At 37.6% G+C, this 72,089-nt stretch overlaps 1 protein-coding gene across 1 annotated transcript; it reads right to left on the reverse strand.

The window, feature by feature from the left end:
- Positions 1-3,903: 3,903 nt before the first annotated feature.
- Positions 3,904-7,706, reverse strand: LOC149247795 (uncharacterized). The gene is given in 3 exon segments (XM_089455937.1): positions 3,904-4,517; positions 4,634-7,168; positions 7,171-7,706. Coding segments are annotated over 3 exon segments (3,354 nt in total). The 5' UTR covers positions 7,649-7,706; the 3' UTR covers positions 3,904-4,176.
- Between the last annotated feature and the right edge of the window lie 64,383 nt (positions 7,707-72,089).

A 72,089-nucleotide genomic window follows, 5' to 3' on the forward strand; every position in this document is an offset into this window, starting at 1 on the left:
CCAATTTGGGAGAAAACTGCGAGTGTTTCCATCTTTGTCCTTTTTCTTATTATAAAAAAATATTTTACATCTTTTACTGGTGTAGACTCTTACAAGTACATAAGATCCTACCTACAGGAGGCTACAACCTCCACAAATTCTCCATCTTTGACTGAAAGGAAGCTACTACTCCCTAGTCAAGATTATCGGCTCCTACTAGAAGGAAGCTCCCTCACTGAAGGCTCCAACCTTCAACACCTCTATGGACTACATTTCAAAATATTTCACATTGGATCCACCTGTGATCCAAATAGAAAATGGCATCAACCAATGGTATTCATCTAGCCATGTTATTCATCCACCCATGGTATTGTAAGTGGCATCCAACCATGGTATTCATTCACCCATGGTATTGTGACATCCACCCATGGTATTCATTCACCCATGGAATTTACTTGTGGTATTGTAACTGAAAAAGGTTATAAGTAACAAGTTGCATTTTGTAAAAGGACAGATTGTCCACCACAATGTAGCTTTTACAATTATTCTTCGTTTTAATAAAAAATTCCTTTGTAGTTTTATTTACTGTGTGTTCTATCATTTTCATTCTAGCACTGCAAATTTTCAAATCTTGGGGGCCTCCTCCTAAGATCCAGATCTGTGGTATCGGATTAGGTTATGATTCCACGGGAGTGAGGGTTTAATGCATATTTCAGTTTCAATTTTTTGCAACAATATTCAACAAACTTTAGGAACGTGTTGCGACCTCCACAAAGCACTTTCTTGGGCCAAGCAGGAAGAATTTTTCTTTTTTCATTTTTTTGCAGGATTTTTTTTGGGCAGGGAGTTTGCAGATCATATCTGAAACATTTGGTGCAAAATTTGCAAAAAAAAATAAATAAAATATCTGGATTCCTTGCGGAAAAATATCAAAATTCAAAAAAAAAATCGGCCGATTCGGAGTCTGGATGAAGGAGATATCGTTGATTTAAAATCAGTTATGTTGTAGAATTTTTTCTATTGGCAACTGTTGGACGACGACTCTCCTATCATTTTTTGCAGTTTTTGTGCAGAATTTTAGAACAATGATTGAAGATCTGAGCTCCTCTTAAAAAATCACCTAATTTAAAAAAAAATGGGTTGAATCGGAGATCGAATGTGGGAGATATATCTGATTTAAAATCAGTTATTTTTTCAGAACTTTTGCAATGACGGAATAGTTGCGGTGCGAATCTGGGACTCTAGAGTGTCCATATAAGGATTTCCAACACATGGGAAGATGCAGAATGGTCATTATGTTTCCAAAAATAGGTTATAATAAATATTTTGAGCTATATTGACCGAGTTATGTCCATTTTAAATCTGGAGCAACATTCGGAGCGGGTTCCCTTTGGAGACGTGCCCTCCCACCCTAGGCTATGTAGGCACCTACTACTTCATCAAAAATCAACATCATGGTTATGGGTCAACCACACAAAATCCTTGTCATTGAAGTCCATTTTCTAGGTTGCACACTGTTAGTATCATAATTGATCACAACCATTACAAGGTATCTCTATCCTTGGATCTTCATTCATCTAGTTATGGGTCATCCACAAATCCACACTTCATCAATGTCCATTTTCTAGGCCGCACATTATCAGTATCACAGTTGCTCACAAGCATTACACAGTATCTCTATCCTCGGATCTTTGTTCATCATGGTTATGTGTTAACCACATAAAACGCTTCTCTTCAGTGGCTCTTCACATTCAACAAAGGCTTCATAGGAGGGAACTTCACACAATAGGGACCATTGCTTCTTAAGGAGGGAGGAATGATCCGAATATAAAATGGCATCAACCCATGGTATTCATCCACCCATGGAATTTACCCATGGTATTTATCCACCCATGGTATTTATCCGCCCATGGTATTGTAAGTGGCATCCACCCATGGTATTCATTCACCCATGGTATTTGCCCATGGTATTGTGACATCCACCCATGGTATTCATTCACCCATGGAGTTTACGCATGGTATTGTAACCGAAAAAATCTACAAGTAACAAGTCGCATTTTGTAAAAGGAAAGATTGTCCACCACAATGTAGCTTTTACAATTATTCTCCATTTTAATAAAAAAAATTCTTTGTGGTTTTATTTACTGTGTTTTCTCTCATTTTCTTTCTTCCATTGCAATTTTTCAGATCTTGGGGGCCTCTTCTCAAGATCTGGATCAACATGAGTTAAACACACATCAAAACCTGCAAGCCACGTTTCAACCAATTTTCAAATTGGACCCATAACCAACAATGTGCTCAAACACTGAATATCAATAACCTTTCTGAAACCAAACATTGTCAAATAGATATGCTCACTGAATTCCAAGGCACCAGTTATCCCTATGCAACCAAATCACTGATATACTACGCCAAATCTCATAAACACTAACCAACTCAAACTCTTTGCTCATCAACCAAGCCAGACACTGTCCAATATCAAGTCAAACTCTTTGCCAAAACAATCTATCATCATCAAGCCAGTCAACTCTAAAGATCTCGTTAATTAACTCAATGCAACCATCATGATACTATGAGTTCATTGATCCATAACATCTTAAGACCTTTCCATGCAATGCTCATGAACAAATACCCTCTTACTCATTCAATGCTACGCCAAATTCTAGCTAATCAATAGTCCAAAAATCTGAACTCAGACTCATTTATGTAACCACTATCACACTATGCAATATCATTGTTAGCAGCAAACTCAAAATAGCATATTCAATAGGCAACCAAGAGGACCATAGCAGTAGCTTCAATAGTGTAATTATTCACATTATTCCAATTGTTGTTTCATCAAAACAAGTTGTGTTTGATGACTAGATGATGATAGATTTGCTTGGAGTTGATTATACTATGAATGAAATTAGAGAGGAAGTTTGTGCACAATCTTTTCGTGAATAAATTCTTGTAGTGTCCAACCTTTTATTCAATAGTCAACAATTCTAAAAATTAATCATGGGCATGTCCACTCTCCTCCCCATACTGATTTGCAATTTATTGAAGAGGTAATAACTCCTATGTTTGTAACTCCATAATAAAGAGGTCAAGAGTGCCAAAATGTAGGTCCATTGTGTGCTAAAGAACTCTTAAATGCAATCAGATGGATGAAAATGATCTAGCATTATATGGAGGCAAGCTATCCAATTGAGCTATTAATTATCAATCATACAAAACCATTAAAGTATATTCCAACTCAAAATCTATTGTAACAAAATATCAATTATTTTTGTCTTGGTTAAAATCTAGGTGTATCATTATTATTAGGAAAAGTTTAGGTCTTGAAGTAATTAAATTTTCATAAAAAAATAATCATAGTGTTAAAAGCCTTGTGAATGTTTTTCATATTATTGGTAAGAAAATCATTTCCAAGACCATAATGCACCCCAATGTGTCTTATCACAATTAATTGTTATCAAGGTCACAAGAAAATATTGTTGGACCACATAAACATCTCATATCATTAAATGCAGTGTGAAAACCCTTGAAATGTCTCTTAATGGATAAGATGTCCTTGACACAAGTGGCCAAATGGATTCAAAGACATGCACGATTGCATATGGAGGCAAGTTATCCAATTTAGCTATTCATTATCAATCATACAAAACCATTAAACTATATTCCAATTCAAAATCTATTATAACAAAATATCAATTATTTTTATCTTTGTTAAAATCTAAGTGTATCATTATTATTAGGAAAAAGTTTAGGTCTTGAAGTAATTAAAATTTCATAAAAAGAAAATAAAATAATAATTAAAAGCCTTGTGAATATTTTTCATGATATTAGTAAAAAAACCATTTCCAAGAACATAATGCATCCCAATGTGTCTTATCACAATTAATTGTTATCCAATTCACAAGAAAACCCTTGAAAGCGCTGGCAATATCGTCATACTTTTCATTACAATAATATAAATACCAAACTTACTAAATATAAAATTATGCAAACAAGACTTGACTTTTGACTTTTCTGGGACTAACTATTTCATAAACCACACTTGACTTGACTCGAACATTAAATCGTTATGCATCACTAGACTCGGATGTTTGTTTATACATAAAATGTAATTACAATTCTAACAGTGCATGCTGGAACAACTCTGCTCGGATGAACCGAAAGCTTTGGTGTATAATAGGTTACGACACACTGTCATTACCGTGAATGTGACTGTAGGCGATTAAACATGTCAAGAACTAGGTTCATGGACGGCCTGAGATTGGGAGCAGATCCAGTGCAAAATGTGGCAATCTCAATTATCTTCAATATTTCATCCTTCATGTTGTTATTATAATCACCGCTCCTTCTCAAATCCTTATCAATTATTTCATCCATTCTCCCTTCCTTGGCCTTCTTCGCAGCCCATGCAGTTAGATGTACAAATTCCTGATTGTCCTCTTCTACCACAGGAGGTTTTCCGCTTACCATTTCTAACAACACCACTCCGAAGCTATACACATCTTGCTTCGTCGATGCCTTCACTCCATACCCACATTCTGCACATAACATTAATGTATTAGCGTGACATAGAATATGATGATCTCTACGATTACATTTCAAAACAAAAATAAATGCGTGACGATCAAAGAGAAAACGCATGGAGATTTAGTACCGGGAGCAATGTAGCCATGAGTCCCTCCTAGAAGAGAACTTGATTCAGAATCTATTGATGAATTCTTCACTAGCCTTGCAAGTCCAAAGTCTGCGATGTGTGCTACATATTCATCATCCAGCAATATGTTGGCAGACTTTATGTCGCAGTGAATTATTGGAGGTTCGCAGTCTTGGTGCAGATATTTGAGTCCCTCTGCCACGCCCACTGCAATGTTATACCGAGTCCTCCAGTCCAGCCTCTGATTAGGACGTTTCGATGCTCCGCCCAGATATTCCCACAACGATCCATTGACCATGTAGTCACACAAAAGAACTATTACCTCATTCGTTCCATCATGCTCTGTTATCAGGTCCCGATGACGCAGGATGTTTCTGTGACGGGCGTATTTCAATGATTCGATCTCGTGCCTCAGACTGCGATATTGAATATTGTCCTGATGATGATTTGCTAATTTTAAGCATTTGGCAGCAAGGATTTTGTCCTGTCCTGGAATCATCACCTTGTAGACCATGCCGGATGTGCCAGAGCCGATGACGTAATCATCACTGAAGTTGTCTGTAGCTTCCACTATATCTCTGTATTTGACTATACCGAGTTGTCCATCTCCTGAAAAAATAGTACACTTGTTGTGTCTATTACTGTTCGGCTTTGACGCTTTTAAAACGTATAGCAGCGCAAGCATGAGAATAGTTAGGGTCCCAATACAGGCAACGGTAATCCCTGCCACTTCGGCTGAGCTTAATTCTTCTTTTTTACCTGCTACTTCTGAATCCGAACAATTGTTCCTTGTTGGTGGTCCACAAAGGCCTGGATTACCCTCAAATGCATTCTGCGGGCCTTGTAAAAATACCCTTAATGAAGGAATGGCCCCTGTGAATAGGTTGAAAGAGAAGTTGAAATGATCTAGGCTTATCATATCTGTGAGAGATTGAGGAATATTACCAGACAGGCGGTTATGGGAGAGGTCCAAGGATTCAAGTAACTTCAAGTTTCCTATCTGAGGAGGAAGAGATCCCGATAGATTGTTCCAGCTTAGATCCAACCCATATCTGAGACTGGCTGCAAGCTTTCCCAACTCCAAAGGAATGGTCATGCTCAGTTTATTTCTAGCCAGGTATAGTTCGCTTAATTGTCTGCAATACCCCAGGGAACTGGGGATCCTTCCTGTTAATGCGTTTACACTCAAGTTTAATGTCAGCAGATTCATAAGATGGCCCAAGGCTGCCGGTATGCTTCCTTCCAACGAGTTTCCGCTCAAATCTAAAACCTCCAAACTAATTAAGTTCCCTACTTCTGGAGGAATGGTTCCACTGAGATTATTGCGGCTCAAATTGAGCTTTCCCAGATTTCTCAACTCTCCTATCTCCGGAGGAATGGCACCACTCAGACTGGTGTGGACAAGGAGGAGATTTGTAAGGTTCTGCAACCGTCCAATGGAAGAAGGTATACTTCCATGGATGTTGTTGGAAGAAATGTCAAGGTAACTCAATGCAGAGAGCTTAGAGATATCACCTGGTATGAAACCCGTGAAGAGGTTGTTCTGCAGCCGGACGCGTTGCAGTGAGACGCAGTCTTGTAGAAGGCCGGTGATGTTCCCCTCTATTCGGTTATCGAAGATGGCAAGACGAATCAAAGACCTACCGTTGCATAGTCCAGAGGGAATCGATCCGCTTAATCCGCTTGAATATGAATTAAGCTTCTCCAGGTTGCCAAAGCTTCCAAGTCGAGCAGGCAGCGGACCTTTGAACATGTTTTTACTGAGATACAACATTGTCAGATTGGGAAGGAGGCCGATTCCTTCAGGCAAAGTGCCTTCAAAATTATTGTAAGATAGATCTAGGATCTGCAGGTTTGTAAGATTGGTGAAGGACGAGGGGATCGACCCTGACATGTTATTGTAAGCAAAGGACAAGAATGCCAAATTCTTAAGATTACCCATTTCATATGGTATAACCCCACTCAGATTATTGGTAGATGCATCAAATGATTCCAATTTCAGCAGTCTAGTGAAGAAACCTGCGGGGATGGAGCCTGCAAGATGATTCTTGTAAACCCATAAAAATCTCAGATTTTCCAACAGGGCTATTTCCCCTGGTATCGTACCTTCCAAGGAGTTGTTATAAACTGCAATGGCTTCGAGGCTGCTGCAGTTGCCGATAGAAGAAGGGATGGCACCGATCAAATCGTTTTGGTACAGCGTCACCTCTACGAGCATTTTCAGATTCCCAATTTCCCACGGAATCTTTCCTTGCAATCCCGCAGTGTCCATGTACAAAATTCGCAGCTGACTGCAATTGCCGATTTCGGGCGGTAGAGAGCCACTGAAATAGTTGGAGTATGCGGTGATTGTATCAACATTGGCAAGCTTTCCAATAGACCAAGGAATGATACCGGTGAGATTATTTGTATCCACCGACAGTGTAGTCAGGCTTATTAGATTACCCAGTGCAGGCGGAATAATACCTGATATATTGTTGGTACTGATATTCAGAACTGTAAGAAGGCTACAATTCGCGATATCCGGAGGGATGAACCCGTGAAGAAATTGTTGGCGAGATTGAGTTCTCGAAGCTCTGTGCAGTTGGCTAACTGGCTAGGAACCGTGCCGGATAACCTATTGCCCGAAAGGTCGAGCTTCTCCAGGGTGGCAATCTTGCCTACTGCACTGGAAAGACGGCCAGACAGCCCTTTGTACGGCAGGGAAATTGATGTGACCCGCCTTCCATAACTGCTGCAGCCTACACCTTCCCAGCTACACGGATTGACATCAGAAGAGCTGTCGTTTCTCCAACTTGAAAGAACATTAGGAGGAACTGCAAAATATGACTTGATTTGTAAAAGGGCCACTCCATCTGCCGACAGAGCGTTAGCGCTGCAAATAAGTGCAGGTAATGGGCCAAAATAATTGACCTGAGTATGAATGACAATAAACATTAATATTAGTAGACACGGAAGATTGTATCCTTTCATTCTCATCTTGCCTGCTCTGCTGCTTGGATCAAGCAACATCATGAACAATTGGCTATGTGAGTGTCAGTGGCTCCTCCTGCCATGAACTATTTATAACTAATTATTTATTTATATGAGAATCGTGATTATTGTTGCAAGTTAATTATTGAAACAAAGACTAGACTCCACCAAGTCGTACATAGATTGCGTTTTTGGCACGGTTGAATGTCACATGTAAGTAGGTTTCAAAAGCGACAGGTTTGATTGGTGCACCAACGGGCAGCAGCAGGTCAAAGTTGATATGTTATGACTTTGTTTGCACCATGCTTGAAAAGTCACTCAAATCGCCCTCCTCATACCCTTTTGGGCGCGTCACCCAGAACAGTGAATAGTTTGCTTGCACATCAAGAAAATTCAACACCAATGAAAGACGGTGCTTCCGAGCAATGAAAAATCTCTCAAATATTGAATTCAATGAATCTGTCATTGTTTTTCATCTTATTCGTTAAAAATAGGGAAATATTAGAATTAGATTTTAGGAATTTCAAATTTTAAAATTACAAATGACATAGATTTGATAATATGGGAATATTCTTTTACTAATATAGCATTTACTCAATATGTGGTCGGTTAATTAGATAAAATATTTTTTATTATTTTTAATATATTCAATTAATATATTTAATCAATTGATATATATTTGATTAATATATAGTTGATATAAATTTAATTAATTAATCAATATAGTCAATATTGCTGATGTCACAATACTTATTTCTTTCAAATCTAAATATTATTCCATATTTTTTAAATCAATACATATTAAATCAATAGTACTTCAATCATTATTTTATTTAATCAATAAGTTACCGACACCAACACTTAGCAACTCACATTTAAATATACTTTAATAGATAAGTCACCGCCGCCAACACTCTTTATATTAACTTTAAATTTATTTTCACTTTCATTTAAATTCAAACGGTTCACGCTCCCTTACATGATAGTTGTTGAAGAAGCACTAAGACAAAGCATATCTTGAGTATATTCTCTTAAGATTCAATCTTTATGTCCATTTAAAAAAAACAAATGTCAACAAACTTACATCCATGGTCTCATAATTAGAAGTCGCTCCAGGAAGAACAAATAATATTGGCATATAAAATTTGTTGTTGCCATCCCATCTTACATTGGGTGTGCTGGTATTTCATGTTTTCCAATAATCCCTCACACCAATTGAAGAGTTTTGGCTCCACACATCATATAGCCAGATCCATATGAGACTTGGTGGCTAGGTGTGGTGTTGATGACCCAACTATTCGAAGGATAGTGAAGAGCATAGTCTGTAGGGTGAGCTATGAGATATCTTTGATGGGTACCTTATTGCTCAGTTTTCTCACATGTGGCCCACAATATTGAGCCACATACTCATCTACATTGTCCTTTACAGTTCTCCTCACACCATCTAGAACCATTAGTGCACCCTGCCTATGTGAACCTATCAGAAATCTTATGTCTTCTACCTCTAGCTGCAAAATTCCCCCATTCACTATGAAATGTTGGTTTTGGAAATCCCACATCTCCACCAAACATTGTAGTAACCCTGTCTAGCTCTTCATGCTTTGAGTTTTGAAGAATTTAAGCAAACCATAGTCTCTCTAAGCCTAAAGGATTAGGGGATGAGCGAGGGCTTGGATATCATTTTCCTTGTTCTCACGTTCTCGTCACTCAATCATGATGAAATTCCTAAATAATAAGAGAAAATTGGTCAGGCCACTCGATGGAGAAAACCCATCACACATCAACTCATTTAATTTTTACAACCCTGGGTTGCATTGCTCACACCTACACTATTTGATGAGGCTCATCAATAGCTATATTATATGGGTCACAATGCCATCCTCCAACTTATTAAATTATCTTTTTCTCACATTTATCTACAAATTTCGTTATATTATGCTTAGTGTAAGAGTTAAAGATGTGTTTTTATGTCTTGTGGCCTAATGTGTGTTAAATCCAGAAATTGGGGCAATTTTGATTTGATTTGAGTGTGGGAATTCATAGTAGACAAGAAAGAGAGATTTTAGGAGCTGGTCCACCTCCTTAACTCCTCCAATCAGTTGAATATCCTCCTCTCTATCTCATCAACTTGGTGTCAATGGCAGCTAAGCAGGCCGAGTTCATTGACAGTTAAGCCAGTGCAAGTCAAAGAAGAGTTAGATTCACCTATTCTCGAGTTATGGAGTCAAATATCGCTATTTTCTAGGGATTTGTTGGTAGCTCCACTTTTGTATAAGTAAAAAAGCTAAGGGACTCATTAGGATTCAAAGTTTTATTATAGCCAAGAGGCCATTGAGCTGAAGAACATTCTACTATTATTTTGATGATGTATTTGACACTTTTTGAATGATAATGAGAAGTTTTTTTTTGATCTAGTACTAAGTTGACTTAGAGGTTGAAGCTCTTGGGTTAGGGCCCAACCCTAGTAGCATAATTTCCTCTCTTGTATCTATATTATTAGTCTCAAATGTTGGGTAATTGCTAAAGTTTATTCATGTTTCTTTTAGCTTAGAATATAGATTAAGTTGTTGCTCATGCACGTTTCCTTTATCTTAGAGCGTAAATTAGTTATTGCAGTTCTGTAGAGTAAATTCCATCAAAAAGCCTGTGATAGTGAACCCTATCTCATCTTCCTCATGGGATCATGATTAGAGGACCCCAATATCACAACCCAAAAACAGAGTGTGGTTTCCTGTTCATTGCATAGATCAAGTTTTAACATTGGTTAGATAGTTGTTTATGGTTTCTTGGAAAGATTTACATTTTTTATTTTTATTCATATGATTGTTGTAGCTTAGAAGGTAGTTCATTTCATAGATCATGTTCTTAGCATTAGTTGGATAAGATTTTCCAAATTTAATTAATCTTTTCCACATTGACTTGTAATAATTTGCAAATGAAAAGAGAAATAGGTGCATGTGTTATTGCAATGTTGTTGGATCTGCAGGAAAGGAGCCCTTTCACCATCCCCATTGAGGTCCTCTCCACCTTCTTTTTATGCTTTCCAGCCCATGTTCTAGATCTCTGTTTTTTCGGTCACCGTGAGAAACCACCTTAGCCCAAACCCAACCTTCTTGAAGTACTCGGTTTGGCTAAGGGTGTTGATCACCTTCCCCACATTTCCCATTGATCCAGGTGGATGTTGGTGGCCACCCACCTATCCCATTTGGACCCCCACAACTGTCTCTTTCAGTTTTTTTCAGCTTCTTAAATTGTAGCACAGTTTACTATTTTTAGCAATGTTTCGGGTCCTGAACTTCCGGAGCCGTTTTGAGGCCCTAAACGACATTTTTTGGGAAATCTGAGGGCAACATAGGTCCTTGGACCGATATTTCCCTTCCCAAAGTTGTAGTGCTCGGATAGATCTTTCTAACGAGCTATTGTACGTGTCACATGGAGATCGTATGCCAAAGTTACGACCCCTGGAAATTGATGTACCAATTTACCTAAACGGGGCCCACAATTTGGCATTTCATCTTCTAGGGTTAGGTTTTGGGATGTGAAGTGTTTTCCATTGTTTCTCAACAATAAATAGGCCTTCGAGCCTCATTGTAACACAGTTCAGAACAGTTCAGAGGCATGTAGCCACTACATCTCTTCTCAGAGATAAGCTACCATTGCCCTAGCTAGTTTATTTCCATTACTGTTTGTACGCATATTTCAGTATTTTACATTAATGAAATGAAGTATTATTTCCATTGCATATCTATGTTTATGGTTATCTCTGTAACTTGTTGCATTCCTGTTTAAGTCTGGATAAGTGGTATCAGAGCGGTCTACTTTTTCTCTATTTTTCTTTACATGTCCCCAACGAGGTCGGAATATAAGGAGTTAGGGCTTGAACTGGTCGAACCTTTGCAAGACCAGCCTCGCAAATCCTGACGGTCTCCCATGGCGGATGAGAAGAAAGATGATGGGGCAGGAGATCCTATCAAAATCTTGCTCAAAGAAGCCCTCGAGTGACAATGGAATGCGATGATGGATAGTTTTACGCAGATCCTTCAATGGCTACCTAGAGGTGACACATCGGCTTCCAACAACTACTTTGAAAATGCCACACCATTTAAGGTACAAGTTAATTTTGAAATCCCCATATTCAAGGGTCAAATAGACACAGATGCAGTAGATAAATGGTTAAATCTGCTAGATGGGTATTTTTCTGTTCATGAATTTTCAAGTTGGGAAAAGATTGTTTTCGCTCTTCTCAAACCAGCCCCCCACGTCAATGACTGGTGGGAAACCTACTGCGAGTAGAAGGATGGAAGTACAGGCTCACTATTTTCAGTCGCACCCACTTGGAATGACTTCCGAGATGCCATCAAGGAGCAGTACTACCCTATCAAAAGCTATGAGGACAAATACATCAAATAGACCACACTACGACAGGGACGAGACCAAGATGTGCCGGAGTTCACAAATTTTTTTCATACCCTTAGCACACAGTTGGGTATCAAAGATTATGAGCTGCATCTGGTACTCAAATACCGCGGCTGCCTACACACATACATCCAGGAAGAGATGGAATTCTTGAACATCTCCTCACTCAGCACAGCATACCGATATGCTATCAAAATCGAGCAAAAGTTCAAACAGAAGAAGAGAGACTTTGGATCTGCAAATCCAAAGCCCAGAGGACAAAGCCAAGGCGGGGTGACCCAAGACAACACATCGAAGCCGCAAGAAAAGAACAACACCACGAAGCCAAAGAAGGACACAGGAAAGTGGTGTGAGTTCCACAAGAGTCCCACTCATAATACAAGTGAGTGTCAGACCAAGCAGTCGTTGGTGGCTGAGCTGAAGGCTTCCGAATCAGATGCATGTTCCGACCCTGAGCCAGAACCCGACAAGGGGAATGGCAAAGGGAAGCAGATCATTGATGTAGATCCCAGCGCCACTGTTGCCACCGCTAAAATCCAGAAAAATGAGCCCAAAAATCCAGAGGAAGGGGAGCATCTTTTCCAGTCACAGATGTGGGTGAAGGGTTTGCCACTGCAATTGATTTTCAACAGTGGCAGCCAAAATAACCTCATTTCAGCAGAGGTTGTGAAGTGGTTGGGCCTACCAACTACACCACACCCATAACTGTACAGTATTGGGTGGCTTCATGAAGGACGAGATCTCAAAGTTCGTCAGCAGTGCCGCCTTCCCTACAACATCAAGCCCTTCAAAGATGAGGTATTGTGTGATGTTACACCTCTAGATGTTTGTGATGTACTATTAGGCTAGCCATACTTGTGGAGGCGACATGCTGTGTATGAGTCAAGGCCTTGCGCTGTCATCATTTCTTTGGATAATTCATTATACAGGATATCGGAGGTAGCCCCACCTACCACCACCTCTTTGATCACTACCAAGAAAGGCAACAAGCTCATCTCCCAGACTAGGAAATTCATTTTCTATCTGGTTCGCTCCCAAAGTAAGGGGAAGATCGTTGCTACATCCATGACCCCTGTGAAGGGATCCTCCACGCAGCAGCAACAGCATAGGGATACAGTCATGACAAAACACAGGAACTTCTCCTCACCCACAGGGGTACCACACAAGTTTCAGGTGGGTGACAAAGTCTTGTTGCATCTGCAGAAATAATGTCTGACAAGAGCCCATCAGAAGCTCAGACCACTCCGACATGTTCCTTACAACATTACCAAGGGTGTGGGAAACAATGCTTTGGAGCACAAAATTCCTCCATTCCTTCGCTTGCACCGAGTGTTCAATGTGGACCATCATCGACCAAGCTTCCCACCATTTTTGGACACATCAGAGATTGCAGAACAACTCACCAAAGACCCAGCTCAGCACAAGCTTCCTCATCTCAAGGAGGAACTCAACGCAATGGGGACCATTGCTTCCTAAGGGAGGAGGAATGATCCAGCTGGATGTTTGTGGCCACCCACCTATCCCATTTGGACCCCCACAACTGTCTCTTTCAGTTTTTTTAGCTTCCTAAATGGTAGCACAATTTACTATTTTTAGCAGTTTTTCAGGTCCTGAACTTCCAGAGCCATTTTGAGGCCCTAAACGACGTTTTTTGGGAAATATGGGGGCAACATGGGTCCATGGATCGATGTTTCTCTTCCCAAAGTTGTAGTTCTTGGATAGATCTCTCTAACGAGCTATTGTACGTGTCAAACGGAGATCATATGCCAAAGTTACGACCCCGGGAAATTGATGTACCAATTTACCTAAACGGGGCCCACTATTTGGCGTTTCATCTTCTAGGGTTAGGTTTTGGGATGTGAAGGGTTTTCCATTGTTTCTAAACAATAAATAGGCCTTCGAGCCTCATTGTAACACAGTTTAGAATAGTTCAGAGGCATGTAGCCACTACATCTCTTCTCAGAGATAAGCTACCATCGCCCTAGCTGGTTTATTTCCATTACTGTTTGTAAGCATATTTCAGTGTTTTACATTAATGAAATGAAGTATTATTTCTATTGCATATCTATGTTTATGGTTATCTCTGTAACTTGTTGCATTCCTGTTTAAGTCTGGATCACCCGCAACCTTCATACAACTTTCCAACACTTCATCTCACCATCCTTACCCTCCAAAACCTCTCAGCCAACTTCCTGTATCATTTTAGGACATCATGTAGCAGTACATGAATCCTATAACAACATCTTGTAGAATACCTATAGTAGTCTGTTTTGACCCTGTTTTGACCTGAAATGATAGCCTGACTTAGTTTAGGAGTAGTTTGACCCCTTAGCTTGGATTCCATGACCAAAAGTGCACCTAGACCAATCCCTTCACTCCTTTTCCTTTCCTGTAAGATCATATAGCATTAGTTCTTTCATTTCTGAATTTAGCAAGTAGAACTTATTTACTCTACAAGTGTGAGTTATATAGTCAATGCATGCATTCTTGAATTATGAAATGGTAGAATAATCTTCTATTTTCAAGCAACCCTGATAGCTAGATGATTAAGTGCAAGTTAACATAGTTTCCTTTCCGCAAATTAGCATAAGATTTGTGTCCTTTCCTAAGCATTTATAGGTTGAAAAATTTCATTTTATGAGTTGAAAAGCATTTACTTTCTCTGCACTAGGACTAGCCCTTACATTTTTCTTTCAGTAGTTAGACTCCTTTCAGTTTAGTAAAGGAATGGTTTGGAACCCTAATGATCAAGTGACCTAGTTGAGGATGGCCTAAGTAGGATGATGTATCTACTATGTATATAGAATTGTCACCTATAAGTTTGTATGAAACCCTGGGTTGATAAAGTAAAGTTGGTAGCCTTGGGAGTTGTAGCATTCTTGTTGCAATACTGAGGCCCATCACTTTTTGGCGTTGTTGCCAAGGAGGTGTCTGGGTAGATGTAATTTCTGCTTTTCTTTCTGCCATTCTTGCTTTCCTTTCTGTTTTGCATTTGGTTTTGAAAAGAAACACCTAAAAAGAAAAAAATTCTTTCATTCATCGTAGGAGTAGAGAAACTTTAGGGAAATTCTTGCCAAATACCCCCACATCATCTAACAGTCAACCTTCACTCTTCTTCGGTGATTGTCAACTTCCCTCTCTGACTAGAGGGGCGTTAGAGGACCCCTTAGGTGAAAAACCTGAGATATTTTAAGAGCCTATTGGGGAAGAAGAAGAAGAAACCCTTCCACATCCCTACACCATGGTTGAAAACAGAAATGAGGGTGCTTTTCCCATCAGAGAGACTAATGGAGATGCCAGGATGAAAAATATAAGCCCTTCTTCCCTTCCTCACTTCCATGGCTTAACCTCAGAGGACCCTGATACTTTTTTGCTTGAGTTTGTTATTGCCTGTAGAACTTATGATTATACCTCTGATGACCAGAAATTGAAGTTGTTCCCATCCACCCTTAAGGATGAAACCTTGCGTTAGTTCATGGGTCTACCTGGGGATAACATCACTACTTGGGCTCAAATGCAACAATCCTTTAACAAAAAGTACATGGACTATTGTAGGTCCAAATACACCAAAGAGGAAATCTTTAGAATGACTCTTGGACCAGATGAATCCCTGGAAGACTATGAGGAAAGGTTCCAACTCAGTTGTAAAAGGGCTAGATGCACCCTTGATCCTGAATCACTCAAGTTAGTCCTTCTTAGAGGAATCAGGGAGGACATACTGGAAACCCTAAACATGTTGTCTGGAGGATACATTTATCAACTACCCTATGAAAACATCAAGACATTATTCAAAAACCATTTTAGGGTTGTTAGGAAGAAGGGTAGGTCTAGTCAAGCTTTGGCTAGTTCCTCTTCCTCCACCACATCTATCAAGAATGAAATTGGAAAAATGTTGGAGGACTTTAAAAGTGAAATGATGGATACCTTTGCTCTGCAAATGGACACCATGCAGATCAAAAGGATACAAGAGGAAGCAGAGAGATCCTTAGCTATATTTTTCCCTAAATGCACTAGAAGGCACCCTAGGAATGAATGTCCATTAAATGTTATAGAGGTTTGCTCGGTCTATGAGGAAAACCATTCCAGGGATAAGTGTCCTTCTTTGCCTGGATTGAAATTTGTATACCAATGGGTCGAAGGTGGGGCTAAACAACTATGTTACATTAATCAAAGGAGGCCTCAAGGACCTTGGCCATACCAGTAGGGCATGCAAGGTGCATCCTATTCCTATTACCATCCCAACCAGAATGCACCCTTTCTCCCTTGGTATTATCCTACACATCCTTAATCGTCCACACCTTCTCATTGGCTGTATGCACCTCAGTATCCTCCCCAAACTTCCAATGAAACATTTCAGCCATATGATTCTACACATCCTCAGTGGAATAACCCATCACAAGGTTGGAGGTGTTAATTCAACCAATCACCTACTTTATTTCCTCCACCTCCATCTCAAACAAAAATCATTCATCCTTCTCCACCCAGGCAACCTCAGATGCCTACTCAACCAAATCTGAACCTGGACAACAAGCAGGAACAACAAGTCTACAGTGGACAAACTTCTTACCCTGCCCATGCTATGGAGATTCAAGCTGAAATCAAACTTAGGCCTAGAAGAGTGCTCCCAGATAACTAACCCCCATCTCCACCTAAGGAGATTGAAGAGGAAAAGGAAGAGAGTGTCCCTCAAAAAAACGCACCTCCTTTTCCTGAAATATTGATCCATCCTAACTAGCATAGCCCAAAAGAGACTGAACTTCTGGGAGAATTGAAAAAATTGTGTGTTAAAATCCCATTCCTCCAATATATCAAGGATGTTCCCATCTACAAAATGCATATAAAACAAAAATTATTCAAACATCATGGGAGGAGAAACACCATATGTAAAATTTATGCCCATTTTAAGTTTAAGTCAAAAAGCTAAAAAACTTGTAGGCCATCGAGAAGGTGCCACATGGCACTCCCATGGGATGCCATGTGTTAGCCATGGGGGATTCACTCAGTGAACCTCTAACATATCACGTGTGTTCATGGCATATTAAACGATGCCCTTAATTTGACTACATATTGTGAAATCCCTCTAAAAATCACATTATTTAACCCCCTACAAATATGAACCCAATGCAGCTTCCCAGTTTAAAAAACCCCTACTTTCAATAAATATTGTAGGTATCCATTTTTTCATTAACGTTTTTTATACCCCTTTATATTTTTTTCATTAACTTTAAGCTCCATTTTTTATATTTTCCAATATAAAAAGCCTTTACCCCCTATATATCCCCAATATATTATGTCATTTTTTCTTCAATATATATCCCCTAATATGAACCCACATGGTATGATATTGCTCCCCCAATGAAGCCCCCGTGGTGTTAGCCTTGTTAGCAGGTACAAAATCTCCTAGGCTAATCAGGGAGTGCCACATGTAAATTATTTGGATATGACTAGGCATATCTATTGGCAGGACATGGGAGACTGGGTGCACATGTGGGACAATGGGTGGGCACCATGTGGCACCCATTTGTAGCCCACAAGGGTCAGGCCAACCCATAGATAGCTGGCAGGCTAATTATCAAATGCGATGGTCAATGCATCAAATGGTTATGAAATGGTGTAACAATAGAATTGTTGTAACAAATACTACATAAAACAAATGGAGTGGGCCGAGCACGAGGTTTAACCCCAAGTTTCTAGCAACAAGCCACAACCACTTGCTAATATGCCAAGGCATATGCCTTGGTAACTCTGTGGCCAACATAATATTTAAACCAATCTTAATGCATTCGGCGGAGGGAGAGACCAATGGGACCATGTGATCGAAGGAACTTAGACGGGCAGAACCCCAAATAAGAGGCACAACCCTGTTGTGGGCCTTCCCTTCTAGACAAAATATTCCAAATGAATATCTTATGGTATATTTAAAAAAATATTCCAATAGGGGAATGTGTTGTAGAATCTAAAAGATTATCTAAGGGGCCAAATTTGGAAGTGACAGAATATAATCAAGTTTAAATTTAAATTACTCAGAATTTTGAGAGGATTTCACTCGTGCAATATGTTTCTAGATCTGAGTGGTCTATTTTCAGCTCACTCCTAGGATTGGAAGTATAATGATGCATTTTTACATGTACCCGTCCTTATTTTTGTTGATATGAATAAAGTTGCATCCCCACTATTGAGGTAGGGCCCGAAGATGTAGTCCACATTGGACGAAATCCATTATCAAACTTTTGTGTGCATTGTCTTTAGGGTATCCTTTATGTTTCATTTTCTTTAAGGATTTTCACATATGGTTTTTACATGTTCTTTTCATGCAATTCTGAAAACATCAATGAAGTACATATCTCATATCGAAATCTATTGCACTCCTTTTTCACCACAAAGAATAATACATGACCATCTATGTTAAGAACTGTGTACATACACAATTGTCATTTATGAGAAGCATGTGTAAAATGTGAAATGTTGACTTTTAATTGGATGAAATCAACTATAGCTCCCCCTAAACATTTCATATATTTTCCTAAACAAAATTACTCTACCAGATACAACATTAGTAGCAAAAATCATCACCAAAATAATAATCATTTGAAATCATCATAAATTGTGAACTACTTAAATAACACATATGCATAGCTCTCCCTGAGATCATGCACCACTAATCCTGTGGACCTGGTTTTCATTTTATTCACATGTAATTCTGTAGTTCTTTTTAGAGATATGCATCAGGTGTAATAGATTGACGTGATTACTATCTTACCCTATTTTGAATCTGAAGAGGAGGAGCTTGACTTCCTATTTTTGCCTCGATTTTCTTTAGACCATACAAATTTTCTGCATTTCTAAATCCTTTTATTATAACTTTTCTAGTGTCTACTTCTATAATTTTGCACCCATTTGATGTAAATACACTTGCATTTCCTTTATACACTATTTGGCCTACACTTAGAGTCTTCTACTTTATCCCTTCAACCAAAAATACATTAGTTGCTTCTTTATTGTTAAGATCAAGATCGACACTACCCTTCCCTAAAACATTTTCTAGTCTATTATTTCCAAGAATAATTTTACCACTCTTGTTTTTCTTTAGAGAGATAAAATTTCTCTTATTTTTGGACATGTGATGAGACCACCTATCATATATATACCATTGGTCTTCTTCTTCAAATGTGCATAGAGAAAGGCCACACTTCACTTTCTCTTCTTCCTTTTGCTTAATATGAGGAGTGTGAGTGGATCCATATTTTTCATGTTCTTTTATAATAATATTCTTTTATGGCTGCTTTCTTTGGATGGAATCTACTTGTTTGAATGTTTGTATGAGTTCATTGAGTTGGTCCTGCATTCTTTTTCTACATGTATAACACCTTATGTGACCAGAGAAGGGGGCATGAGAATCATAATATTTTTGCTTCATATTTTTTCAATCAATAGCTTTATGACCAAATAAATTTCATGTAAAAAAATATGCATTAAAGAAAGTTGATTACCTAGGAAATGATGGTATTCCTGTGGAGAGACTATTCGCTTGAGGTATAAACAATATGCTTCTGCAATCGGCTGTAATGTGTCCAAAGTTACGATAGATAAACCATTCAATATCATTGACTAAAGGAGAGTGGATTGTTATTTATATTATTGGGAGCGAATGATTTCCTTTGAAAGTTCACTTTGCTTGGTTATTGGTTTAGTGACCATGATTTTCTTAATTTTCTTTGTTATACTCAAAATTTCCTACACAAACTTGTCAGTTGGATTCTCCCTTCATAGTTTCATGAAAACTTAGCCCGATTTGATGAAGGGAGACCTTTGATTGTTAAGAATATTGTCCAATATCTTGGTACTATCGTGAAAATTCAAATGTTTATCCCTTTCTACTAATTTACCTTTTAATATGCTTATCTCAGCCTCCTCTCTTTTTGTCTCTTCCAACTTTCTTGTTAACTCAAGGATTTCTTCTTTATGCCCATTTTCTTATTCTTCAAATACTTGAGGTAAATCCTCATTTCGTTTGTTTTATTTTTCAATATCGGATTTCAGGGATATGGTCTCAGTTTCAAGTCCTTCACAATATTGTTTCTTCTCATTGAGTTATTTAGTTAATGTTGCAGTGGTGACAAATGTATCATGGTTTTTGTTTTCATATCCTGTAACTTAATCTCAAGGTTGTCATTCCTTTTCAAAGAAGACAAAAGTTTTCTTCTAAGATTAAACACTTCCTCTAACCTATCTTCTTCTGAACCAATAACTCCACCAGATATAGCAAGGATTGTTTCATGGTCACATTCATCTTCTGATAGAATACAATCTTCTTTAGATTCAATTATTTTTTCAGAAACAATATTACCTGGTAGTTTACATAGTGAACAAAATATCTTCTTTACTAGTTTTCCTTCTCCTTCATGGATGGCCTGCAAATTATCCCATGCTTCCTTTATAGATTCATAGTGCATAATTTTCTCTAATTCTGAATCAAGTATATTACAAAATATTTCATTTAAATCCTCACCATTCTTCTTCAATTCTTGACCTCATGGTGGAGTTTTAATATAACCATTATAGACTACAAGCTAAACATTAAATCTGAGAGATATTATCCTAGGATTCATATATTCTTTCCAGTGATAATAATTTTCATCGTTAAGTATCAGAATACCTTTATTATCCATAGTTTCTAACTTTCCTTATTCTATTACTCATTTTCCTTTATCGATAGTTGTAGATACTGCTATAATATGTGATACATTGCTATCATTGTCACAATTTTCTTGATCTAACTTCTTCCTTTGAGTTTCCTTCTTCTTGCGCTTCCTTCCTAGGGTCCTCAATCTACTTTCAAATGATTAAGCTTTACTAGAGAGACTTGCTATGATATCAATTGTTAGAAATACTAAGAGGGGGGTGAGTTAGTATTTCATTTCAATTAATCCTCAATTGCACATTGAAATTTTTATACGTGAATTCTCTTTAAGAAACTAGCGGGTGTACACACTTTTAATGAGCAGAAATAGCATATATGAAAATTTCTTATTTTCATCAATTTAATCAATCATTATTTCACTACTTATACATTATGCAGTAGCCATGAGTAGTATTCAACATAAGAATAGATAAACCATAACACAAAATCAACACATCAATGCATAGGGACACCAGGATTTTTAGGTGGAAACCCAATTTGAGAGAAAACCGCCATTGTTGCCATATTTGTCCTCTTTCTTATTATAAAAAAATATTTTACATCTTGCACTAGTGTAGACTCTTACCAGTACATAGGATCCTACCTACATGAGGCTACAACCTCAACAAATTCTACAACTCTTACTGGAAAGAAGCTACTACTCTCTGGTCAAGTTTACCAGCTCCTACCAGAAGGAATCTCCCTCACTGAAGGCTCCAACCTTCAAAACCTCTATGGACCAAATTTCAAAATATTTCACATTGGATCCACCTGACTCAAACACACATCAAAACTTGCAAGCCACGTTTCATCCAATTTTCAAACTGGACCCATAATCAACAATGTGCTCAAACACTGAATATCAATAACCTTTCAGAAACGAAACATTTATCAAATAGATATGCTCACTGAATTCCAAGATACCAGTCACCCCTATGCAACCAAATCACTGATATACTAAGCCAAATCTCATAAACACTAACCAACTCAAACATTTTTCTCATCAAGAAAGTGAGACACTGTCCAATATCAAGTCAAACTCTTTGCCAAAAAGATCTATCATCATCAATCTAGTCGACTCTAAAGATCTTGTTAATTAACTCAATGCAACCATCATGATACTATGAGTTCATAGATCCATAAGATCATAAGACCTTGCCATGCAATGCTCATGAACAAATACCCTCTTACTCATTCAATGCTATGCCAAATTCTAGCTAATCAATAGTCCCAAAATCTGAACTCAGACACATTTATGTAAGCATTTGAGTTCTATGATTGTTTCATGATCAATATGATGGATGGAAAAAAGAATTTGATAGAAAGATACAAAAGTAAATTACAAGATACACATTAAATTTTGTTTGATTATTTTATTAATTAAACATTTGATTCAATCATATAAATCCACTAAATTGTTGGTGATTTATTTTCTTGCTTTTCATTACAATAATCTAATTAAAATATATAAACACCAAATTTATTAAATATAAAATAATGCAAACTCAGACTATTCAACTATTCTATTGATTCAATCACATACATCATTTGAAGTGCTCGCAATATTGATAAAAAATCTTTTGCTTATAGATGTGTTAAAGAATTACATGCATAAATTGTAGCTTAACATAGAAACTTAATGTGCACATGAGAGAAGAGGAGAAACACATAAAGCATGAAAGAAGACAACAAGACTTGATAACAGATTTCGTCCGACTTGGACTACATCTCCAGGCCCTGCTCGATCAATGGGGAGGCCTTCATTCATTAAGTGGCATGAGAAAGAAGAGTACAAACATCAATTACAAAAAAGGAGTTTTATACCTCCATACTGAAAAATGGCCGAAAAACACAGAACTCTGATTGAGAAATGGACAGTGCCATTACATTCGTGGCATTAAGAAATGTTGAAACCATATAAAATTTGTCAAAATAGGACAAAGTGAAAATTCGACCCTCCTACAAAAGTCTGCCTCGAACTGTGAGCACTCCCTCCTCTCCCTGAGCACCCTGATGAACTGTGTTTAAATAAAAAATGTGGTGGCAGGTTTCTCAAGAAATCAGTTGTGCTGAGCTAGTTTAAAGATCCAGTTATTATGGAGGAGGTCAAGTGGTCAAACCTCGCCTCCTTTTTTTTTACACACATGATGTTATTTTAAAAGAATGGATCGGGTTGGGCCCGCCTTGGGCGACCTGCCCACTGCACTTACCATCGGGTCATATTCTCATTAAGTCATGTTGTTTGAATTGTAGTTGGGGTTAGGTGTTGGGTTCATGCCCCAAGGACAAGCCCACGTTTAATGTAATGTTGTTTGTGTTTAAATGGGTTGGGTCTGTGCCCCAAGGGCCAGCCCACCCAAACTCCGTGCTGGTTAATGGTGGTTCCATGGGAGGGGTCGGGGGTAGTGGCCCGCACCTCCACTAATATATATGTGTGGATAGGATTGGGGTGGCGGGGTTGGTGGCCCGCCACCCTTTTTCTTATATTTTTTTGTTTAAATAAAACAAACTGCACATTTTTGAAAATTCAGATTTTGCTCGATGGAGTCATTTTAACCAGGCGACAGTTTTACCCAGAATCTGGCCGGAGTTGGCCAGATTCCATCTGCCAGAAAAATTGCAAATTGTGCCTTTATTAATCCTGCTTAGTCATCAAAATGTAAACCCAAATTTGACTTCCTTTATCTCCTTCATACGTACTCGGATTGGAGTGTCATTCGCACCATTGGAATCAGGGCAACGAGCACTTCGATTTGATGTCAAGTTAATCACCTTTTCGCCACTTTGAATTTTGGGCTCTTTCCATGGCACTGGTGCCTGGAGATCCACTAGGATCAATCCTCCCCATTGAGGAGATTTTGGACCACCAAAAGCCTTATCAATCAATTGGCAAGTGAGGGAATTGTTCCCTCACTCTTTCTTTTTCCAGCCATTTTGCCTTGATAGGGTGCATCCCCTTGAAACCAACTCGAAGGTATTCCAAATCTCCTCATCGTGAATTCCTGGTCCTTCTGTCAAGGATGATGTCCTCAGGTAACTCATCGAGATACTCTGGTGCAAAGTCATCAACTGTAGGAACTGTACCCACCTCTTCGGTGTCCATAATCAATGGTGGCTCATATAGCTTTAAGTTTTCCACATTCACTATGGAGTACATTTGCATATATACCGGCAAATCGATATGGAAGGCATTGTTTCCAATCTTTTCCAAGATGGTGAATGGACCATACCAGATTGGTCGCAACTTCTTCTCTTCTCCCTTCATCCTTTCCTTACTGATGTGGAACCACACTTTGTCGCCCACATCAAATTGATGGTCGACTCAGTGTTTGTCATGTCGAGCCTTGTGCTGGGCTTGACTTTTCTCCAACTTCTCCTGTACTGCTTGGTGAATCAACTGGATCTGCTGAATGAACCACTGTTCTTTGTCCCTGTCATCACATCCACTGGAGTCATCTTCCCTTCCAAAGACCATATCAAAAGTGTCTTTTGGTAGGTAGCAAAAAAATTTCTCAAATGGTGAACGATCCGTAGATTAGTGCACTGCTCGGTTGTAGGAATGTTGCACATATGGAAGATGCTCATCCCACAACTTAGGATGTTTCCCACAATAGCCTCACAACAAGTGTACCATGGTTGTTATAGCTCCAAATCTCACTCTTGATGTTTGTGATGCTACCCTCATGGCCTAGGGCAACCCCTACTTCCATACCTGGTCCAAATACTTAAAAAACAATGTTTTATTCCCTATACGTGACATTGCCCTGAGCTAAACGCGTGTATACGTGGGTCTGTGTATACCCAACCTGTGTATATGTCTTAAAACACTTAAAAAAATTAAATCTCCTTAATTTCAGGCAAAGATCATGGGTTTTACCTGTTGATTACCTATTAGTGCCCGTGGCCCAACTGTTCCCAACGAATTCCCAACTAAAAAACTACTTTGGGAGAAGTATAAAAAGGCTTCAATGGGAAGGCCTAAGGAGGAGAAGATAGAGAGAAAAATCACTCTGCTGAGATTATCCCTGACCAGGTCTAAAGATCCTTGTGCTTCTAGCACTTCCCCCATTATAGGAAACCCTTGTTTCCTTGAGTTATGGTGTCTTTCCACTACTTGAGATATCTTGGAGTAAGTCATGAAAGGAAACCTGTCAAAAACTGAGAAGGACTTCACCAGAGTTCAGCCTGCCAAGCCACAAAAGGAGATCAGAAAGAAACACTGTCTGAGGCGGGCATACCCATGCTCAGAGAAAGTAAAGCATGTCCGCATATCAAGTACAAGTGGATCCACTAAGTATACAAGTATAAAAGACTGGGAAATACATAATGGATCATCTGATCATGATCGAACAAGTACATGTCTGAATATCACATATAAGAATGTCAATGATGCTGAAGGATGAAGTGGATCACTGATATCAAAGACTGATCCCACAAGTACCAAATGAACATGATGGATTAAGATGGTACTACACTATAAACTCAGGTGCCAACATATATAATGTCACCATGAATGACTGCAACATATAAGGTGAAGTGGTATCAACTAGCAGCAACAAGAGCAATTGTCAAGTGAACCAATGAATGTTGATGCAACTTGAGGTCTTCACTGACCACCGTGGTACATTTCTACACCATGGGAATAAATGATTTGACAACCTCTGTCTGTCCGTCAGTCTGTGGATGGAATGTCGTGCTTCTTTTCAACTTGGTGTCCATCATCTTCCACAAGCTAGTCCAAAACTCTCCAAGAACGCGAGAGTCCTGATCTGATGCAGTCGATGTGGGAAACCCAAAATGGACCCAAACATTTTGAAAGAAAACATAAGCAGTCTGCTCTGCAGTGATCTGATTTTTACAAGGCATTAAAATACACATCTTACTAAAATGGTCAACGAAGACATACAAATAGTCGTGAATTTTTCTAGACAAAGGCAAACCTCCTACAAAATCCATCGACACACTTTCCCATGGATGACTCAGAATAGGGAGTGGTGTGTAGAGCCCAAGTTTTCTATCAGAGGGCATTGAAACAGAACACATCACACATCCCTTTACATAGTGAGTCACAATGTTCTTCATATGAGGCCAAAAACAAAATCTTTGTACATGACACAACTTTTTTTCAACACCAAAATGACCAGACACAAGGGAGGTGTGGGCCTCCCAGATTAAATGTACCCTTTCTCTTGTGGGTATGCACAATTTGCTAAGGTGATACAATAGTTTCCCCTACAAGTGATAGTTTTCCACCTGTGAACCATGGGTTAGTTTTGCATAAATCTCCTTAAAGTCATCATCGTTAGCATAACTTTCAAAAGATAACGAAGCATTATGCAAAATAACAGAAGCAGAAATAGGAGGGGAGATAGCATGTCGACCACTTTATTGCTAGTTCCCTTCTTATACTTTATTACCAGATGAAACCGCTGAGGAAAACCCATCCACCTGAAATGACGAGATTGCTGCAACTTGGTTTGTGACTGAAGATACTGCAAGGGCTGATGATCCATATGGATGATGGTCTCCTTACCGATCAGGTAGCGTTTCCACTTTTTCACACTCTGGACCAAGGCATATAAATCCTTGTCATAAGTGGGATAGTTTATCACAGCCTGAGAGAACTTCTATGAATGGTAACATATCGGCTTCTTTTGTTGCATCAATACATCTCACATGGCATATCTACTAGTGTCTGTCTCGATCTTGAATGGCTATTGCAGATCTGGTAAGGCCAGGACTGGTGCGGTGCTGATCTTTTCTTTCAATGTTTCAAAGGATGTTGAAATATGGCAACAAGAATATACCAATTTAATTTGTCCTTAAATTAAATTGTGAATTAAAATTGAATTTAGTCTTAACAACTACTTGGAAAATATTTAGTTAATTTATTTAAATCAATTAGTTGGAGAAATTCAAGTTAGAAGCCTTTTTGAAGTCATGCAAGAGTTATACCTTAAATGAAGGAGATAAGATTGAGTTATTTGAATTGTAATTAGTTAACTCAGTTTACTAAGTTAAGTCCAGTTAAATTAGTTCCAAATTGTTTGAGGAACTAATAGTGAGTTAACAGTGAGTTGATGCATTAATACACTCAACTAGTGCTACTCTAGTTAACTGAAGATTCCCTCATCAGAAACTCATGCATGTATATTCTGAGAAAGACCCATTTGAGGTTAATGTTAAAGGACAACTTACTATGAGTTGCATGTGTTTTCTCATGGAGAAAACTCATGCATGCAGTTAAGGAGTCATCCTTGAGGATTGTGCAGTTTTGAAGGTTGGTTTTTCCACTTGGTAGGCTAATTGTCCACAAGGAACAATGCAAGGAAATAGGAGCTTGGAGGGCAGAGAGGAAGGCTAGATAGAAGCCAAGATTGCATGTGAGCATCTGTGATGATTGTATTGAGAGTTGGCTAGCTGTGAGAGCTAAGGCTTTTTATAGTTCCTATGTATTTCCACATGTATGATAATACAATAGTGTGGGGTTTTATCTGAGAATTTACCCAAAGTATTTTTATGTGTATTGTGCCATTGATTCTTCTTCTTTTGGTTATATTTTTCAGCTCAATCTTTAAGCTTCTACAAATTGATAGTAGAAGTAGGTTATAATATTCTGCTTTGATTTATATTGCATTATCTGGTTAACCTATCACATATTTTCTACATGGTATCAGAGTTGTGAACAGTATACTGAGAAGAGAATTCGAAGTTTGAAGTTTGGGGTTGCAGGTGCAAATCGAATTCATATCATACTTCAAGGTTGGCCAATGGTGTTCTATGGCTTGAGACTCGAGTATTCCTTGGAAGGTAGCTCGAATTACATAGCATGGACACATAGAATGGAGGTTGTATTATAAGACAATGGCTTGAAGGAATTCATTGATCAAGAAATCCCAAAGCTAGCTTCAACTAATGCACAAGAGTTGGCTGAGTGGAAGAAGTTTGTGGCAAAGGCGAGATGGATCATCCTTGAGGGAGTTCGAGACCATATTGTCTCGAGTCTCCATGGGAAGGATACTCCATTTTCAATGTGGAAGACATTGAAGGACCTCTACCAGGACAGTAGCGATCGGAGGAAATTGGCGCTCAAGGATAAGCTTCGAAGAATCAATATGGAGAAGGGTGATACTATTTCCACATATCTGAACAAGCTCAACACCTGCAGAGATGAGCTTGGCAGTGTGGGAATAAATATTTTCAATGATGATATGGTGAGCCTCGCTCCACTTGGCCTTCCAAAGAGTTGGAATACATACCAGGACTTTGAGAATGGAAGGGAGAAACTGTTAGATTGGGAACGACTGTTTTTGGATCTTATACAGTGGAGCCTCATTCCACATGACCAGTGATAAAAAAGTATTCAGTGCCTTGGAGGAGAAATACCTCAAGATGCGCATAGAGATGGGTGACGACGGAAGGTATAGTGTTTTAGGAGTGGGTACGGTTTCTTTTTAGAGGGATTATGGAGCTCCTCTCACCATGACAGATGTGATGTATGTGCCTGGATTGAAGAAGAACTTGGTGTCGGTCGCAATGTTGGAGGACAAAGGCTACGATGTTGTCTTCAGTAAAGGAAAGGCATTCCTAAGACACATAGCCATCGGTCAGACCAAGAGGATAGGGATTTGGGTGAAGAATCTCTATAAACTAGAGTTAGATGATTGTGTAGCATTGAATACGAAAGAAGAATTGGTGCAAAGCCAAGATATTGGCGAGTTGTGGCACAGGTGGTTGGGCCATTTGCATCATGGGGCTTTGAGTATAATGTAGCAGATATCTATAGGACTTCCAAAAGGTAAACTTGAGCAAGTTGACACACGCAAAGGTTGTACCTTGGGAAAGTACACCAAGTCTTCCTTTCATGATCAAGATAGTCGAGCAGAGGCTATTTTAGAGTGAGTTCATATTGATTTGTGTGGACCAATCTCGACAACATCCACAGTGAAGCAAAGGTGTTATGTGATTTTCATTGATGACTATTATCGTAAATGCTAGATTTATTTCATGCAGAAGAACGACCAAACTTTCACAAAGTTTTGTGAGTTCAAAGCTTTGGTCGAGAAAGAGTCAGGCAAGAAGATCAATGCCTTGAGAAGCGACAATGGTAGAGAATATGTCTCTCAAGAGTTTAAGGACTTCTGTGCAGCGGAAGGAATTAAATGAGAGTTGACAACACCTCATAACCCACAGTAGAATGGGGTGGCCGAGAGGAAGAACAAAACTATTGTAGGGGCAACACGGGCAATGTTGCATGACCAAGGCCTACCACTTCACTTGTGGGATGAGGCATGCAACACAGTGGTCTATTTGCAGAATAGAAGCCCGCATCACATACTTGGGATGAAGACACCAGAGGAATCTTTCTCCGGTAAGAGACCAGATGTGGGTCTCTTCAGGATCTTTGGCTTATCGGTATATTGCCATGTGACAAAGGATGCACAGAAGAAGCTTGAGCCGACAGTAGAGTTGGGGATATTTGTGGGGTACACTAATAGACCTCACAACTATTAGGTGTACTTGCCTACCAGTCAGAGGACAGTGGTTCGCATAAATCTCAAGTTTGATGAGGAGAATGCCATGCGAGTTTCCATTGAGAGGGAGCTCCAACTACATGCTGTGGAGGAACTGTTGGTTCCTAAGGAGGAGGAGCCTCAGAATGATGCAGAGTAGCCACATGCAGAGGTTCCAGGAGTGGAGACATCCACTCAAGTAGAGTATTCTAGAGATGGACGGAAACACACAAGAGAAGATGAAAAATTGTCGGAGGATGCGAGAGAGAATGTGGGAGCACCATCTTCTCAGCGCAGACAGAGGAGGTCACCTGAGAGGTACACTAGATACATGGCCCTTGCTGGGGAGTGTGTTGAGACTGAGCCATCTTCCTTTGAGGAAGCAGTGAAATAGTTGATTTGGGTTTATGCTATGGTGGAGGAGTATGACTCCATAGTTCGTAATAGTGTTTGGGACGTGGTTCCAAGACCGGAGAACAAGTCAGTTGTGAGATCCCGTTGGCTTTACAAGGTTAAGCAAGTTGTTAATGGTAGTGTGGAGAAGCATAAGGCAAGATTAGTTTCCCATGGATTTTCACAGGTCAAGAGTATCATGTTGTTGCAGTATATTTCGACAAAGGAGAAAGATGCTGACAATTTGACAAAGGCATTGTCAAAGTGTAAATTCAAGTTCCATAGAGACAGGATCGTGGTGGCAGATAATCCCTTTCTTGTTGAGAGGAAGTGTTGGAATATGGCAACAAGAATATTCCAATTTAATTTTTCCTTGAATTAAATTGTGAATTAAAATCGAATTTAGTCTTAACAGATACTTGGAAATAATTAATTAATTTATTTTAAATTAATTAGTTGGAGAAATTCAAGTTAGAAGTCTGTCTGAAGTCATGCAAGAGTTATCCGTTAAATTAAGGAGATAAGATTGAGTTATATTTGAGTTGTAATTAGTTAACTCATTTTATTGAGTTAATTCCAGTTAAATTAGATCCAAACTATTTGAGGAACTAATAGTGGGCTAACAGTCAGTTGATGCATTAATGCACTCAACCAGTGCTACTCCAGTTAACTGAAGATTCCCTCATCAGAAACTCATGCATGTCTATTCTGAGAAAGACCCAGTTGAGATTAATGTTCAAGTACAGTGTACTATCAGTTGCATGTGTTTTCTCATGGAGAAAACTCATCCATGCAGTCAAGGATTCATCCTTGAGGATTGCACAATTTTGAAGGGTGGTTTTTCCACTTGGTAAAAGGCTAATCATCCACGAGGAACAATGCAAGGAAATAGGAGCTTGGAGGGCAGAGAGGAAGGTTGGAGAGAAGCCAAGATTACCTGTGAGCATCTGTGAGGATTGTACTTAGAGCTGGCTAGCTGTGAGAGCTAAGGCTTTGTATAATTCCTATGTATTTCCACCATGAATGATAATACAATAGTGTGGGGTTTTATCTAAGACTTTCCCCAGAGTATTTTCATGTGTATTGTGCCATTGATTCTTCTTCTTCTGGTTATATTGTCTAGCTCGATCTTTAAGCTTCTGCAAATGATAGTAGAAGTAGGTTATAGTATTATGCTTTGATTTATGTTGCATTATCAGGTTAACCTATCACAGATTTTCTACAAAGGACTTCTGTTTCTTTCCTCCCCATTGAAAGACTTGCTTTACACTTGTCAATGCGTATAAAGGTGTTGCAATAATAGATAAATTGGCAATAAATCTCCTCCAATACTGTATTGCACCCAAAAAGTTGCGAACCTCGGTTACACTAGTAGGCTTAGGCCAATTTACAATTGCTTCAACTTTAGAAGGATCAATTTTTAGCTAACCATGACCAACAATATGACCTAGGTAAACCAAAGAGGTTTTCCCAAACTCACACTTTGACAATTTTACATAGAGTTTTCCTCTTTTAAATACTTCAAGCACTTTCTTCACATGGCATACATGTTCATTCCAACTTTTACTAAAGATAAGAATATCATCTAGATATACAAGAAAAAATTCATCAATGAAAGGCCTAAAGAGATCATTCATGACCCTCATGAAAGTGGCTAGAGCGTTGCAAAGTCCGAATGGCATCACCATCCATTAGAACAACCCCTGTTTGGTCTTGAAGGTGGTTTTCCACACATCCAGCTATGCAATTCGGACCTGGTGATAACCACTACGTAAATCCAATTTGGTGAATAGCATTATTTAATTGATCTAATATGTCATCAATGCGGGGAAGAGGGTAACGATTTTTGACCGTGATTTTGTTTAGTGCTCGATAATCCACACACATCCTCCATGTGCCATCTTTCTTTGGCACAAAGACAACCAGTGAGCCTCATGGAGAAGTGCTCGGTCTGATGACCCCTTGGTTCAATAGTTCCTACACCTGCTTTTTGATCTCCTCCATCTCAATGGTCGACATCCTATACATTCGAATATTCGGTAAAGGAGCGTCACGTTGCAAATGGATCTCACGTTGGATTTCTCTCTTCGGAGGTAATCACCTTGGTTCCTGAAACATCTCATCATAGCTAGAAATTAATTCACATAATTCCTTTTTATGCACATAATCACAACCCTCGAAAGCATTGGATAATTCTGCATCTTCCCCCTTACAACCATAAGAATGCAACCCTTACTGGAAATCACCAACCTCTTCATTTGTCCTGCACTTACAAGCCTAGCATTGATTTTAGTTTTGATGAGCCCTTACAATATATTCTACCCCATCTTTTGTGATTTGGTATTTGTTTTCATGACGGAAGAAGATTACCTTTCCATCATATAGATATGGACTTCCTAACACCATGCCATAGATATCCAATGGTATCACATCAAGTTTTACCCCATCCACTAACTTAGAAGCGGTCACATATTTAACCTTGCACTGCTTAGTTACATTCAGTTTTGCTTTATCATGTATCCATCCAAGTGGGTAATGTTTTGGATGTGGTTTGGTTTCTAAGCCTAGCTTCTTTATCAAGGACTTTGAAATTAAGTTTTCTTGGGATCGGTATCAAATAGAGTTTCCACTTTTGTATGATTTATGATAACTCTAATATGAAATAGCTCAATTCTCTTTCGTTCATTACGAAGAGACTCATCTATTGCTAGTACCTTCATGTGATTCAGAATTAACATGTGGTGTAAGAGTACCTTTTTTTCCTGCTGCTGTGATCAATGCTTCATCTCTCGAATCAGATCCAAGGTCTTGCTACACAGTTGCCACTGTCTTCTACTTGCCTTTTCCTCCATACTTCTTTGGTCTCTTTTCTGGGTACAGTTTCCAACAATAATCGTCGTCATGACCTTCCTTTTTGCAGTGAGTGCAATAATGTCTTTATCCTTCATCTTTCTTGGTTCATGTCATCCTCTTCTCCTTTCCTTTTCCTTTCACTTTGGGTTTTCCATTTGGAGGTTTGAAAGGTGGTTTCTTGAAATGATCATCTCTTTCATTTTTTCCCTTGTTCTCAAGATGAATGGCCTTTACACTGGCTGAGTCAATAGTAGTTGGTTCAAACAATAATAATGAATGTCTAAGGTAACTATGTAATGATCCAATATACTTAGTTACTACTTCAGGTGAGTCAAGTGTAATGCCCAAATTAAGTGCCTGTTTTCTAAATTCCTCTGTAAAGCTTTGAACATCCTAACCTTTGCCTTTCCTTAAGTATTGCCAATCCATTAAGGATTTTTGTTTATAATGCAAGGGATAAAATTGTTCCTTTAATGCAAAAATGAAACTAGGCCATGAGGAAAGAAGATTACCCACACTCTTACTGCTTCACATTTTTCTCTCCCACCAAATGAGAGTGGTGCTACTCAGTCGAAGAGAGGCCAACTGAATCTTTGCCTCGTCCTCTTCGATCTGCTGAATCCTATAATGGAGTTTGTCCAACTTGGGCTACGTCTTTGGGCCCTACTCGATCAATGGGGAGGCCTTCATTCATTAAGTGGCATGAGAAAGAAGAGTACAAGCATTAGTTACAAAAAAGGAGTTTTATACCTCCATACTAAAAAATGGCCGAAAAATGCATAACTCTGATGGAGAAACGGATAGCTCCATTGCGTTCATGGCGTCGAGAAATGTTGAAACCATATAAAATTTGTCAAAATATGACAAAGTGAAAATTCGGCCCTCCTGCAAAAATCTGCCTCACACTGCATGCGCTCCCTCCTCTGCCTAGGCGCACTGATGAACTACATTTAAATAAAAAATGTGGTGGCGGATTTCTCAAGAAATCAGTTGTGCTGTGTTGGTTTAAAGATCCAGTTATTATGGAGGAGGTCGGGTGGTCAAACCCCACCTCCTCCTTTTTTTACACACATAATGTTATTTCAAAAGAATGGATCGGGTTGGGCCTGCCTTGGGCAACCCGCCCACTCCACTTACCACCGGGTCATATTCTCATTAAGGCATGTTGTTTGAATTGTAGTCGGGGTTAGGTGTTTGGTCCGCGCCCCAAGGGCCAACCCACATTTAATGTAAGGTTGTTTGTGTTTAAATGGGTTGGGTCTATGCCCCAAGGACTAACCCACCCAACTCCGCACTAGTTAATGGTGGTTCCGTGGGCCACCCTTTTTTTTATATTTTTTTTGTTTAAATAAAAAAAATTGCACATTTTTTAAAATTCATATTTTGACCAAAGGATTCGTTTTAACCAGGGGACCATTCGCCCAGAATTTGGCCGGAGTTGGTCAGATTCCGTCTGCCAAAAAAAGTGCAAATTGTGCCTTCATTAATCCTGCCCAGTCATAAAAATGTCAACCCAACTTTGACTGCCTCTATCTCCTTCATTCGGACTCGGATTGGAGTGTCATTCATACCATTGGAATCAGGGCAACGAGCACTTCGATCCGATGTCAAGTTAATTGTCTTTCCACCACTTTTAATTTTGATCTCTTTCCATGCCACTGGTGTCTAGAGATCCACCTAGATAAAATATCTTCATACTTTTCATTACAATAATATAAATACTAAAATTACTAAATATAAATTTATGCAAACAAGACTTGACTTTTGACTTTTCTAGGACTAACTATTTCATACAAAATTAACAACCCTTGACTTGATTGGAACAATAAATCATTATGCATCACTAGCCTTGGATGTTTATACATAACATGTAATTACTATTTCTAACAGTGCGTGCTCGTACAATTTTGTTGGGATAGACTGGATGAAACAAAAGCTTTGGTGTATAATAGGTTACAACACATTGTCATTACTATGAATGTGACTATTTTAAATATAACATCATTCTTTTTTAGGGGAGAAATAATGAGGAGGAGTCAGACTATAGGTAATTAAAGATCTCAAGAACTACGTTCATGGACGGCCTGAGATTGGGAGCCGATCGAGTGCAAAATGTGGCAATATCAATTATCTTCAATATTTTATCCTTCATGTTGTTATTATAATCAATGCTCCTTCTCAAATCATTATCAATAATTTCATCCATTCTCCCTTCCTTGGCCTTGTTCGTAGCATGTGCAGTTAGATGTACAAATTCCCGATCATCCTCTTCTATCACTGGAGGTTTTCCGCTTACCATTTCTAATAACACCATGCCGAATCTATACATGTCCTGCTTCGTCGATGCCTTCACTCCATACCCACATTCTGCACATACAGAACATTAGGATGACATTATGATGATCTCTGCAACTACATTTCATAGAATATGATGATCTCTACAACTACATTTCATATATAAGAACAATAAATGCGTCACAATCAAAGAGAAATTGCATGGACATGATTTAGTACCAGGAGCAATGTAGCCATGAGTCCCTCCAAAGATAGAACTTGATTCAGAATCTATTGATGAATTCTTCACTAGCCTGGCAAGTCCAAAGTCTGCAATGTGTGATACATATTCATCATCCTCTAAGATTAAACACTTCCTCTAACCTCTCTTCTTCTGAATTTACCTAATGAACAAAATTTCTTCTTTACTGGTTTTCCTTCTCCTCCATGGATGGCCTGCAAACTATCCCATGCCTCCTTTACAGATTCATAGTTCATATTTTTCTCTAATTCTGAATCAAGTATGTTACAAAATATTTCATTTAAATCCTCACCATTCTTCTTCAATTCTTGACCTGATGGTGGAGTTTTAATATAACCAATATAGACTAAAATCTAAACATTAAATCTGAGAGATATTATCCTAGGATTCATATTTTCTTTCGAATCCTAAAACTTATCATCATTAAGTATGAGCATACCTTTATTATCCATAGTTTCTGACTTGCCTTATTTTACTACTAGTTTTCCTTTATCGATAGTTGTAGATACTGCTATAATATGTGATACATTGCTATCTCTATCACACTTTTCTTGAACTAACTTCTTCCTTTGAGTTAACTTCTTCCTGTGCTTCCTTCCTAGGGTCCCCAATCTACTTTCAAGCAATTAAGCTTTACTAGAGAGACTTGCTATGATATCAATTGTTAGAAATAATAAGAGGGGGGTGAATTAGTATTTCATTTCAATTAATCCTCAATTGCACATTGAAATTTTTACATGTGGATTCTCTTTAAGAAACTTGCGTGTGTACATGCTTTTAATGAGTAGAAATAGTGTATATAAGAATTTCCTATTTTCATCAATTCAATCAATCATTATTTCACTACTTATACATTATGCAATAACCATGAGCAGTATTCAACATAATAATATATAAATCATAACACATAATAAACACATCAACAAATAGGGACATCAAGATTTTTAGGTGGAAACCCAATTTGGGAGAAAACTACGAGTGTTTCCATATTTGTCCTTTTTCTTGTTATAAAAAAATATTTTACATCTTGTACTGGTGTAGACTCTTACAAGTGCATAAGATCCTACCTACAGGAGGCTACAACCTCCACAAATTCTCCATCTCTGACTGAAAGGAAGCTACTACTCCCTGGTCAAGATTACCGACTCCTACTAGAAGGAAGCTCCCTCACTGAAGGCTCCAACCTTCAACACCTCTGTGGACCACATTTCAAAATAATATACATTGGATCCACCTGTGATCCAAATAGAAAATGGCATCAACCCATGGTATTCATCCACCCATGAAATTTACCCATGGTATTGTAAGTGGCATCCACCCATGGTATTTATCCACCCATGGTATTGTAAGTGGCATCCACCCATGGTATTGTGACATCCACCCATGCTATTCATTCACCCATGGAATTTACCTATGGTATTGTAACTGAAAAAGTTTATAAGTAACAAGTCGCATTTTGCAAAAGGACAGATTGTCCACCACAATGTAGCTTTTACATTTATCCTTCGTTTTAATAAAAATTTCCTTTGTGGTTTTATTTACTGTGTGTTATATCAGTTTCGTTATGGCATTGCAAATTTTTAGATCTTGGGGGCCTCCTCCCAAGATCCAGATCTGTGGTATCAGAGTAGGTTACGATTCCATGGGAATGAGGGTTTAATGCATATTTCAGTTTCAATTTTTTTCAACAATATTCAACAAACTTCAGGAATGTGTTGCAACCTCCACAAAGCACTTCCTTGGGCCAAGTAGGAAGAATTTTTCTTTTTTCATTTTTTTGCAGGAATTTTTTTGGGCGGGGAGTTTGTAGATCATATCTGAAACATTTGGTGCAAAATTTGGAAAAAAATAAATAAAATATCTGGATTCCTTGCGAAAAAATATCAAAATTAAAAAAAAATCGGCCGATTCGGAGTCTGGATGAAGGATATATCGTTGATTTAAAATTAGTTATGTTGTAGAATTTTTTGTATCGACAACTCTTGGACGACGACTCTCCTATCATTTTTTGAAATTTTGTGCAGAATTTTACAACAATGATTGAAGATCTGAGCTCCTCTTGAAAAATCATCTAATTTCAAAAAAAAATGGGTCGAATCGGAGATCGAATATGGGAGATATCGCTGACTTAAAATCAGTTATTTTTTCAGAACTTTTGTGATGACAAAATAGTTTCAACGTGCATCTCGGACTCCAAACTGTCTAGATAAGGACTTCCAACACATGGGAAGATAAAGAATGGTCATTATGTTTCCAAAAATAGGTTATAATAAAGATTTTGAGTTATATTGACCGATTTATGTCCATTTTAAATCTAGAGCATCATTCAGAGCAGGTTCCCTTTAGAGACGTGCCCTCCCACCCCAGGCTATGTAGGCACCTGCTACTTCATCAAAAATCAACATCATGGTTATGGGTCAACCACACAAAATCCTTGTCATTGAAGTCCATTTTCTAGGCTGCACACTGTTAGTATCATAATTGGTCACAACCATTACAAGGTATCTCTATCCTCGGATCTTCATTCATCTAGTTATGGGCCATCCACAAATCCACACTTCATCGATGTCCATTTTCTAGGCTGCACATTGTTAGTATCACAGTTGGTCACAAGCATTACACAGTATCTCTATCCTTGGATCTTTGTTCATCATGGTTATGTGTTAACCATATATAACCCTTCTCTTTAGTGGCTCTTCATATTCAACAAAGGCTTCATAGGAGGGAACTTCACGCAATGGGGACCATTGCTTCTTAAGGAGGGAGGAATGATTCGAATATAAAATGGCATCAAACCATGGTATTCATCCACCTATGGTATTCATCCACCCATGGTATTCATCCACCCATGTTATTCATCCACCCATGGAATTTACCGATGGTATTTATCCACCCATGGTATTTATCCGCCCATGGTATTATAAGTGGCATCCACACATGGCATTTGCCCATAGTATTGTGACATCCACCCATGGTATTCATTCACCCATGGAATTTACGCGTGGTATTGTAATCGAAAAAATCTACAAGTAACAAGTCACATTTTGTAAAAGGAAAGATTGTCCACCACAATGTAGCTTTTACAGTTATTCTCCATTTTAATAAAAAAATTCTTTGTGGTTTTATTTACTGTGTGTTCTCTCATTTTCTTTCTTCCATTGCAATTTTTCAGATCTTGGGGGCCTCCTCCCAAGATCTAGATCAACCTCAGTCAAACACACATCAAAACCTGCAAGCCACGTTTCAACCAATTTTCAAATTGGACCCATAACCAACAATGTGCTCAAACACTGAAAATCAATAACCTTTTTGAAACCAAACATTGTCAAATATATATGCTCACTGAATTCCAAGCCATCAGTCATCCCTATGCAACCAAATCATTGATATACTAAGCCAAATCTCATAAATGCTAACCAACTCAAACTCTTTGCTCATCAACCAAGCTAGACACTGTCCAATATCAAGTCAAACTCTTTGCCAAAACAATCTATCATCATCAAGCCAATAAACTCTAAAGATCTTGTTAATTAACTCAATGCAACCATCATTATGCTATGAGTTCATTGATCCATAACATCATAAGACCTTTCCATACAATGCTCATGAACAAATACCCTCTTACTCATTCAATGCTATGCCAAATTCTAGCTAATCAATAGTCCCAAAATCCGAACTCAAACTCATTTATGTAACCACTATCACACTATGCATTATCATTGTTAGCAGAAAACTCAAAATAACATATTCAATAGGCAACCAAGAGGACCGTAGCAGTATCTTCAATAGTGTAATTATTCACATTATTCCAATTGTTGTTTCATCAAGACAAGTTGTGTTTAATGACTGGATGATGATAGATTTGCTTGGAGTTGATTATACTATGAATGAAATTAGAGAGGAAGTTTGTGTAGAATCTTTTAGTGAAAAATTCTTGTAGTGTTCAACCTCTTATTCAATAGTCAACAATTCTAAAAATTAATCATGGGCATGTCCACTCTCCTCCCCAAACTGATTTGCAGTTTATTGAAGAGGTAATAACTCCTATATTTGTAACTCCATAATAAAGAGGTCAAGAGTTCCAAAATGCAGGCCCACTGTGTGCTAAAGAACTCTTAAATGTAATCAGATGGATGAAAATGATCTAGCATTATATGGAGGCAAGTTATCCAATTGAGCTATTCATTATCAATCATACAAAACCATTAAACTATATTCCAACTCAAAATCTATTGTAACAAAATATCAATTATTTTTGTCTTGGTTAAAATCTAGGTGTATCATTATTATTAGGAAAAGTTTAAGTCTTGAAGTAATTAATTTTTCATAAAAAATAATCATAGTGTTAGAAGCCTTGTGAATGTTTTTCATAATATTGGTAAGAAAATCATTTCCAAGACCATAATGCATCCCAATGTGTCTTATCACAATTAATTGTTATCAAGGTCACAAGAAAACATTGTTGGACCACAAGGAAACATTGTTGGACCACATAAACATCTCATATCATTAAATGCACTGTGAAAACCCTTGAAATGTCTCTTAATGGATAAGATGTCCTTGACACAAGTGGCCAAATGGATTCAAAGACATGCATTGGTGGACTATCACGTTCTGACATGAAGTTAATTGGATTGCATATGGAGGCAAGTTATCCAATTGAGCTATTCATTATCAATCATACAAAACCATTAAACTATATTCCAATTCAAAATCTATTATAAAAAAATATCAATTATTTTTATCTTTGTTAAAATCTAAGTGTTTCATTATTATTAGGAAAAAGTTTAGGTCTTGAAGTAATTAAAATTGCATAAAAATAATAGTTAAGCACCTTGTGAATATTTTTCATAATATTGGTAAAAAAACCATTTCCAAGAACATAATGCATCCCAATGTGTCTTATCACAATTAATTGTTATCAAATTCACAAGAAAACCCTTGAAAGTGCTGGCAATATCGTCATACTTTTCATTACAATAATATAAATACCAAACATACTAAATATAAAATTATGCAAACAAGACTTGACTTTTGACTTTTCTAGGACTAACTATTTCATAAACCACACTTGACTTGACTCAAACACTAAATCGTTACGGATCACTAGACTCGGATGTTTGTTTATACATAAAATTTAATTACAATTCTAATAGTGCGTGCTGGTACAATTTTGTTAGGATGAACTAAAAGCTTTGGTGTATAATAGGTTACGACACACTGTCATTACCGTGAATGTGACTGTAGGAGATTAAACATGTCAAGAACTATGTTCATCGATGGCTTGAGATTGGGAGCAGATCCAGTGCAAAAAGTGGCAATCTCAATTATCTTCAATATTTCATCCTTCATGTTGTTATTATAATCACTGCTCCTTCTGAAATCCTTATCAATTATTTCATCCATTCTCCCTTCCTTGGCCTTCTTCGTAGCCCATGCAATTAGATGTACAAATTCTTGATTCTCCTCTTCTACCACAGGAGGTTTTCCTCTTACCATTTCTAACAACACCACTCCGAAGCTATAGACATCTTTCTTCGTCGATGCCTTCACTCCATACCCACATTTTGCACATAAAATTAATGTATTAGCGTGACATAGAATATGATGATCTCTATGATTACATTTCAAAAAATAAATAAATGCATGAATATCAAAGAGAAAACACATGGAGATTTAGTACCGGGAGTAATGTAACCATGAGTCCCTCCTAGAGGGGAACTTGATTCATAATCTATTAATGAATTCTTCACTAGCCTTGCAAGTCCAAAGTCTGCGATGTGTGCTACATATTCATCATCCAGCAATATGTTGGAAGACTTTATGTCGCAGTGAATTATTGGAGGTTCGCAGTCTTGGTGTGGATGTTTGAGTCCCTGTGCCATGCCCACTGCAATGTTATACCGAGTCCTCCAGTCTACCCTCTGATTAGGATGTTTTGATGCTCCACCTAGATATTCCCACAACGATCCATTGACCATGTAGTCACACAAAAGAACGATTACCTTATTCCTTCCATCATGCTTTGTTATCAGGTCCCAATGACGCAGGATGTTTCTATGACGGGCGTATTTCAATGATTCGATCTCGTGCCTCAGACTGCGATATTGAATATTGTCCTGATGATGATTTGCTAAATTTAAGCATTTGGCAGCAAGGATTTTGTCCTCTCCTAGAATCATCACCTTGTAGACCATGCCGGATGTGCCGGAGCCGATGACGTAATCATCATTGAAGTTGTCTATAGCTTCCACTATATCTCTGTATTTGACTATACCGAGTTGTCCATCTCCTGAAAAAATAGTACACTTGTTGTGTATATTACTGTTCGGCTTTGTTAGACCATAGAATACATAACACACAGTGGATTTATACTTAGAGACTTAGATGGAAATAGCAGAGAATAATTCACAGAGGCAAACAAATGGAGAAACAACGAGAACAGAAATCACTTTGCATTACATAACAGGCTTGAGCCTTGGCTCGCTTTCCTTGGCCAGAGAAATTACAAATTTATAGAGGCAGAAGAAGGATCTAGAATCCTGTATGTGATTGAGATGGAGATCTAGAATGATCTAGAAACTAATGGTAGCGTTGAAGAATCTAGAACCCTGCATGTGATTCTAGAAACTACTAGCGGGGTAGAAGAATCTAGAATCCTGCATGTGATTCATGAATTTGGATTCACACTTAACATTCTCCCACTTGAAGCCAAATAAGAGTCATCAAGTCACACCGAGTCCTACCATGCCTCTACATAACTCATGTTTATTTCGTGGTAGAATCTTAGTGAGCATATCACCAGGGTTCCAATCTGTATTGATCTTTTCCAAGGATAATTGTTCTTCCTCCAGCACATGCGGGATCTAATCGTACCTTAAGTCAATGTGCTTGGTTTTTGAATGAAATGCTAGGTTTTTCACCAAGTGAATGGCACTTTGACTATCACAATATAACACATACTTGTCCTGCTTTATTCCTATCTCTCCTAGGAATCGCTGCATCCACAACATCTCTTTACAAGCTTCTGTTGCAGCTATGTACTCTGCTTTTGTTGTAAAGATGGCTAATATTCTTTGTAGCCTTGACACCCAAGATACTGCTGCACCTACAAATGTATACAAATAACCTGTATTGGACTTTTTGGTATCCATATCTCCAACCATATCTGCATCTATAAATCCTTCTAGCACAGTCTCATCATGACCAAAACATAAACAATAATGATTAGTACCCTTGAGATACCTCAAAATCCATTTTACTGCTTGCCAATGTTGTTTGCATGGATTAGCAAGGAACCTACTCACTACTCCCACTGAATATGCAATGTCTGGTCATGTGCATACCATGGCATACATCAAACTACCAACTGCTGAAGCATAAGGAATCTTACTCTTCTCTTCCTTCTCCTTGTCATCAATAGGACATAATTCAGTACTTAGCTTGAAGTGGGTTGCAAGGGGTGTACCAACTAGCTTGGCATCCTTCATATTAAACCTGTCAAGCACCTTCTTGATATATTTTTCTTGTGACAACCACAACATTTTGTTTTTGTTTTTCTTGTCACGCATAATCCGCATGCCCAATATCTATTGTGCTGGTCCCAAATTCTTCATTGCAAATTTGCTACCCAAATATTTCTTCAACCTATTGATCTTATTCTTATCATGCCCAACAATCAACATGTCATCCACATATAACAATAATATGATATACTTTCCTTGATCATACCTCTTGATATAGACACAATGGTCAGCTTCCAACCTCTGAAAACCATGTTCCAACATGAATGAATCACATTTCTTGTACCATTGTCGAGGTGCCTGTTTCAACCCGTAGAGACTCTTCTTCAACCTACAAACAAGGCCTTCTTTTCCTTTTTCTATGAAGCCTTATGGCTGCTCCATATAAATTTCTTCCTACAATTCACCATGAAGGAATGTAGTTTTTACATCTAACTGTTCATATTCTAGGTCTAAAGTAGCAACTAGACCAAGAATGACTCTAATGGATGACATTTTAACAACAGGTGAGAAAATTTCAGTGAAGTCAATACCTTCTTTTTGGGTAAAACCTTTCACCACCAGCACTGCTTTATACCTCTCCTTCTTTTCGTGACCTTCATGCTTAATCCTGTACACCCATTTGTTTTGTAGAGCCTTTCTACCTTTTTGGAGGTTTACCAATTCCCAAGTTTCGTTTTCCAGCAAAGAGTTCATTTCTTATTCCATTGCTATCTTCCATTCTTTACTATGCTCGACTTTACAAGCTTCTTGAAAACAATTAGGTTCACCTTCATCAGTCAACAAAATATAGTTTGAAGGAGGATACCTTTGTGAAGGCTTATGAGGCCTAGAAGATCTGCGAACCAACTGTGGTGGTGCATTATCAGGTTGAATCTCCTGTAAAGGTTCCTGCAAGATTCCTTCTTCTTGTTGTTCATCATTTTCCACTTGTTGTTCTTCATGCTCCTGAATTTTCTATTCATTTTCTTGTATTGGTGGTATGTTTTCTTGTTGCTCTTCAAACCTGTCAATAACCTTCTTGACCCCCAACTCACCTACAATCCTCTTGAACATTTCTAACTCATTAAATATAACATCCCTGTTTCTAATAATTTTATGATTGACTGGATCCCATAGATGATATCCAAAATCTTCATCCGCATATCCCAAAAAAATGCATTTCATAGATTTATCATCTAGCTTAGTTCCATTTTCTTTGGGAATATGTACGAATGCTTCACATCCAAAGATTTTCAAGTGAGAATAATTCAAATTCTTACCAATCCAAACTTCTTTAGGGATACCGCAATCCAAGGCTGTAGTTGGAGATATATTTATGAGGTAGCAAGCGGTCTTGACTGCTTCAGCCCAAAAATTCTTCTCCAAACCAGAATTGGACAACATACTTCGCACGTTTTCCATAATGGTGTGATTCATCCTTTCTATGACACCATTTTGTTGAGGAGTACTAGGCACAGCCTTCTCATGCTTTATGCCAAACCTATTACAATATTCCTTAAATGCATTTGAGCAATATTCTCCACCATTATCTATTCTTAAACGCATCAGCAATTTGTTAGTCTCTCTTTCAACAACAACATGGAATTTTTGAAATATTCCAAACACTTCACTTTTATTTTTCATAGGATATGCCCAAACCTTCCTGGATGCATCATCTACAAGTGTTACAAAATATGATGCTCCTCCTAATGATTTGATGTTAATAGGCCCAAACACATCTGAGTGTACCAATTATAACACATTTTTCTTTCTGTCATGGTCACCTCTAAGGAATGAAACCCTTCTTTGCCTACCATATATACAATGCTCACAAAGATCAAGATTGTAGGATTTCAAACCTGGTAATAAATTTTTACCAACAAGGATTTTAATGCCCTTCTCGCTCATGTGAACCAAATGCTTATGCCACATATCTGCTGAATTTCCATATTTTGTCAGCAGCCAAATCTGATTTTCCTATCTGTGTCTTCAATGTGTATAATGTTCCTATCTTGGGTCCTTTGGCCATGACCAATGCACCTTTGCTAATTTTCCAGCCTCCTTTTCCAAAGCTTGTCAAATAGCCTTCATCATCCAATCGTCCCATAGAGATTAAACTCATGCACATTTCTAGTACATGCCTGACCTGTGTCAACAATATATCTTGTCCATCTTTCATCTTGATATGGACATCTCCCACTCCAACGATACTGCAAAAATGCTTATTCCCCAAATGCACTCTACCATAATCACCAGGATTATATGAAACAAAACTATCTTTGCATGGGGTTACATGGTGAGATGCCCCAGAGTCAAGGATCCAATCAAAGCTACTGCTAGATGTATATACACATGCACCCTCTACTGAAACAGTAAACAACACATCACCATCTGTGGCTACATCAATAGTCTCACCTTCATTTGTGCTGGACTGTTATAGACATTTTTGTGCCTTACAACATTGAGCATGAAATGTCCATAATCCAAGGGATCCAAAGTCCCTAAAAGAGTTGCTCCTACCCCTAAAGGAACAAGGTCAACCAATGATAGCTTCTCCCATAAGTTCTCCACCAAAAACCACTCAGAAACAGTCAATTCAGGATCAATTCAGATGCTCTACTAGCTGCCTGCGTTGCAATGCACCCCAGTACACTAGCTAGGTGCATTGCAATGCACCTAAATGCACTACCAGGGTGCGCTGAGCGGGAAATGACAAATGGCAAGCTCATTCAACGAGGTGGAAAGACCATGGAAGCTTCCAGAATCTTCTCCAGTGACACTTGCCTCAATGAATTCGACTAGTGATGAGTAAGAGGCTCTCAACCTCCAAGTGGAAACAAGAACTGACAGAGAGAAGCCACAAGTAAAAACATAAGTTGACTCATCTTCTCTGCTTACATCTATATATGGGTCTCTCACCCAGAGATCCAGGAGGCTGGAATTTTGTACTTTGCAGAGAATTGTTGTTGGTTTGAGATTGAGATTAGTACATTGGGTGATTTATGCTTTGTTGGAGGAGAGGAAGGGATTCCTTTGCTGGGAGGTAGATGCTGGATCGGAACTCACTTGGTTGTATCTCCTCTTGGACTTTCTTATCATATCAATAAACTATTTGAGTTTCTCCTACATGCTGTGTATCAATGATGTTTTGTTATATTTGCATGTTTAGCTTAATCTGATCTTGAGCTTTTTATGAATGTATATCTGTATCTTCGTGTAGTTTCTCTCTCTTGTGATCTCGCAGGAATTCGGTGAAGCTGGGCCGGTAAGGGAGCAGGGAGCTAGGAGCTATTGAAGAGAGGAGTGATTGGATCAACAAACTAGCGAAAGACACAGGTCAGTTACATCCTTTCTCCTCATTTACATTTCATAAAGAAGAATACTCAATTAGTTTTCCTTGTTTGTTGCTAAGGCACTATCACACCTTAGAGTGGGATAGGGGCATTCTGAATGGATACTTTTCCCAACAACAAATTGGCGACTCCACTGGGGACTGTATCTTGTTAGTTTATTTGTGTTTCTATTGTTGTTCTTCTCATAAACTCAGGAGTGCCGAATCGAACTGCATTTGCCATTTATAAATGCAAAGTAGAGATCTGCTACTCTAGTCCATTCACTGGGCCTGTTTATGATCTAAAAAAATTGATCCACAAATTCTCTAACTGCCCTTTGTGATAGATCTTAGTCCTCCTTTAAATCATCCTCCTAATTGTACCTAATTGATGGCTTTTATCCGGCCAAAAACTGTAGATTAAACTGCAAACCGTGACCCAGAACCCAGAGACAATTCTCGTTTCTGCTTCAGCACAGGCTCTGTGAAGAGGTTCTGCATTTCAACGCAGGTCCTGAGAGGGCTACCTGCGCTGCAATCTAGTTTCTCTGTGCTGGGGGTGCGCTGATCAGCCTTTGCCTTTGTGCAGCTCTGGTTCTCTGCTTCTTTTTGCTCAGTTTTGTCTCTGATTTTTGCAGCCTGTTATCAGTGTGTGTACCTATCTGAAAACCCCTTTTCTCTGCCTTAATTCCGCCTCAGTTGTATAAAAGAAACTGTATTTGTTTTTGTGTATTTGTTACATCATTTGCAGTTTCCCATTACAAAAGTAAACTAGTCATATTATCGCCCTTAGATATGGACCTGTCGTAAGTGTCATTTTGATCTTAGGAGTAAGTTTGTTTGTTGTTGACAGTTGATTGCGCTTTTACTTTTGTATTTTGGTTTGAATTTATGAATTTCTAGTGTCGAAACAAGTGTTTACTTCAAAATCATAAAGTATCGTAATAGTCTTTTTGATTTCAAAAAGAAACTTGTTTGTGTTTTCACTTGAAATCGAATTCAAATTTTGTACAACAGCTTTCTTTTTAGGCATCAATATTAAGAAAGCGAAAACAAATACATGCATTTGTGCATTTGCATATTGATAGTTTGTATGGTTTGATTTAGGAAAAGTGCATTTACAGTATTCTCTATGCTCTTTGAGAAAATATTGTGTCTTTCTTTTCCCCTTGTAGCTAGGATTTTCATTGTTGAAAAGAGATAAATGCTTGCTTATCATCTTTAGACTGCATTTAGGAATTGTATATACATCTCGTGGTGATCCAAAAAGGAAAACTTCTAAGAAAGATCAACCTAAAATAAATTGAATGAACTTAACAACACTTTCTAACTTAACGCACAACATAGAGGTCTAGGCTAGAGACGTGTTCCGGTGTTGTAAAACCTGGTGACTGTCAATCTCGCTGATGGTTGGGTGATTCCTCCTGAGAGACGATAAGCACCAGTACGGATTGTGCTCCCACGTACCGTCGAGTATATATTGGGAGACCCCTATAGGCATAAAACCTTTATCCATAGGAAGCCGTGTCGGCCGCCCTACTGATCGCAATGCACTGAACACAGCATTCGGGAAGATTGACCGCCCGTACCCTAAAAAGTATTCTGCAATTTTGCGATTGGTTTGGCACACCCTCCACCTAGAACTCTAGAGCAGTTCCTTTTGGCCTTTTTCAGATTCTATAATGGAAAAAGTCCATCCGAGCATTTGTCACTTCGGGCTCATTAAAACATCGAAGGCGACTAGAGTCATCTTTTGTTTTTTCTCGACTCTTTAAAATTGAAAAAGCAAGTTGTGTCTTCCTGCGTTGATCTTTAGGTTGAGAAAATGGAGCCTACCAACCAAGGAATTCCCCTTGGTGGAAATCCTAATCCCTTCTCCTCTTGGAGAGATGTTGGTGTGCCCCATATGGCCACATTGTCGCTTCCAGGACTGACAATTGGCTTGCTGGTTTGGCTCTTCTCAACCAATGTCGTTCAGAACACCACTATTCCTGAACAGTCAAATCAGCAGTTAGATCAGTCCAGAGTTACCCACCTGCCTTCTACTTCCTCTAATTCTTCCTCTCCTCCTTCCTCTTCGCTTAACGGAACTGGTAAAACTAAAAACCAAGTTCCTAAGGAGAAGAAGGAAAAGAAGAAGAAAGAGAAGAAGAAGAAGGAGCCAAAAGCTACTGGGGGCAAATGAGTGTCGTCTAACGAAAATCCACACACAACACTGACTAGGACTAAATCGCCATGTGTCATATGCAAGGGAGACCACTTTCACAAAGATTGTCCCTGCATCCCTCGGATACTAAGGGACTGGTCTCCCCGTTTGCACAATTCGGTGGCGTCAACCTCTTATAGCCATGTTGAAAGCACACCGTAAACTAGCGAAAGTGAAGTCCCAGGACAAAAAGGGAGAGCTAGATCTGCCTGTAAACTGTGCGAAGGCAATCATGCCATCCACCGTTGTCCCTTCTTAGACGAAGCTAAAAGAGTTTTTGATGATCGTCTGGTTTCACCGTTACGACTTCCTCCTGGATATAAAAAACTCTTGCCGAGTCCTTCGTTAGTTGAGAATCCAGCTGGCCCGCTCAAGTGGTCAGCTGAAGCGCCGGTCATTGAAGATGAACCAGCTAAATCCATACCCGACGAAAGTCAAAAGGTCAAGGCGGCAGTTGACCCGGTCTTGCCTTCAGAGGTTTTATCTTCGAATGACACAGTCACTGAAGAGAACAAGGATGACACCATCCAAATTTTCTTCATCAACATAGACTCTGACGAACACGGGGGCAACCCACCCATTCCTTTATCACAGGAAGGAAGTTTGTCAGAGCGATACCCGGCCGTCTACTCGGTCCCACCACCAAGCAACCTAGTTGTCTCCTTCGACTGGAACCAACTAGGCAGACCCCGTTTGCTAGCAAGCATACCATTCAGAATTATCATCCAAATATACAGAATGGTCATGGCTGGCACCATCATTGATGAGGGGGCATCTGTGAGTATCCTTTCCTCTACTGCTTGGAAAGCGCTTGGTTCGCCAACGCTTTTACCTGAAATGAGAAGTCTGACAAGCTTTGATAAAGGAACCAGTCGACCTTTAGGGATCCTCCCCAATGTGCCCATAACATTGAAAGGGAAGACCGTTCAAATGAACATGATGGTCATTCAAGGACCCTTGGATTATAACCTACTCCTTGGACGAGACTATATATATTGCATGGGAGCCATTGTCTCCTCACTCTTTAGAGTAATGTGTTTTCCGCACGAAGGAAGAGTGGTCAAGCTCGTGGACCAGCTTTCATTTCCCGGATCACGCATCACAAATAGTCATATACCATCCCTAAATGGTCTCTTCACGCAAGAAATGTCTCAACCCACGGTCCGTCCTCCCGATGAGCGCGAGTAATTTGGAAGGATATGACTGGAACCCAGGGGGCATGCGTCCTGGTTTGCTTCGGCAGGAAAACTTTGGGTATAGGGTAGGTTTCCGCGGGAGAATATGACTAGTCTGTACCCCGTCCGTCTTGGAAGAGGGGTTATTCTAGAATAAGATTCTTTTGTCAAAGTTATGTGTTTGGCGCTCGTTGTCACTCACCTTTGTCTATCTCGGTAGACATCGCCGAAGAAGTTTTTTGTTTGAAATATTAATAAAACAATCTTTGGTAACCTGAAAGAGGTAGGCCTCTCCCGGTTAAACAAATGTTTTTCCTGCAAATTGAGGGGTAATCTTGAAACTCTACTTTATACCTAGGGGCATGCAAACCTTTTGGAGTGCAAGCAAGGGGCGGCTATTTATTTTTTAAAATTTTTAGGTTCTCCCTTTAAACCCGTAGGTCTAACCCTTTAAACTCATAGGATTAGTCGTTTCCAAACTTGAATAACGAAAGGATGCGGGGCATAGCTTTGTAAGGCACAAGCTCCATAAAAAGTGGCATCTTACATGAGACATTCTTATCATATGACTGGATTATCGAGCAGTTTTAGCACATAGTTCATGCTCGTTAAAAAATAAACATAAGATCGAGCAGTTTTGGCGCATAGTTCATGCTCGTTAATAAATAAACATAAAATCGAGCAAGTGTTTCAACCCGCGTTTAAGCTCGTTAAAAAATGAACTATCCTCCGGTAAATAACCACCGTGAATGTAACATTATCAGCCATTAAAGCCTTGGTCGTGTTTGCACCGTCACCTCCACTTTTCCATTGGTCGATCATTCACCTCCATTTAATTGTTTACCCATTTTGAGGAACAACTGCGAAGAGTGATTGCACTAGCCATCCTTGTGACACTTCCGTGCTTGGAAAATTCCAACCCTTACCTGGAATCAACTCCTACCCATTTTATCACTCGTTCCTCAAAAGATGAGTCTTCTTTAAGCTCTTTTCATTTGACTCGTAAAATATGAAAAGATTGTCGAGTTTTGGCCTCCGAGCTCGTTAAAGCGACTGGAAGAGCTATCCCTCCTCTAGATTTTAATCTTTTTGGACCTGAGGGATTATTGCACAAAAAGATCGAGCGCTTGTTTTGTTCGGCTCGTTAAAACTATCGAAAATTCATCGCTTCTGTATTGTTTTATACTTTTTCGGACTTAAGGGATTAGATGACGAAAAAGGACTTTGGAGTTATCTTTATGTACCTTTTCAGACTCTCTAAAAATGAAAAGGACCGAGTTATCTTTGTCGTTAGACTCGTTAAAAATATTAATAGCGACAAACTTGTCTTTAGACGAGAACGAGTTTCACTATCGCTAGGCTCGTTAAAACATAGCGATGGGTTTGCCCGAAGGGCAAATTATAGAACAAGCATATGTTATCCTCCTCAAGCTTGACAAAAATAAAGAGGTACTGGTCAGCAATGACTGGGGAAAAATTGGGAAGAAACTCAAAGAACCTTTATTGGTAGCAAGTCGCTCTTGAACATGACACTTCCACTCCGTGCCTAAGTCGGGTTGGGTTGTTTCATTCACCGTTCACATCACCATGGTCTCGCCATACCATCCACCTTTGGGGTAAATGCTACCAATCCATCACACAAGTGTCGCCGATATGTTCAAGAGAATTCATCCAGAGAAGTCAACCGTGTCCCATCCACTACCATACATTATACTTCATTCTTTCATGACCGCCACCCTGAACCATATATCATCAGATCGTTTTCATCTCCATCAAAATCATTTGCTCCGTTTCGTGTCACTGATGTGGGATACATCAAGGCCCTCCTTTGATGGATCTCTTCTTGTCGACGTCAGGTCATTATCCAAGAAGTTGATCTAGGAACACCCCCTTCAGTACTTTGAAGCTTGCATGCCTCAATGGCAAGTTTCTCACTTCCGGCGACAGGTATACATCAATGACCTTCGACCGAAAGATTTTGCGTGGTGTTCGACACCAAGTCCTTTATTCACACCACGTGAATTGTACTGCAGTACCTTGAGGGTCATTATCATTATCGGTGATTCCTCTCGCGCTTGTTAACAGTTTACATCATTGATTGGTAATCAAGCGATGTCTTTCCATGTTCGACTTCAAAACATTTCTCACATGGATCGACTTGTACTTAGAGTGAAGATCAGACGAGATTGAAGACCTCGGATCTAGTTTCATCCATCCGGGCTGCGATATATATTCAGGAAAAATAAAGACATTGACATGTACAACACTGCAGAACAGATAATCATCCTACCAAAAGGATGATAATTTCATCACAATCATCAGTCTACCATCAGACGATTGTCTATCCTATGTACATAAAATGAATTTATAAAGCTGAGCATGGGAATGCCCGCCTCAGCTAGATCATGAAAATAGTATGAAAAATAATGTATTGTATTGTATCTTATTACAGGTCTCCTCCCAGCATTGAATGAACTTCGGATCCTCCTAATAAAGCATCTCACCCGATAAATGGCCTCATACTTTAGGGGGCAACTGTTATAGACATTTTTGTGCCTTATAGCATTGAGCATGAAATGTCCATAATCCAAGGGATCCAAAGTCCCTAAAAGAGTTGTTCCTGCCCCTAAAGGAACAAGGTCAACCAATGACAGCTTCTCCCAGAAGTTCTCCACCAAAAACCACTCAGAAACAGTTAATTCAGGATCAATTCAAATGCTCTACTAGCTGCCTGCGTTGCAATGCACCCCAATACACTAGCTAGGTGCATTGCAACACACCTAAATGCACTACCAGGGTGCGCTGAGTGGGAAATGACAAATGGCAAGCTCATTCAACGAGGTGGAAAGACCATGGAAGCTTCCAGAATCTTCTCCAGTGACACTTGCCTCAATGAATTCGACTAGTGATGAGTAAGAGGCTCTCAACCTCCAAGTGGAAACAAGAACTGACAGAGAGAAGCCACAAGTCAAAACATAAGCTGACTCATCCTCTCTGCTTACATCTATATATGGGTCTCTCACCCAAAGATCCAGGAGGCTGGAATTTTATACTTTGCAGAGACTTGCTGTTGGTTTGAGATTCAGATTAGTACATTGGGTGATTTATGCTTTGTTGGAGGAGAGGAAGGGATTCCTTTGCTGGGAGGTAGATGCTGGATCGGAACTCACTTGGTTGTATCTCCTCTTGGACTTTCTTATCATATCAATAAACTATTTGAGTTTCTCCTACATGCTGTGTATCAATGATGTTTTGTTATATTTGCATGTTTAGCTTAATCTGATCTTGAGATTTTTATGAATGTATATCTGTATCTTCATGTAGTTTCTCTCTCTTGTGATCTTGCAGGAATTCGGTGAAGCTGGGCCGGTAAGGGAGCAGGGAGCTGGGAGCTATTGAAGAGAGGAGTGTTTGGATCAACAAACTAGCGAAAGACACAGGTTAGTTACATCCTTTCTCCTCATTTACATTTCATAAAGAAGAATACTCAATTAGTTTTCCTTGTTTGTTTCTGAGGCACTATCACACCTTATAGTGGGATAGGGGAATTCTGAATGGATACTTTTCCCAACAACATGGACAACTTGTGATTTGTACTAGACGGTCTCTGATCCTTTTGTCCTCTATTCCAGAATTGACATTCTTTCTTCATGTGCCCAGGCTTGGCACAATGAAATCAGATGATCTTTCCTCTCCTTGATTTTGATCGGCCTCTCGATCTTGATCACCCTTTCCAGCCTCGATCCATTCTCCTACCACGATCAGCTAGAGCTAGAGCCTCTCCTCCCTGGTTTTCTGCAATTGACTTGCGTCGCATCTCCTCATTCATTAAACTGCTATTGACATCATCAAACTTCAGGGTCCCTGTAGTTGTTGAAGTGCTCATAGCTACAATTAAATTTTCCCAGCTGTCTAGCATAGAATAAATTAGCAAAATAGCTATAATTTCATCATCTAAAATGATTTTAATAGAGGCAAGCTGATTAGTAATAATATTAAATGCATTCAAGTGCTCAGCAACTGAAGCACCCTTATCAATTTTGAGATTATAAAGCCTCCTCATCAAGAACACTTTGTTTGATGTCGTGTTCTTCTCACTTATATCATGGAGCTTCTTCCATAATCCTTCAGTTGTCTTTTCTCCGGACACATTGAAATACAAATTCTTTGCTAAATATTGGCAGATTGTTGCAATTGCCTTTCTATCTAGCTTATTACACTCTTCATTTGTCAGCGATGAGTGTTTCTTTGTTGTGCCATTAATCGACAAATACTGATCCTTTAAAATCAGTATATCCTCCATTTGTGATTTCCATAGGGAAAAATTAGCCCCGCTCAACTTCTTCATATCTGTAACTGTTGTCTCCATTTTCAATCAAATTCAAGCCACAAAACACAAAAACTCCACTTAAAAATAAAACTTTAATTATTACTCTTTAAAATTTAGTAATAATGACCTTCCTCCTTTTAAAATACCCTTTTCAAAATTCCTGCTCCCTTTTAAAATATACTTTTCAAAATTCCAACATATAATTATATATGTTTCATAATAAATATAAAAACGTATATAATGTTTTAATCTTTTCACATTTCACACATACATACGTTGGTTTGAGAAAAAACTTGAAGTATACGTGCAAGCTTGATGTAAAAAAAAACTTACGAACACCATGTTTCAACTCCAAACTCCACGGATCTCCACTTTTCAAACTCCAGCAAGAAGTTTCAACATAGATCCACGACCTTGTTTTTCTTGCAGCAACTGTCTTTTAGTTCCAACGCTCCTCTGATATTTCCTGGAAAGATACTTCAACAGCTCCAGGGGTAACAACCAACGTTTTAACGAACGCTGTCAGAGTAAGGCGATGGCACTAAGCGGCTTGCATAGTGGATATTTGACCCTAGATCTAATACCAGTTGTTAGACCAGAGCATACATAACACACAACAGATTTATACTCAGAGACTTAGATGGAAATAGCGGAGAATAATTCACTGAGACAAAAAAGTGGAGAAACAACAAGATTACTCAGTCAGAAACAATGGAATAGATAAAACAATCACTGGAGAACAGAAATCACTTTTCATTACATAACAGGCTTGAGACTTGGCTTGCTTTCCTTGGCCAGAAAAGCTACAAATTTATAGAGGTAGAAGAAGGATCTAAAATCCTATATGTGATTCAGATGGAGATTTTGAATGATCTAGAAACTAATGGCGGTGTTGAAGAATCTAGAATCCTGAATGTGATTCTAGAAACTACTGGCGGTGTAGAAGAATCTAGAATCCTACATGTGATTCATGAATTTGGCTTCACGCTTAATAGCTTTGACGCTTTTAAAACATATAGCAGTGCAAGCATGAGAATAGTTAGGGTCCCAATACAGGTAATGGTAATCCCTGCCACTTCGGCTGAGCTTAATTCTTCCTTTTTACCTGTTACTTTTGAATCCAAACAATTGTTCCTTGTTGGTGGTCTGCAAAGGCCTGGATTACCCTCAAATGCATTTTGTGGGCCTTGTAAAAATGCCCTTAATGAAGGAATGGCCCCTGTGAATAGGTCAAAAGAGAAGTTGAAATGATCTAGGCTTATCATATCCGTGAGAGATTGAGGAACATTACTAGATAGGCGGTTATGGGAGAAGTCAAAGGATTCAAGTAACCTCAAGTTTCCTATCTGAGGAGGAAGAGATTCGGATAGATTGTTCTAGCTTAAATCCAACCCATATTTGAGACTAGTTGCAAGCTTTCCCAACTCCAAAGGAATGGTCATGCTGAATCTGTTTCTGGCTAGGTACAATTCGCTCAAACCCCTGTAATCTCCCAAGGAAGTGGGGATTCTTCCTGTTAATCTGTTTACACTTAAATTTAATGTTGACAACATGACAAGATGGCCCAAAGCTACGGGTATGCTACCTTCCAACGAATTTTCATTGAGATCTAAAACCTGCAAATTAAATAAATTACCTATTTCTAGAGGAATCGTTTCAGTGATATAATTGCAGCTCAAATTGAGCATTCCCAGTTTTCTAAGCCTTCCTATTTTAGGATGATTAACACCGCCAAGGTTGTTGTCCGCAAGGAGGAGATTAGTAAGATTCTGCATCTCTCCCATGACAGAAGGTATACTTCCATGGATGTTGTTGGAAGAAATGTCAAGGTAACTCAATGCAGAGAGCTTAGAGATATCACCTAACTTGTGAAGAGGTTGTTCTGCAGCCGGACGCGTTGCAGTGAGACGCAGTCTTGTAGAAGGCCGGTGATGTTCACCTCTATTCGGTTATCGAAGATGGCAAGACAAATCAAATACCTACCATTGCATAGTCCAGAGGGAATCGCTCCGCTTAATCCGCTTGAATATGAATTAAGCTTCTCTAGGTTGCCAAAGCTTCCAAGTCTAGCAGGCAGCAGACCTTTGAACATGTTTTTACTGAGATACAACATTGTCAGATTGGGAAGGAGGCCAATTCCTTCAGGAAAAGTGCCTTCAAAATTATTGTAAGATAGATCTAGGATCTGCAGGTTTTGATATTGGTGAAGGACGAGGGGATCGACCCTGACATGTTATTGTAAGCAAAGGAAAAGAATGCCAAATTCTTAATATTACCCATTTCATATGGTATAACCCCCTCAGATTATTGGTAGATGCATCAAATGATTCAATTTCAACAGTCTAGTGAAGAAACCTGCGGGGATGGAGCCTGCAAGATGATTCTTGTAAGCCCATAAACATCTCAGATTTTCCAACAGGGCTATTTCCCCTGGTATCGTACCTTCCAAGGAGTTGTTATAAACTTCAATGGCTTCAAAGCTACTGTAGTTGCCAATAGAAGAAGCGATGGCACTGATCAAATTGTTTTGGTACAACGTCACCTCTACCAGCATTTTCAGATTCCAAATTTTCCACAGAATCTTTCCTTGCAATCCTGGAGTGTCCATGTACAAAATTCGCAGCTGACTGCAATTGCTGATCTCGGGCAGTAGAGAGCCACTAAAATAGTTGGAGGATGTGGTGATTGTATCAACATTGGAAAGCTTTCCAATAGACCAAGGAATGATACCGGTGAGATTATTTGTATCCACCGACAGTGTAGTCAGGCTTATTAGATTACTCAGTGCAGGTAGAATAATACCTGATATATTGTTGGTACTGATATTCAGAACTATAAGAAGGCTACAATTCACGATATCTAGATGGATGAAGCCCGTGAAGAAATTGTTGGCGAGATTGAGTTCTCGAAGCTCTGTGCAGTTGGCTAACTAGCTAGGAACCGTGCCGGATAACCTATTGCCTGAAAGGTCAAGCTTCTCCATGGCAGAAATCTTGCCTACTGCACTGGAAAGATGACTAGACAACCCTTTGTATGGTAGGGAAATTGTGTGACCCGCCTTCCCTAACTACTACAACCTACACCTTCCCAGCTACACGGATTGACATCAGAAGAGTTGTCGTTTCTCCAACTTGAAAGAACATTAGGAGGAACTGCAAAATATGACTTGATTTGTAAAAGGGCCACTCTTTCTGCCGACAGAGTGTTAGCGCTGCAAATAAGTTTAGGTAATGGGCCAAAATAATTGACCTGAGTATGAATGACAATAAACATTAATATTAGTAGACACGGAAGATTGTATACTTTCATTCTCATCTTACCTACTCTGCTGCTTGGATCAAGCAACATCATGAACAATTAGCTATGTGAGTGTCCGTAGCTCCTCCTGCCATGAACTATTTATAGCTAATTATTTATTTATATGAGAATCATGATTATTGTTGCAAGTTATTTATTGAAACAAATAATATTGTTGCAAGTTAATTATTGAAACAAATACTAGACTCCACGAAGTCTTTGAGCAAATCTTATCTTCATTGTCCGCATGTGTTACCTGCTACTACAATGGATTTCAGTTGACAAAGAACATTGTTGCAAGTTAATTATTGAAACAAAGACTAGACTCCACCATGTATTTGATTTCAGCTGACAAAGAATATTGTTGCAAGTTAATTATTGAAACAAAGACTAGACTCCACCAAGTCTTTGATTTCAGCTGACAAAGAATATTGTTGCAAGTTAATTATTGAAACAAAGATTAGACTCCACTAAGTCTTACCTTGATTGCGTTTTTGGCATGGTTGAATGTCACATGTAAGAAAGTTTCAAAAGCGACAGGTTTGATTGGTGAACCAATGGGTAGCAGCAGGTCAGGTCAATGTTGATATGTTACGAATTTTCTCGCACCATGCCTAAAAGGTCACTCAAACAAAGAAAGGTAGACTACACAAATCGCCCTCCTCATACGCTTTTGGGCACCTCACCCAAAACAGACAATGATTTCTTTTTGGACACCTCATGAAATTTTGCCTGCAGAATGAATAGTCACATGTAAACTAGAGAAATTGCCCAGATCATATCCTTTTCTTCCACCCCTTAAGAAAGTTTGCATGCACATGAAAAGTCACTCAGAACAGAGAAACATACCCTTTTCAACCCATCAAGAAACAAAGACTAGTCAAGAAAGTTTGCGGTGCAGCATGAAAAGTCACCCAGCTCAGCTCAGACCCTTTTTGTTGTCCTTTTCAGGGAAAGTTTTCTTTGCACATCAAAAGTCACTTACAACAGACAAAGGCGGTCTTTTCCACATGTCAGGGAAGTTTGTGTGAAGCTTATGAGCAATAAAAATTCAACCTGAAGACAAACTTGGCCTTTTCGACGCATCAATAAAGTCATTCAGGACAGACAAAGGTACATTAGGCAAATCACCCCGCTCAGACCCTCTTTGTCAGCACCTAAAGCATGTCAGTGAGAACAAACAAACGGTTCTCAGGAATAGTTTGCTTGCACATCAAAAGTCACTTAGAACTGACCAAGATGGTATTTTCCACGTGTCAAGAAAATTCAACAGCAATGAAAGATGGTGCTTTCAAGTAATGAAAATTCAATAGGTAGACAATGTTGCTGAAAAATCTCCCAAATATTGAATTCAATGAATCTGTCGTTGTTTTTCATCTCATTGGGAATATTGTTCTTCTAATATAGCATTTACCCAATATGTGGTTTGTTAATTAGATAGAATATTTTATATTATTTTTAATATATTTAATTAATATATTTAATCAATATAGTTGATATATATTCGATTAATATATAGTTGATATAAATTTAATTAATTAATCAATATAGTCAATATTGCTGATATGACCAATACTTATTTCTCTCAAATAAAAATATTATTCAATACTTTTTAAATCAATACATATTAAATCAATGCATATTAAATCAATAATACTTGAATCATTATTTTATTTAATCAATAAGTTACCAACACCAACACTTAGCAACTCACATTTAAATATACTTTAATAGATAAGTCACTGCCGCCAACACTCTTTATATTAACTTTAAATTTATTTTCACTTTCATTTAAATTCAAACGGTTCACGCTCCCTTACATGATAGTTGTTGAAGAAACACTAAGACAAAGCATATCTTGAGTATATTATCTTAAGATTCAATCTTTATGTCCATTTAAAAAAAACAAATGTCAACAAACTTACATCCATGGTCTTATAATTAGAAGTTGCTCCACGAAGAACAAATAATATTGGCATATAAAATTTGTTGTTGCCATCCCATCTTACATTGAGTGTGCTGGTATTTCATTTCTTCCAATAATCCCTCACACCAATTGAAGAGTTTTGGCTCCACACATCATATAGCCAGATCCATACGAGACTTGGTGGCTAGGTGTGGTGTTGATGACCCAACTATTCGAAGGATAGTGAAGAGTATAGTCTGTGGGGTGAGCTATGGGATATCTTTGATGGGTACATTATTGCTCAATTTTCTCACACGTGGCCCACAATATTGAGCCACATACTCATCTACATTGTCCTTTACAGTTCTCCTCACACCATCTAGAACCATTAGTGCACCCTTCCTGTGTGAACCTATCAGAAATCTTATGTCTTCTACCTCTAGCTGCAAAATTCCCCCCTTCACTATGAAATGTTGGTTTTGGAAATCCCACATCTCCACCAAACATTGTAGTAACCTTGTGTAGCTCTTCATGCTCAAACTAAGGAAACCATGCTCAAACTAAACCTCCAATGTGATGATTAAGGAAACTATGCTCAAACTAAGCCTCCAAGGATCTTTGATAAAGACCACCACAATGTTTCAACTTGCAAATAGGTCCACAATGGGTCCTGAGGGACTTGTTGAGGATATAATGGTCTCTATTGATTCCTGGGAGTATCTTGCTAACTTCCTAGGTCTCCAGCCCAAGACCAAATTCAATGCCTATCCTCTCATCCTTGGAAGACCATGGCTAGCCAATGATGATGCTTACATAAGTTGCAGAGCTAGGAACATGACCATTAAGAACGGGAATTTGTCCAAACAATTGGTATTGTACCCTCGTTCTCAACCATCCTTGGAGCATGACTTACCCCTATGGTCGGAAGAGGAGGAGGAACATGAAGTGTATCATACCACATCCCATCCAATATGTATCCTTGATGTTATTATAAGAGGGAGGCAACCTGATGAATATGACCTCAATGAATAAATCCTCCAAAACCATCCCCCCAACACCATGCCTCTTGATCAAGGAAAATTTTAAGGATGTGTTGTAGTGGCTACAACCACGACTTTTTCCAAGGAAAAAAAATGATCATTTTAAATCTAATTATCTTGATTAAAAAATAAACCATAAAATTTAGTATAATTAACACATCAAGTAAGCCGCCACAAAATCATAATGAAGATAAGTAATCAAAACACAATCCTCGGTTTTTGTATGTAATTACCTAATACATACAAAAATTTAATGAAAATATGTCAACTTGTGCACACATGACAAAAAGACACAAAATTTAAAAACCTTGTATAAAAAGAGATAAAATATTTTGAAACACTAAAAACCTGTCATATGACTTGAAAACACAAAATATAAAAGCCTTCTTTAAAAAGAGATAAAAATTTTGAAACACTAAAAACCTATCATATGACTTGAAAATATGTTGTATATTAACTGAATTGAACAATAAAATCTTGTAATACTCTAATATGTTCTCTACGAATCAATAGGTCTGACTAGAATTTAATGTGAAAAGCGAAAGTTATGGTAAATTTCCAAAATCTTGTTACTTTTTGGCACCTTCCCAAGAGAAAACTTGGATGACCAGCCATTTATTGAATCCTTCAAATCTGATTATCATATTTTACCTAATGTACTTCAATATGTATTATAAAATTTGTTAAAATTTTACAGTTTGAGGTTCCCTAGAAAAGAATTATAGCCAATATGCCATGATCACCCATTTGAAACTAATTTCAAGACCATTAACAAACCTCAATTACCATATGGTATATTTCATAAGTTATGGAAAACTAGATTCTAAAATTTTTACTAGCCATACCTTATGATCCCTTCTTAATCACTAGAAATTTCACATTCTAAAGCATCCCAAAAAAATTATATACTGAAAAATGTTGAGATGTCTCATTTGAAACAGATTTCAAGATTAATCAATAACCCTAAATAGGGCTTAAAATCCTACATTATTTTGTGGGACAAAAAAATGCGGTAACTATTCCCAACCTCATTCTCTCTAAAAAATTAAAAAATAAAACTTTCATGTTTGCAAATTACCTAACATATCCTTCATGGGCCTTGACACAAGTTGGCAAGTAGATTCATGGACATGCATTAGTGGACTATCTTGTTTTGACATGAAATTAATTGGATTACTTAAAGTACTAGCACAAATCTTTGGGCATGAAAATGCCCACCCTTCTTCCAACCAAAAATATGTACTAGAACTAGAATTGAGATCGGATTTTGCAGTTGAATTCTAAAATCCAAGATTTTTACTTTCTCACCTAACAATAATGCACTATTTATACTTTCAAGGATATATGACATAAATTTAATTAGATTACCTAAGAGATTAAGATATCCATAAAAAAATTCTTGCATAATAATGCCATAGTAAGTCTTCTTCCATCCAAAAATATGTATTAAAAATAAGAATTGAATTTAAAAATCCATGACGCATAAGTATGCTTTTTACGCATTAAAAAACGAAACCATTTCTATTTTTATTCAAAAAATTTATTAATCCTTCCATACACATGGACCTCAATTACCATAGACACATACTTAAAAAATAAAAGATTCATAATATAAATTAATACCATCAATGAAAAATAACAATAATACCAATGAAACATAACCTATCTATGATTCTTTTTAATATAATTATGCTAATTAAACATTAAAGCAGAAAACTTACTATAACAAACACATCAAGAAAACAAGCAGCCAAAAAATTTCGAATTAAATAAATAACCAAAACACAATCCTCAAAGTTTGTATACAATTAGCCAATACAGAAACATTTATGGAAATATGGAAACTTTGTGTAAGACTGGCAGAGCATTCATACAATAGATTGCACTATCTAAGAATTGATGAAGAAAAGTGAAAAATGAAACACATACTTCACTACATTAACCTAATTTAAGTAGCAATGGAAATTTCTAGCTATAGCTAGAAGATAAAAATATCCAAAGAAATAAATAAAAATACTATATAATCTTACAAACTATAATAGTAACCAAAACAATAATAATAAGCAAGCATCCCTTTATATTGCATAACTATCAAACTTTTCAAGATAAAATCTTGTATCTTATACAATGAAGCAGCATGAATGTCATTATAGAATATTCACGTAGATATGAGCCCCCCACAAAAAAAATTAGAAATGTGTTAGAATAAAAGCATGGACTATTGTTGGCTCTCTAGTGAGATGCATGCTCGTACAATTCTATTCAAACAAAAGTTTTGGTTTATAATAGGTTACGTCATACTATCATTCCTCAATATTTGTCTACAATTACCCAATCCACACAACATTTGTACACAATTACCCAATCTACACCTAGACTTAATGGAAATATGAAAACATTGTCTATGAGTGCAAATTAGAGAGATGGAATTCCAAGATCTAAAAATAGATGAAGAAATCAAAAGACTAAGGAAATACTTCATTACATTAACATAACCTAATTTATAAAAACAATAATGGAAATTTATAGCCTACTTAAACCTAATTTATACGAACAATGAAAATTTATAGTTATAGCTAAAAGATAAAACTATATATTTGACAATTTACAAAAGAAGAAATTATACTAAAAATGTCCAGATTTGAATTTGGAAAAATTTCTTTGGTTTATTTAGGTCATATTGTTGGAGGAGGACAATTGAAAATTAATCCTTAAAAGGTTGATGTAATTGTTAAATGCCCTAATCCTACAAATGTAACATGGGTAAGAAAATTTTTGGGTGCAATACAATATTGAAGGAGGTTCATAGTCAAATTATCCATCATAAAATCTCCCTTGCTTGCCTTAACCAATGTGAAACATACTTTTTAGTGGAGACGAAAGAAGCAAAAGGATTTTGACACCCTAAAGAAAAATATTACTACTACACCAGTACTAGCCTTTCCTGATCTTTAACAGCCATTTGATATTGTGACAAGTTCTAGTGGTTAAGCCATGGGTGCAGTGTTTATGTATTAGTAGATACCTGTTTATTACCATTAAGAGACCTTTTATCAAGCTGTTGTTCACTATCCCACTTATGACAAGGAGTTGTATGCTTTGGTACAAAGCGTCAAGAAATGGAAACATTACTTGATTGGGCAGGAGACTATAATTCATATAGACCACCAAACTTTACAGTACATCCAATCACAAACCAAGTTGCAGCAGGCTTTTCATTTCAGGTGAATGGAATTCCTCCAATAGTTTCACTTGGCAATAAAGTACAAAAAGGGCAGAATAAAAAAATTACTATATATGCTCTCTACACCTCTTGTTTTTGCATTAGTTATTTTGAAAAATGCTTCTTTATCTCATGAAAGTTATGTTGAGCAATATGTTGTTGATGAGGATTTAAAAAAAGTTTATGAGAATCAAAACCATTGAACATAGGTAGATAACTAACATTTGTAGGGAAAACTACTTTACCACCTTTCGCAAGCAATGTATTCCTACCAATGAAAGAGTCCATGTAATATGAGAATCTCACACTTCTCTTGTGTCTAGACATTTTGGAAGTCTTATGGTAGATGTACACATTGATGGAATCATTGTCCCTCAGACCTTGATTGATCTTGGGGCTGCCATCAATGTGATGAATAAGGAAATAGTGCTCAAACTAAACCTCCAACGATCTTTGATAAAGACCACCACAGTGTTGCAACTTGTAGATAGGTCCACAATGGCTCCTGAGGGAGTTGTTGAGGATGTAATGGTCTCTATTGATTCCCAGGAGTATCTTGCTAACTTCCTAGTTCTCCAGCCCAAGACCAAATTCAATGGCTATCCTCTCATCCTTGGAAGACCATGGCTAGCCAATGATGATGCTTACATAAGTTGCAGAGCTAGGAACATGACCATTAAGAATGGGAATTTGTCCAAACAATTGGTATTGTACCCTCCTTCTCAACCATCCTTGGAGCATGACTTACCCCTATGGTCGGAAGAGGAGGAGGAAGATGAAGTGTATTGTACCACATCCCATCCAATCTATATCCTTGATGCTATTATAAGAGTGAGGCAACCTGATGAAGATGACCTCATTGACTAAATCCTTCAAAACCAGCTCCCCAACACCATGCCTCTTAATCAGGGAGAATTTTAAGGATGTGTTATAGCGGCTACAACCATGACTTTTTACAAGGAAAAGAAATGATCATTTAAAATGTAATTATCCTAATTAAAAATAAATCGTAAAATTTAGTATAATTAACACATCAAGTAAGCCGCCACAAAATTATAATGCAAATAAGTAATCAAAACACAATCCTCGATATTGGTATGTAATCACCTAATACATACAAAAATTTAATGAAAATATGTCAACTTGTGCACACATGACAAAAAGACACAAAATATAAAAACCTTCTTTAAAAAGAGATAAAAAAATTTTGAAACACTAAAAACTGGTCATATGACTTGAAATCACAAAATATAAAAGCCTTCTTTAAAAAGAGATAAAAATTTTGAAACACTAAAAACCTGTCATATGACTTGAAGATACATTGTATATTAACTGAATTGAACAATAAAAGCTTGTAATACTCTAATATGTCCTCTACAAATCAATAGGTCTGACTAGAATTTAATGTGAAAAGCGAAAGTTATGGTAAATTTCCAAAATCTTGTTACTTTTTGGCACCTTCCCAAGGGAAAGCTTGGATGACCAGCCATTTATCGAATCCTTCAAATCTGATTATCAAATTTTTACCTAAGGTACTTCAATATGTATTGTAAAATTTGTTAAAATTTTACAGTTTGAGGTTCCCTAGAAAATAATTATAGCCAATATGCCATGATCACCGATTTGAAACTAATTTCAAGACCATTAAGAAACCTCAATAGTCAATTACCATATGGTATATTTCATAAGTTATGGAAAACTAGATTCTAAATTTTTTCTAGCCATACCTTATGATCCCTTCTTAATCACTAGAAATTTCACATTCTAAAGCATCCCAAAAAAATTATATACCGAAAAATGTTGAGATGTCTCATTTGAAATAGATTTCAAGATTAAGCAATAACCCTAACTTCCATCGCCTATATCTAAGAAAATATAGCAAACCAAAATCTAAAATTTTAACTAAATGTGCCTTGAGATCAATCCTCAATATCCTGCAAATTTCACCATATAAAACATCATAGAAAAGAGTGATAAAAAAATTCAAAGATGACCTATTTATAGCAACAAAACCTTTTTTTTGTATGTGTTGATGCCAAATGTTATGATTTTGTGCCTTAAAATGTTAAGAAGCCAATAATTACAATTCACTTAAAAGGGGAAACCTCCTTTTACAATTAATACAATGTGCAATGCAAAACTAAGACTATGTCTCCTTAGTATACATATAGGATAGAAAGGATACAAACCTACCAATATAATAGTATAAATGTAATAGCTCAATATATAGTGTTTAATAAAGGGCTTTAGGGCCAACATGGGGCTTATATAGGGCTTAAACTCCTACATTCTTCTGTGGGATAAAAAAATGTGATAGCTATTCCCAACCTTATTCTCTCTAAAATAATAAAAATAAAACTTTCATGTTTGCAAATTACCTAACATATCCTTCATGGGCCTTGACACAAGTTGCCAAGTAGATTCATGGACATGCATTAGTGGACTATCTCATTCTAACATGAAATTAATTGGATTACTTAAAGGACTAGCACAAAACTTTGGGCATGAAAATTCTCACCCTTCTTCCAACCAAAAATATGTACTAGAACTAGAATTGAAATTGGATTTTGCAATTGAATTCTGAAATCCAAGATTTTTACTTTCTCACCTAACAATAATGCACTATTTATACTTTCAAGGATATATGACATAAATTTAATTAGATTACCTAAGAGATTAAGATATCCATACAAAAATTCTTGCATAATAATGCCATAGTAAGTCTTCTTCCATCCAAAAATATATATTAAAAATAAGAATTGAATTTAAAAATCCATGATGCATAAGTATGCTTTTTACGCATTAAAAAACAAAACAATTTCTATTTTTATTCAAAAAAATTAATAATACTTCCATACACATGGACCTCAATTAGCATAGGCACATACTTAAAAAATAAAAGTAAGTCATAATATAAATTAATACCATCACTTAAAAATAAAATAATACCAATGAAACATAACCTATTTATAATCCTTTTTAATATAATTATACTAATTAAACATTCAAGTAGAAAATTTACTATAACTAACACATCAAGCAAACAAGCAGCTCACAAAATTCTGAATTAAATAAATAACCAAAATAGAATCCTCAACATTTCTATACAATTAACCAATACACAAACATTTATGGAAATATGGAAACTTTGTGTAAGACTGGCAGAGCATTCATAGATTAGATTGCACTATCTAAGAATTGATGAAGAAAAGTGAAAAATGAAAGGCATACTTCACTACATTAACCTAATTTAAGTAGCAATGGAAATTTCTAGCTATAGCTAGAAGATAAAAATATCCAAAGAAATAAATAAAAATACTATATAATCTTACAAACTATAATAGTAACCAAAACAATAATAATAAGTAAGCATCCCTTTATATTGCATAACTATCAAACTTTTCAAGATAAACTCTTGTATCTTATCCAATGAAGCATCATGAATGTCATTATAGAATATTCACGTAGATATGAGCCCCCCCCCCCAAAAAAAAATTAGAAATGTGTTGGAACAAAAGCATTGAATCTTGTAGATTCTCTAGTGAGATGCATGCTCGTACAGTTCTATTCAAATAAAAGTTTTGGTTTATAATAGGTTATGTCATATTGTCATTCCTCAATATTTGTCTACAATTACCCAATCCACTCAACATTTGTACACAATTACCCAATCTACACCTAGACTTAATGGAAATATGAAAACATTGTCTATGAGTGAAAAAAAGAGAGATGAAATTGCAAGGTCTAAAAATAGATGAAGAAATCAAAAGACTAAGGAAATACTTCATTACTTTATAAAAACAAGAATGGAAATTTATAGCCTACTTAAACCTAATTTATACGAACAGTGAAAATTTATAGTTATAGCTAAAAGATAAAACTATATATTTGATATTTTACAAAAGGAGAAATTATACTAAAATTGTCCAAATTTGAATTTGGAAAAATATCTTTGGTTTATGTAGGTCATATTGTTGGAGGAGGACAATTGAAAATTAATCCTTAAAATGTTGATGTAATTATTAAATGGCCTAATCCTACCAATGTAACATACATAAGAAAATTTTTGGGTGCAAAACAATATTGAAGGAGGTTCATAGTCAAATTATCCATCATAGAATCTCCCTTGCTTGCCTTAACCAGTGTGAAACATACTTTTTAGTGGAGATGAAATAAGCAAAAGGCTTTTGACACCCTAAAGGAAAATATTACTACTACACTAGTACTAGCCTTTCCTGATCTTCAACAGCCATTTGATATTGTGACAAGTTCCAGTGGTTAAGCCATGGGTGCAGTGTTTATGTAGTAGTAGATACCCATTTTTTACCATTCAGAGACCTTTTCTCAAGCTGTTGTGAACTATCCCACTTATGACAAGGAGTTGTATGCTTTGGTACAAAGTGTCAAGAAATGGAAATGTTACTTGATTGGGCAGGAGACTGTAATTCATATAGACCACCAAACTTTACAATACATCGAATCACAAACCAAGTTGCAGCGGGCTTTTCATTTCAGGTGAATGGAATTCCTCCAATAGTTTCACTTGGCAATAAAGTACAGAAAGGGTAGAATCAAACAATTACTAGATATTCTCTCTAGACCTCTTGTTTTTGCATCAATTATTTTGAAAAATGCTTCTTTATCTCATGAAAGTTATGTTGAGAAATATGTTGTTGATGAGGATTCAAAAAAAGTTTATGAGAATCAAACCTATTGAACACAGGTAGGTAACTAACATTTGCAGGGAAAACTACTTTACCACCTTTGGCAAGCAATGTATTCCTACCAATGAAAGTGTCCATGTAATATGAGAATCTCACACTTCTCTTGTGTCTAGACATTTTGGTGTAGTAAAGACTATGTCTCACTTGCAGAGGTTTTTCTATTGGCCTCGTATGAATGATATTGTAAATAAATATGTAAAGGGGTGTTTTATATGCTCTTTTTGTAAGCCCGCTAATAGAAAATTGGAGTTGTACACACGACTCCTTGTTCCTTCTCATCCTTGGGGAACTGTCTCCGTGGACTTTGTAGGAAGGTTTCCTTTTTCAAGAAAGGGTCATGACTAATTGTATGTTGTGGTGGATAGGTTTATTAAGATGTGAATTTGTGTATCTTAATTCCATGTAAGAAGCAGAATACTATTGGGTAGACTTCTCAAATCTTCTTTCAGCATATATGGGTCCATTTGAAGTTTCCCACATCCATTGTCTCTGATTGATACTCTTTATTCCTTGGAGATTATTGGACAAGCTTGTGGAAGATGATGGACACCATGCTAAAGAGGAGCATGGAATTCCATTGACAAACTGACAAACGGACGGAGGCTATCAATAGAATGGTGGTTCACTTGCTTCGAGGTTATTACAGCAAATATCCCAAGTTGTGGGATGAGAAGATTAATTATGTGAAGCATGCATACAACAGGGCCATGCACTCATCAACTCAAAGCTCATTGTTTGATACATGATTTGGATACCTATCAAAATATCCCTTAGATTTGGTATTTGGGAAGGATGAGGATTCCAGTGAATGAAGTGATGAATAAAACACACACAAGTTCATTCAATGGATCCAAATCATCCATCAAGAAATGTAGGAACACTTGGAGAAGAGTTAGGCTTGACACAAATCTTGGCATGACGAAGGCTGAGTTGATCATTAGTTCCAGGTTGGAGATAGAGTATGGATCCATATTAGCAAGGACAATATAAAGGGAGAACGAAAGAAATTGAGACCAATCAGATATGGTCCTTTCACCATCATGGAGAAGAATGGAAATAATCTGTATTACCTTGATATTCTATCATATATGTAGACGTATTCTGTGGTTAATGTTGAAAACTTGAAACTCTATGAACCACCCATGATCATGGATCTTAAAGAAAGTGGTCAAGTTTTGATTTAGCAACAGAGTACTTGGATAAGTTACCTAAAGACATCATCCTAGAGAAAAGGACCAAGACATCACGACAAGGAGATGTGGAGTACCTTCGAGTGGGTTTCAAAGGCATGCATCCTAATAAGGCAGGGTGGATGAAAAGGAGAAAGTGAGGGATAAATTTCATCACCTGCTTGTTGATTAATGAGGTTTTTGGTCTAAAAATATTATAAATGGGGAGAAATGATCCAAGAGGATCCTAAGAAGCCAAAATTTCAAAGTCCTCATATCATAGTGAAACCAACATCAAAATGTAGAGCTTGATAGGAGATTTTGAGCAATGTGAACAACACCTCAATCTTACACCGTATGTAAAATTTATGCCCATTTGAAGTTTAAGTCAAAAAACTAAATAAATTGTAGGCCATTGACAAGGTGCCACATGGCACTCCCATAGGATGCCATGTGTTAGCCACGGGGGATTCACCCAGTGAACCTCTGACATATCACGTGCGTTCATGGCATATTAAACAATACCTTTAATTTGACTACATATTGGGAAATTCCTCTAAAATCACATTATTTAAACCCCTACCAATATGAACCCAATACAACTTCCCAGTTTAAAAAACCCCTACTTTCAATAATTATTGTATGTATCCATTTTTTCATTAACGTTTTTTATATCCCTTTATATTTTTTTCATTAACTTTACGCTCCATTTTTTATATTTTCCAATATAAAAATCCTTTACCTCCGATATATCCCCCAATATATTATGTCATTTTTTCTTCAATATATATCCCCCAATATGGACCCACGTGGTATGATATTTCTCCCCTAATGAAGCCCCTGTGGTGTTAGCCTTGTTAGCAGGTACAAAATCTCCTAGGCTAATTAAGGAGTTGCACATGCCAATTATTTGGAGATGACTAGGCATATCTGTCGACAGGACATGGGATACTAGGTGCACATGTGGGACAATGGGTGGGAAGCATGTGGCATCCATTTGCAGCCCACAAGGGTCAGGCCAACCCATAGATAGATGGCAGGTTAATTATCAAATGGGATGGTCAATGCATCGAATGGTTATGAAATGGTGTAACATATATATACCATATAACATATGGTTATAAACCATATGGTATGAAATAATAGAATTGTTGTAACAAATACTACATAAAACCAATGGAGTGGGCTGAGCATGGGGTTTAACCCCAAGTTTCCAGCAACAAGCCAGAACCACTTGCCAATATGCCAAGGAATATGCCTTGGTAACTGTGTGGCCAACATAATATTTAAACCATTCTTAATGCATTCAGCGGAGGGAGAGGTCAATGGGACCATGTGATCAAAGGAACTTAGACAGGCACAACCCCAAATAAGAGGCACAACCCTATTGTCAGCCTTCCTTTCGAGACAAAATATTCCAGATGAATATTTTATGGTATATTTCAGAAATATTCCAATAGGGGAGTATGTTGTGGAATATAAAAGATTATCGAAGGGGCCAAATTTGCAAGTGATAGATTATAATCAAGTTTAAATTTAAATTACTCATAATTTTGAGAGGATTTCACTCATGCAATATGTTTCTAGATATGAGTGGTCCATTTTCAGCTCACTCCTAGGATTGGAAGTATAATGATGCATTTTTACATGTACTCCTCATTATTTTTGTTGATATGAATGAATAGGCATCCCCACTATTGAGGTAGGGCCCGAAGATGTAGTCGACATTGGATGAAATCCATTATCAAACTTTTGTGTGCGTCATCTTTAGGGTATCCTTTATGTTTCATTTTCTTTAAGGATTTTCACATATGGTTTTTACATGTTCTTTTCATGCAATTCTGAAAACATCAATGAAGTAATTATCTCATATCAGAATCTATTGCACTCCTTTTTCACCACAAATAATAATACGTGACCGTCTAAGTTAAGAACTGCGTACATACACAATTGTCATTTATAAGAAGCATGTGTAAAATGTGAAATGTTGACTTTTAATTGGAAGAAATCAACTATAGCTCCCCCTAAACATGTCATATCTTTTCCTAAAAAAAATTACTCTACCAAATACAACATTAGTAGCAAAAATCATCACGAAAATAATTGTCATTTGAAATCATCATAAATTGAGACTACTTAAATAGCACATCCGCATAGCTCTCCCTGAGATCATGCACCACTAATCTTGTGGACTTGGTTTTCATTTGATCCACATGTAATTCTACAATTCTTTTTATAGATATGCATCAGGTGTAATAGATTGATGTGATTACTATATTACTGTATTTTGAATCTAAAGAGGAGGAGATTGAATTCCTATTTTTGCCTTGATTTTCTTTAGAGCATACAAATTTTCTACATTTCTAAATCCTTTTATTATAACTTTTCTAGTGTCTACTTCTATAATTTTGCACCCATTTGATGTATATACAATTACATTTCCTTTATAAACTATTTGGCCTACACTTAGAGTCTTCTACTTTATCCCTTCAACCAAAAATACATTAGTTGCTTCTTTATTCTTAACATCAAGATTGACACTACCCTTTCCTAAAACTTTTTCTAGTGTATTATTTCCATGAATAATTTTACCACTCTTGTTTTTCTTTAGAGAGATAAAATTTCTCTTATTTCTAGACATGTGATGAGACCATCTGTCATTTATATACCATTGGTCTTTTTCTTCAAATGTGCATAGAGCAAGGCCACACTTCACTTTCTCTTCTTCCTTTTGCTTAATATGAGGAGTGTGAGTGGATCCATATTTTTCATGTTTTTTAATAATAGTATTCTTTTATGGTTGCTTTCTTTGGATGGAATCTACTTGTTTGAAAGTTTGTATGACTTCATTGAGTTGGTCTTGCATTCTTTTTCTACATGTATAACACCTTATGTGACCAGAGAAGGGGGAATGAGAATCATAATATTTTTGCTTCATATTTCTATAATCAATAGCTTTATGACCAAATAAATTTCATGTAAAAAAATATGCATTAAAGAAAGTTGAGTCCCTGGGAAATTATGGTCTTCCTATGGAGAGACTATTCACTTCAGGTATAAACAATATTCTTCTACAGTCAGTTGTAATGTGTCCAAAGTTAAGATAGATAAACCATTCAATATCATTGACTAAATTTGAGTGGATTGTTATTTATATTATTGGGAGCAAATGATTTCCTTTGAAAG

Source organism: Pinus tabuliformis, chromosome 7 (genome assembly GCF_031772625.1).
Source record: "Pinus tabuliformis cultivar Carrire ecotype Pingquan chromosome 7, CPIR1, whole genome shotgun sequence".
Lineage (NCBI taxonomy): Eukaryota > Viridiplantae > Streptophyta > Pinopsida > Pinales > Pinaceae > Pinus > Pinus tabuliformis.